This window comes from Oryx dammah, unplaced genomic scaffold, assembly GCF_014754425.2.
Source record: "Oryx dammah isolate SB20612 unplaced genomic scaffold, SCBI_Odam_1.1 HiC_scaffold_19, whole genome shotgun sequence".
Taxonomy (NCBI): Eukaryota; Metazoa; Chordata; class Mammalia; order Artiodactyla; family Bovidae; genus Oryx; species Oryx dammah.
In genome coordinates this window covers 42,603,913-42,667,255 of record NW_024070203.1, presented here as the reverse complement: position 1 = coordinate 42,667,255, position 63,343 = coordinate 42,603,913, and the positions used below count along the sequence as shown (strand labels likewise).

Sequence of the window (63,343 nt, the reverse complement as noted above, 5' to 3'; positions counted from 1 at the left end):
GCGCTGAGTATAGACTGTAGGTCAGGCACTTCCTGCAGACATTTATAACAACCCTGTAAAGTGAAGTTTCTTCAGTGGCTCAGTCATGTCCAACTCTTTTCGATCTCATGGACTGTAGCCCACCAGGCTCCTCTGTCCATGGGTTTCCCACACAAGAATACTAGAGTGGGTCGACACTTCCTCCCCCAGGGGATCTTCCTGACCCAGGGATGGAACCTGCATCTCCCGCGTGTCCTGCACTGGCAGCAGGTTCTTTACCACCGAGCCACCAGGGACGTTTGAAATGGCCATACTCTAATGTAAAAATTCCATTTGGGATTCATTAATCTAAGAAGTTAATTTACAATATGAGACAAGCCACATGTACCTTCTCATTTATTCATTGTAATGGTAGTGGTAGGAGTAAAAATTTGGAAGCACTTTTGGTGCCCTGTAATGTGAATAAATGATTAAATTCCTATTCAATGAACTGTTACGTACCTTCTAAAATAATGGTCCTGAAGATTATATGGCAACACAGAAAATACTTAAAATGTCATGGCTTAAGGGAAAAGAGCTAGAAGCGACATCATCAAATTAAAAAGATGGAAAGAAAATATAGCCAATGATCACCACTGTGTTTGGGTAATGATATGATGGTAGTTTTTCTTTTTTTCTTTCCACTCATGATTATTTTAATCAGTTTCCAATTTTATAAGTTAGAAAACCAATTAAAAGCACTCAAAGAAAAAAGTCAGTTTTAAAGCCAGAAGGAATGAGATGGAGTTACTTTGAAGTTGGCTGTCCCACAAGTAGTTTCATGAGGGATTTCACATGGGACAAAATTACAGTTAGAGCAGTTCGTGGGGGGGATATGCGTTGATTCGGAGAGTTGTTGGGGTGGCTGGAAAGAATAATAGCATGAGAAACTAGACCCTCCCACCCCCAGCTGCCGGTAATTCAACCTAGGGCTTTAAGAACCAATTTCTTCCCATTCAAAGTGTGGTTTGTCCCTGGGGACCACCTCCCGTAGGCCATTGTGATGGTGATGGAGCAGGCTGTGGCCTGGCCTCACCAACTCCCAGAGGACCCAGCGTTCAATGGAGGAGCCTGGGCAGCTGTCTCCGTGAGGGGTTACTGGTCATCAGAGGCCCTGCAGCCTGTGCAATATTGACCTGGAGGTGAACAACCCCCTCTCTCATACCCACTCTCCAGAGGCAACAGTCCCTCATTAGAATACAGTTTCTAATCTAAACAACCATTAATCTTTCTCAGGGTTAAAAGGCCAGAAAAGCAGGTTTTGCTCTCTATTTCGATGCTGTACTTGTCTCTGTTTTACAAGAGCAGACTTACCTCATTGACCACTGGAAAACACCCCCCAGCTGTGTCCACAGACACACTCACAAGGACAATCCCAGCACAGCCCTCCTCTGGGCATGGGAAAGGGACAGAAGTGCAACACACCAGCAACTTATTGTGGCTTGTGGAAAAAAATCAAAGAAACAGGACCTGCGTGAAACAAGTTGGTGATTTTGTATCAAGAAATAAATTAGAGATGACGTATTTTAAGTGAAAATGCCACCATAGGTGATAATTTTATGAAAGTAATATTATATAAACTTTTGAATATGATTCTTTTAATTGTCCTTTCCTTAACAACTAGATTAATCCATGAAATGGACCCCTAGGAAGAGTTTGATCATTTAAGGAAATCAATCGATAAGTAGGATCCAACTTGAAAAAATGTATGTAATTGTTTCAGATACACAAAAATGTTTGGTCTACAGAAATCGACATGATCTCTTGTGTCATGCTCTTAAGTCAAGAAATACATCTCTTCTGTATTCTCAAATTGTGAGGACTGAAATGATGGGTATTAGGATTAAAAACACGAGGCTTCCTAAATCTGTTTCTTCATGCTTGACCTTTAAATCCTTCCTCTAAGAGTCATCTCAGCATGAATACCAAGCACCCCTCCTGGTGAGTCACAGTGAGACATCTGTTTACTGGTGGAAATGGCATGGAACATTTCAGAGAGATAACGAATACATTTTCATATCGCAAATGATTTTAAATTTTCCAAACTCAAAATCTCACATTAAGGACAGGGTAGTACCTGAAATCTAGTCAGGGTATTTTCAAGCTTGCAGAGGACTTGGTTGAGTAAAGTAAGACTCAGACAGAGCGAGGGGCTGGAAATGGAATCCAGGGTTCTAATGATGCCAAATTATCTTACAACATACATTACAAGAGGTCCCAGATTTACCTGGACTTTCTTGGTGGGGGCCATATATATTTTTGCTATGCCAAATATACTTTTTTTCTTTCTTTTAATTTTAAATTTATTTTTTTAAATTGAAGGATAATTGCTTTACAGAATTGTGTTGGTTTCTGCCAAATATCCACATGAATCAGCCATAAGTATACCTATGTCCCCTCCCTCTTGAACCACCCTCCCACCTTCCTCCCTGACAAATGTATTTTGAAATATTTATTAAACATTTATTTGTTTATTAAAGTTTCCTAAAGGATCTCAGATTGACAGAGAGTTTCACTGTTCTCTGCCTTATTCGCAAAGCTTCTGCTCTCACAATCCACGATTCCCCTAAAAGGCTGGTGGGAATTTTAGCTAGATATAGTCTGCAAGGTAGAGCTGAAATTCTACTGAAACTGTCTTGTGCTTGCCTTTTGGGCATTTGGCATAAAGAATTTGAACGTTCATTTTATAGGAACTAAAATTACACCTCAGTGATTCTAAGTAAAAAAATATATAAATACATATGTATACATATAATTATCTATAACTATATATGTGCACAAAATTATGGGGAGAACATATATTTTAAATTTTTGTGGTTTTTTAGTGGTGATTATCTTCTGGATGGTGCATTGTGAACAAATGTTTTCTTCTGTGTTTCTTTGTATTACCAGGTTTTGGTACTGAACATGTTTTATATGTGTAATTAGAGAAGACCGCCTGTCCAATAAACAATATTTAAATATTATTTTAAAAATCCCAAGTAAACAAAGATGTTTAAAGAGATAAACCTGCCCCAGGCAGGTTGAATGGCACAGTAATACCCTTCTCATCTATTTTTAAAAAAATCTTGATGTAATTATGTACTTTACTTGATTAAAACTTTAATCCAATTTAAAATACAGATAAATCTGCAAGTACACCGAAACCTAGAACTTTCCAGGTGGCGCTAGTGGTAAAGAACCTGCATTGGCAGAGATGCAAGAGAATCGGGTTTGATCCCTGGGGTTGGTAAGATTTCCTGGAAGAGGAAATGGCAACTAGCTCCAGTATTCTTGCCCAGGAAATCCCATGGACAGAGGGGTGGGCTACAGTCTATGGGGTGGAAAAGAGTTGGACACGACTGAACAACTGAGCACACATGATTTATTTATCTATACACTATTAATAAATACTTAAGTTCTTTCAAATTTTTTATTATTAGAAAATGTGCTGCCAGAAACACTCTTTCCATATTTCTTTACACACTTGTGCTAGAATTTTATAGTATACATTTCTAGATGTGGGGTTGATTACTGGGCAAAGAATACATGCATTAACATTTTTGGTAGATATTGAGTATTTGCCCTTTTGATCCATGGAGCAGGGGCAGTCTGCAGGGTTTGGGGTAGGAACATGGATCCCTGAAGTCTGTCTGAGGGTCCAGCATGGTGGGCATTTGTCCAGCCTGCCCTATGGAAGTAGCTGGACTTGGAGCATCAGGGAATCTTCTACAGGATAAATGTATATCACATTCAAGCTGGTAACGAGGGAGTTATATGTAGAGGTGAAAAGAAAAAATTCTTGCTAGATCGTCTTCTGTTATCAGAACTATGATGGCCAAGGGTAGGTCTTTCAGTGAAAATGAAAATTAATACAGTTTCATTGATGCTTCAAACAGAGCAGATAGATCCTCTTCTGACTGAGGGCGTGGTGCAAGCTTGGTGACTCTTTCCTGAAACAGTAAACAAAATAGTTACCCAGGGCTTTGCAAAGACATTTGTAAAAGCTACTCGTATGTAAATTAACTCAGTCATGAGAAACTTGATAGTAGTCATAGTTTTAAAAGTCATATTTCTTGTTGGCTTCGTACTCGCTGATTCCCAACTCAGAATTTATCAAGTGATACCTCTTTCCCACAAACCTTTCAAAAGCCATTACTGTTGCCTGAGGGCCTTCTACCCAAATCTTCAGAAGCTCACCAGCTTTGGGAAAAACACCACCTACATGCTTTTGAATTGTGGTGTTGGAGAAGACTCTTGAGAGTCCCTTGGACTGCAAAGAGATCCAACCAGTCCATTCTGAAGGAGATCAGCCCTGGGATTTCTTTGGAAGGAATGACGCTAAAGCTGAAACTCCAGTACTTTGGCCACCTCATGCGAAGAGTTGACTCACTGGAAAAGACTCTGATGCTGGGAGGGATTGGGGGCAGGAGGAGAAGGGGATGACAGAGGATGAGATGGCTGGATGGCATCACTGATTCAATGGACATGAGTCTGAGTGAACTCCGGGAGTTGGTGATGGACAGGGAGGCCTGGCGTGCTGTGATTCATGGGGTCGCAAAGAGTCGGACACGACTGAGCGACTGGACTGAACTGAACTGAACTGAACAGTGACCAAGCTATGTGGATCAGGCACCCCTGCCAGGCTCTCCTTGTGCAGAGGGCACGGCCCCAAGCCCTGCATGTGCTGCCAAGGAAAATAGAACAGGGTCATCCTTGACTTCAAAGACTTTGCAACTTGGACTTAAGGTATATTAGGAAGGACTTCACCAGGACATTAACTTTCAGGCTGCAGGCAACAAGTAACTTAAAAAAATATATATTAACTAAGATTTTATCTCTACCTCCTCAAACAAATTCCGTGACTCCCTTAATTTCTCCAGTGATCACTGAGCCGAGTCAGCAAAGACACCAGCACCTCCTACTGCTATGGTCACTCCTGTCAGTGGCTCCTTAACCCCCAGATTTCCAGGCCTAAATGAAATTAAGAAATATGCCAGTGTTTGCTTGGGTTTTTGTGGGTCTCTGGATCTGTTTTCTGTGATGAGCACTGGTGTGGGGGCACACCTGGTAGAAGGGGGAAGGTCCATGGGCCAGGGCTGCGGCCAGCACCCCACACAGCAAACAGGTGCTCAACAGTTACTGGATGAATAAAGATGGTGGAAGGAGACACTGGCATCTCAAGGTTCATATATATAAGACAGGACCTGACTCCACCTTCCACTTTTCCTTAGGCAAAAACCTAGAGTCATCCCTTAAAAGAAAAAAATTATTTGGCTGCTTCAGGGCTTAGCTGTAGCACAAAGGATATTTAGTTGCAACATGTGGGATCTAGTTCGCTGACCAGGGATCAAACCCAGGTCGCCTGCATTGGGAACATGAAGTCTTAGCCACTGGACCACCAGTGAAGTCCCTAGGAGTCATCTTTGATTGCTCTTTCTGTTCTCTGCAAGTTCAGTCCATCAGCAAGTCAGATTTACCTGCCAAATAAATCCCCAATCAGATCGCTTCTCACCTCTCCATCCATCACAGCCTGTCTTACTCACTGCCTGCTCCTGTCCTACTTGAAAGTCCTCTAAGAGCTACTTCCACTTTTGCTCCACTCTCATCCTCTTCAGGTCATTCTCCCCCACGGCAGCCAGAGTGATGGTCCCGCATTACAAGTTTGATCACATCATTTCCTTGCTTAACACCCTCCAGTGCAATTAGAAGAACAAAACCATATCCCCTAACCCCAGCCAGACCTGGCCCTGCTTCTCACCCCAGCTCTGATTCTTCTCACACTCACTCAACTCATGTGGACCCACCATCCCTTTTCAGTCCCATGAAAATGCTGTCTTCACCCTATCTCAGGGTCTTTCCCCTCTGCCTGAAATGCTGCTCTCAGCTCTTCACCCATCTGCCTCAGCCTCCAGAGGCCTTCTCTGACCACATCCGCTGGAGTTCCCGCCACACTATCCCATGTGAAATCACTATCTTATCACCCAGGATTCCTTCAGACTGCTTATCATTATGTGAAATGATTTCATTCATATCTTATTTATAGATTTGATCAGATGTCCATTGTCTGTCTTCCTCACTAGAATGTAAGATCCATGAGGGATGGAAGGGACTTTATTTTCTTAGCTGTATCCCATACAATTCATGATATATATTAAGACGCCAATAAGTATTTGTGAGGTAAAAGTAAGAATGAAAAGAAGGAAGGATGCATTAAAAAAATTAACTTTAAATGCGTCTAAATATAAAGACCTAAATGTAAGAGCTAAAACCTTAAAACTCTTAGAAGAAAATGGGAAAATGTTAATGACTGGGTTTGGCAGTGATTTCTTGGATATGACATCAGCAAACAAGCAACAAAAGAAAAAAGAGATAAACTGGACTACATCAAAATTTAAAACTTTTATGCCTCAAGGGATACTATATCAAGAGTGAAAAGACAACTTTACAGAATGGGAGAAAATATTCAAATCATGTATATATCTGATAAGGTGTTAGTATCCAAAATAGATACATAATTGCTACAACTAAATAGCTAAAAACTCCAAACAACTCAACTCAGAAATAGACAAAGGACTTGAATAGATGTTTCTTCAAAGAAGATATGTGGCTAACAAGCACATGAAATGATGCTCAATGTCATTAGGAAAATACAAGTGAAAACCGTGAGTTACCATACCTATTGGGATGGCTATCCAAAGAATGGAAAATAATGGTGAAGCTGCAGAGAAACTGGATCCCTTGTGCATTGTTGGTGAGAATGTAAATGGTACAGCCACTATGGCAGCTTGTCAGTTAAACACAGTATTACCCTGTGATCCAACACATCTATTCCTTGGATATATACCCAGGTGAACTGAAAGCGAGGACTAAAACAGATACTTGTACACTGATGTTCATAGTTGCACTATTCACAATAGCCGAACAGTGGGAACAACCCAAGTGCCCAGCTGCAGTTGAACAGATAAACAAAATGCGGCCTATCCACATGACGAAATGTTATTCAGCCATAAGAAGGAATGGCATTCTGACACACTGAAGGCATTATGCTAAGTGAAGACATTATGCAGACACAAAAGGACAAATATTGTATGATTCCACTTACATGAAGTACCTAGGATAGGCAAATTCAGAGTGACAGAAAGAATAGAGGCTGCCCCAGGCTGGGACTCTTCCTCTGAGTGTGGGGAGTTACTGTTTACCATTCAGCAATAGAGAAGAGCTGCTATCTGGGGTGATTTAAAAATTCTGGGGGCTTCCCTGGTGGTTAAGAATCTGCCTTGCAGTGCAGCGGACACCGCTGTGATCCCTGATCTGGGGCATGCTCATGAGCGTGCAGTGACTGAGTCATGTGCTACGGCTACTGAAGCCAGTGCACCCTGGAGCTGGTGCTCCACGGCAAGAGGAGCCCCTGAAACGAGAAGCCCAAGCGCCGCAGTTAGAGAGTAACCCCTGCTTGCTGCAACCAGAACCGCATGCAGCAAGGACAATCCAACGCAGCCAAAAAAGAAGTTCTGAAAATGAAAAAATAAAAGTCCTGGAAATGGATAGTGCTGATGGTTGTATACCACTTATGTGTACTTAATGGCATTGAGCTGTACACTTAAAAATGATTAAAATAGTAAATTTTATATCAGGTATGTTTTACCACAATTGAAAAAAAAAGGAATGGATGGAAAGATAGAAGAAGGCTCAGGGACCCTGCTGAAGAGCATGGGTGAAACCAAGGTAAAGCTCTTATCCCAATACATCTTGTACAGATGCTAAAGAATTTTGAAAATCCACAGCACGGCAGAGACTTGTTCACAGTGACTTATGTACATGCTTGTTTGTGGCGTGTCCAGGACTGCAGTTGGGTATTTGCTGTGGCTGGATATGGCCACATTCTGTTCATAACAGCAGAGTCTTATCTGATGAGCTCAAGGGCCCTTGTGCACGCGTGCTCAGTCGCTCAGCAGTGTCCAGCTCTTTGCAACCGTAGGGACTGTAGCCTGCCAGGCTCCTCCATCCATGGAATTCTCCAGGCAAGAACACTGGAGTGGGTTGCTATGCCCTCCTCCAGGGAATCTTCTTGACCCAGGGACAAACCTGAATCTCCTGCATTGCAGGCTGAGCCACAGGGGAAGATTAAAGGGCTCTTAAAACAATCCTGTTCATCTTGGGTGACGTAGTTCAGGACTCTCAGCTCAGGCCAAGCTGAGCTCAGTTTCTTTTTCACATTTCTGACTCCCAACAATTGGTTCCAGGCTTCCCTGGTGTCTCAGTGGTAAAGAACCTGCCTGCCAATGCAGGAGACCTAAGAGACACAGGTTTGATCCCTGGGTTGGGAAGAACCTCTGGAGAAGGAAATGGCAGCCCACTCCACTGTTCTTGCCTGAGAAATCCCATGGACAGAGAAGCCTGGCAGGCTACAGTCCAAGGGGTCACAAAACAGACATGACTTCACTGCTAAACAACAACAACAACAACAACAACAAACAACGGGTTCCACGGGGGTAAGGTCTGTGATATTTCCTTAAAGTGAAGTCGCTCAGTTGTGCCCAGCTCTTTGCGACCCCATGGATAGTAGCCTGCACCAAGCTCCTCTGTCCATGGTATTTTCAAAGCAAGAGTACTGGAGTGGGCTGCCATTTCGTTCTCCAGGGAATCTTCCCAACCCAGGGACTGAACCCAGGTCTCTCACATTGTAGACAGACGCTTTACCGTCTGAGCTACCAGGGAAGTCAAATTTCCTTAAAGTGTGATATTTCCTTGCACGGATCACCCGTGCCCTGTAAAAGCTAATATCTGAGGAATCAGACATGCTCTGCACCATGCTATTATTTATAGACACACAAGACTGAAGGACAAGTGAGTAACGCAGACACCGAAATAAATTCAGACTACCACTTTTAGCTCATTCATAAAGCAACATTTCAATGGGCCTGTCTGCCAGGGAGTGGAAGTGCTCACTTTGGTCCACAGCTCTTCTCAGTAATGAGATGTTTTGATTTGAGATGTAAATGTTTCTTTCCAGAGGTTTCAGAAATCCAGCCCGGAAGATTCATGTATTTTTGCCTGCCCCCAAGCAGCCAGGCTATGGCGATTGGACACCTCTGTCCTCTGGGCTCCTGTGTGCTGCCACCAGTAGGGGCTGTGGTATTTGGTCAGGAATGACTGGCCTGGTTGTTTCTTTCAGCGAAAACCAATTCCCCTTTGCTGAACATAAAAGAAGCCTTATCGAGTGTCGACTACACAAAGCATCCTTTCTGGTGATGTTCTCTGCGGCAACCAGTGTATCCCTCCCACCACCTTAAGTCCTGTAGATACTAACAAGTGAAGATGAGTCTGTTGCGTGTGTACCATTCTGAAACTGCCATAGCATTCCTGCAAAATGTTCACTGCAAACCTCCCCCCCGCCCACAAAATCCAAAAACTAAACAAAAATCCAATAGTAATTCAACTGAAAAATAGATAAGCTTATTCCTAAGATTCCTTTTAAAGTCCTATGACTATTCCCCCCTTCCCCTTATATACACATATAAATCTCTCATGTTGACTTCAAAATTGAACTAGCGCCAGTGAATTCAAATGAACTGTGTTTCTCCTAATCGTGAAAACATGATCAAAGGGAAAAAAGGCAGCATCCGGTTGCGGGCTGCTTTATGAACACAGCTGAAGGAAATCCTGGCTCCCTACTTTACAGACATGACTTGTATTCAAAAGATTCAATTTACCTCGCATCCTTTGTGAAACTAAGAAATTAGTCTGTTATCTGTCATTTCTTGGTATGGCATGTGCACTGAGTCATTCAGAATGATACCTAATTAACTTGCTATTTTAGTGGATGGTCTCGAGTGTTAGTCTGGACCTGTTGCCATTTGGAACAGCTTTTGTAAGTGGAAGCCTGGGTAGAGTAGAATTAAAACTGTCCACACCTGCTGGTGTATGCTGATGGCTAGAAGATGCACTGTCACTAGCAATTAAATGGCTGAGGCTATCACCCAGTTTTGGGCTTCCCTGGTAGCTCAGCTGGTAAAGAATCCACCTGCAATGCAAGAGATCCTGGTTCTATTCCTGGGTTGGGGAGATCCCCTGGAGAAGGGCTAGGCTACCCACTCCAGCATTCTTGCCTGGAGAATCCCCATGGACAGAGGAGCCTGGCAGGATACAGTCCATGGGGTTGCAAAGAGTCAGACATGATGGAGTGACTAAGCACAATACAGCACATCATCCAGTTTCATCTGAAAATGATGGATACTATTCTTGGAGGCTAATGAACAACACATATTCCTGGACATCTTCCTGGGATAAATAAGCACAGCTTTTCAGAGGACCTTCTAAAGAGTGGATACTGTTGTTGTGACCATGCTATAAGAACTGTAAGAGCCAGTCATCAAAATCATAGTGACCACTTGATCTCTGATGTCACTGAATGGGCTTTCATGGATCTTTGTCATTGGCTGAGTCCTATTAAGTCTAAGGAAATTGCTCAAAAAGTGTCCATCATTCAGTCATTAAGCTCATACAGACAGAAGGTTTAGGAGGAGAGGGCTGCCCCTTTAAGATGTTCCTGTCAGGTGCTGTAGAAGATGAATGAACAAAATAGGGTCCTAACTTCATGGAACTTGAGTAGGTTTGGATAAAATAATTGTGATGGTTTTTTGTTTGTTTGTTTGTTTTTTAATTTAGTCCCTTGGACTTACAGGTTAGGACAATGGTTTAGAACCAGGGTCTCTTAGAGATTCCTCTTTTTCTCATTCATTTACATTTTTGGGTGCAACTGAGCCTACTCTGGGCCTGACCCTCAATCAGGAAAACTGGTGCCCATGGGCTATGTTTTGTTTGTGCACTGGGAAATCAGGGAATTCAATACAAACATCCCAACTGCTGACTTCTCTTAAAAATTGAAATTTCTACCATCACTGGGACCTGAATTTATGTTTGGTGATAATAAATTGTAGCTGAAAAGCTGCTCACCCAATGAAATGGATTGTGTGCTTTCCAGTTCACAAAAGTCCTAGTGAACAAAAATTACTTTGTTCATTGCTATTATTTACCTGGCTCCTATGGACAGGTAAGTGTGTGAAACCAATCCATACAAATATGATATTATGATATTATGTGAGGTCTTCGACATTCTCAGTACTTGCTAAGTGGAGAAGAAGCAAGTCTGAGGCTTTTGCTTAACTGAAATGGGCTGAGGGAAAAGCATTGCCACTGTGGTCAGCAGGATGCTGTGTGAGTGGAGAGTCTAGCTGTTCACTCTGTTCCAATGTCAGTGATGGAGAAGGAAATGGCAACCCACTTCAGTATTCTTGCCTGGAAAATCCTATGGACAGAGGAGCCTGGAAGGCTATACAGTCCATGGAGTCGCAAGAATCAGACATGACTTAGCGACTAAACAACGTCAGGGATAGATACATGAATGTCATGACTTTGGGGAGAACTGCCTTATCCTCACAGTGTTTTTTTTAATAGGAGTATATTGATTTATAATATTGTGTTAGTCTTAGGTGTATAGCAAAGTATATATATATATGTATACATATACATATATATATAACTGACTATATATACGTACACACATGGGGCTTCCCAGGTGGCTCAGAGGTAAAGAATCTGCCTGCCAATGCAGGAGACATGGATTTAATCCCTGGGTTGGAAAGATCCCCTGGAAGAGAGCATGCAACCCACTCCAGTATTCTTGCCTAGAGAATTCCATGGACAGAGGAGTCCGGTGGGCTACAGTCCATGGGGTCACCAAGAGTCAGACACGACTGAAGCAACATAGCATGCATGCACATATATAAACACAGATAATTTTCCATTGTAGACTATTATCAGATAATAAATATAGTTTCCTCTGCTATACAATAAATCCTTATTGCTTATCTATTTTATATATAGTAGTTTGTATCTGTTAATCCCATGCGTCTAATTTATCCCTTCCTCTTTCCCTTTTACCTTCGGTAACTATAACTTTGTTTTCTATGTCTGTGAGTCTATTTCTGTTTTGTATATAGATTCATTTGTATTGTTTTTTTTATATTCCACACATAAATGATATCATATATTTGTCTTTCTCTGTCTGACTTACTTCACTTAGTATGATATTCTCTAGGTCATCCATGTTGCTGTAAATGACAATATTTCATTCTTTTACAACTGAGTAATATTCCATTTTATATAGGTACCATGTCTTCTTAAGCCAATCCATCTGCTGATGGGCACTTGGTTTTTTTCCGTGTCTTGGCTATGGTGAATGGTGCTTCTATGAACATTGGGGTGCATTTATCTCTTTGAATTAGAGTTTTTACCTTTTCTGTGTATCCGTACAGTGTTTAGGTGATCCTTGCCTTCCCCATCTTGGATAGGAGGACTTAGTGAGTACTCTGGACCTGGTGAGCATGGTGGCATCTCATGGCTCTGAGCTCTCTATTTTACGGTAAATTACAATGAACAGGGTCTTGGGCTATTAGGTTCTGGTGCTATACCACCTGGGGTATCTGATCTTAAACGGAAACGTCCAAAGGGGAATAAACGCTCTTCATAAGAGCCTTGAAAGGGGAAACTTTACATCTGTTATGGTTCTACCACGTAAAGGACAGCTGCTCAGGAACATAAAAATAAGACTCAAAGTGACACAGATATGTATACATATGTATATGTATAGAATCTACAAGATCTAAAATAAGTTAAAAAGTGATTTCGTCATCATCTTCATTTAAAGGCCATGTCTGTTCTTCACAAAGTAATAGAATTTGTAACTCTTTATACTGGCAAAGAACATTAGTGATCCTTTTAACTTCACATAGTTTCACAGGGGACTCTTGAAAGAGCAGAAATGGAGAAAAGGGAAATTCTGCTATACTCAAAATAAGCTTGGTTGTTTTTGTCTTAAATTTCTATAAAGAATCCCTTCTTTACATCATCAAAGCTGCACACAAGCCACAGTTTATGGAAGAAGACAAGGGTGAGGGAGCCTTGACCCCTTTCGATGGGGAAACGGGGAGCTGTTGCCTGGTGTGGGTAGATCTGGGTTTCCATCTCCCCCTCTAAGATGCCCCAGATGGACCCCATCTCTCCTGCAGCTCGGTGCTTCTCAGACGGGAGTGAGGGTGGCTGTGTCTCTTACCTGGGGCAGCGTTCCTTTCACCAGCTCGGGGATGTCGGCCTTGGAGTAGCCAATGGCAGCCAGGCCGTCATCCACATCCAGATCGAATAAGAATTTCCGCAGCGTGTCTGCCAAGACAGGCCCAGCATCTGGTCTCCTGGCAGTGCGGGTGTCAGCTCCTGGAAGACACAAAGCGCTGACTGTAGCGAGAGGGGGAAGCCAGGCCTGGGTGTGATTCAGCCCCAGGCTAGCTGAATACATAACCTGCTGCCGGCTCCCTCACCCCAGGACAAGGGCGCCGCTGTGCCTCCCTTTGGAGGACCGGCCCAGCAGCCAGCCCCACCAGCAATGGGCCAGCCTGGGAGCCCCTCCAGAGAGGAGCCGGGGTGCAGGCTGGGGGCTCACTTGGCTCTTACATCTCCAATGGGCAGCTGGCCCGCTGTGTGGTGGGAAGAGGAACAGAGCCAAGAAAAGAGGCACAGGAAGGAGACCAGGAAAGAAGGCTGGCGTTTGACTGAGGAGGACTGAGAAAATCTGTAGGAGAAAAGTTTATGTAACTTTCAGGGCTTGGAATCTGCTGACATCTAGAGGTCTATGCTTTCAGTGTCCCTTCTCACAGTCACAGCTGAAGAAAAGAAGACAGCCCTGTGCAAACACACCTTGTGAGACAAGACAGAAGTTCAAAATACTCTGCCACTGACTGCCAAAAAGGAGGAAAATGAGATGACAAATGGATTCAGTATGGCCAGAGAAGGAATATATCTCCTGCCTATAGCTAGAGAATTTTGGGGGGCTCTTTGCCAAAGGGCAGGTTCCTTTAAGTATCTTTTACAGAACCTTTCGGGCAAATTTAAGAACAAAGAGTCTTTTAGAAAGCAGTATTTAATATGTAGGAAATGGCAACCCACTCCAGTGTTCTTGCCTGGGAAATCCCAGGACAGAGGAGCCAGGTGGGCAACAGTCCATGGGGTCACCAAGAGTCAGGCATGACTGAGCAGTGAACTTCAATCATATCAGTGAATAAGGAAGAAGGCTGCCAAGGGCTGGAGATTTGCAAGGGCAGAAGATGGTTGGTCGGTATCATGGACTCAATGGACATGAGTCTGAGCAAACTCTGGGAGATGGTGAGGGACAGGGAAATCTGGCGTGCTGCAGTTCATGGGGTCGCAAAGAGTTAGATATGACTGAGCGAATGAACAACAATTTGGACATGATTACTAATTAATGCACAAAATCATAGAGATGTCGGTCTGGAAGGGCCAGGGGGTTCTGCCCTCAGGCAGGGTGGCAGTGACAGTTCTCAGAGGAAGAGAACCAATCCCAAACCCTTAGCACCCTTGTCCCCCATCTATTCTAGCTAGACACATTGACTGCCAGGAAGTGAAGCAGTCTGTGAACAGATTGTAGCATTATTTATTATCCAAAATGCCCCATGCTATAGTCCAAGTCCACTTTCTCTGTATTGGTCAAAAAGAGACTAGTATGTATGGTTTGCCTCCATACAGATTAGGTTTAGCCTCTCTGTTCTCTGACAGAGAGAACTGTTTAAGAAATCCAGGAAAAGGTATAAATAGAATGAGATACAGAGCTAGTCGGGAGAGCAGCTGGACAGAAAGTAAAGCTTGCCTGACAAGACCAGTCTGTATTACATAGCGGTAGCTCAAATGTGGATTAAGTGGAGGGTGACACACGAAATGGGGTTTATGGGGATTTTATGTTCTCAAGATTGCTGCCATAAAACACATCATCCAAACCTCCAGGTTTTCATAAGAAGTGTTTTAGAAAAAAAGAGAAGGTAGGAAAGAGAACAGACAGGTATAAAGTTAAAATGATCTAAGATACATCATTGATTTTGATTACAGGGAATCAAAATATATAATGGCCAATTTCCCAGGTGGCTCAGTGATAAAGAATCCGCCTGCCAATGCAAGAGAGGATGGTTTGATCTCTGGGTCAGGAAGATCCCCTGGAGGAGGAAATGGCAACCCACTCCAGTATTCTTACCTGGGAAATTCCAAGGACAGAGGAACCTGGTGGCCTACAGTCCATGGGGTCACAAAGAGTCAGACATGACTGAGCAACTAAGCACACACACAAAGTGATCATACATGTATTTCTTGTAAGATTCAAAAGGCATGGTGGGTATCTTATTATAGACATGATTTATCAACAGAAGAGCAAACAGATTCTTCTTTGGGGAACTTTTTGTAAAGTTTCTAGTTGTTTAGGTTCTCTATAATTGGGAATTTACTCTTACTTCCTGATTTAGACTCACTTTATTTCCCATTAAAACAAGAATCATTAGTAACATGAATAGTATACAGAATTTAACTTTCCTTGGAGATAAAAACAGTGGAAATATTATTACTATAAACTTAAAGTAAGCAATACTTGGTTCCATTTCATTGCTAATAGACTCTTAGAAACGCAAAATTACAGAACTGTAGTGCTAGATAGGAATCTGGGAAGGTCCCTGACACTTTATTATTAGATTATCTCAAATCAGTATTTTTGGTATTAATCTTTATGGCTTATCTTCAGAAGCAATCTTAGGAAATGCTCCATAGACGTGGGTCACAGAGTTATTATGAACGGTTCATACCCAATATCTCTGCCACTTCCAAGTGCCGCTCAGGAAACATCTGTGACGTAAACATGAAGACTGCCGGGGAGGTGAGTACCACAGAAAGGCCGTGAGGCTGGGGAGGAAGGAGACACGGTGACTGCTGGGGCGAGGCTGGTCTTCAGCCTGAATATTCTAGACACGAAATTACTTTATCCTGTATTCCAAACAATCAAGAATTGACAAACAACACTGATGGCAATTGACAGGAATCTAAGATTAAATTAAGGCATTTATTATGATTTTACCACCAGGGGATGATCCACATTGTAATCCTTTGCTTTATAAGTCTTCACTAAGCCCGAAATTGGGTAAGACATTCCATGGCTAGAAAAAAAATAAAGTCCTTATATTGACATACGTCTAACAGAAATTCAAGTTAACAATACAAAGATACTCTTATGGGAGAGCCCCTCACAGTCTCTTGACAGTATTATTAACCCACAAGGTTAGATGTTTTGTTTTCTTTGATTCCTATGAGGATATATTATTATGCAATTGATTTTTGGCATATTCATTGACAAAACTGCTGAAATGTTCAAAATCAAATGCTGGTAGAACTACATGCCATTAAAAAGTACTGACATTGAAGTTGCTCCTTGAGCATATTGGTTAACCTTATGATCGTGAAGAAATCAAGAATTCACTTTGAAGTTTCTTTTTAACAGTCTTCAGGGTATGCATTTTCTATCTTGCTCGGCACAGCCTTGGCAATGTGCTCTTTCACAAACTGAATATATTGGTGGGAGTTTTATGAACCAAGATGTACTGTGCTAGACGTGCAAACTTGTTCCGCCAGTGATCCGTCTTGCCAGTGATTAATACGTTCTTTTAAATGCTACGTACTAATGGGAACTGAGTCATACATGATTATTTCAGTCTGTAAGGCTATTGAGAAAAGGCACCATGTTTTTCATTTGTGGGGATTTTTTCTGTTTGTTTTAATGGGAAAACTCTATACTCTCTCAAACTCTTAGTGAACAAATAGGACAGTATAATAGTTTATAAGATGACCCAGAAGATAAACACTGTGAGAAGTTAATATCTTTATAATTAATATTTTGAAAATGAAATGCTTTATAATAGTAAAAGGGTCTGTAAGTCTGTTAATGTGGGTTTTATTGGATGACTTTGTTTTTAGTCAGTAAAAAATTTATATTTCATAGAAGGATGAAGTGTTTTGGTGAATTGTATGGTTATCCAAAAAAAAAAGGTGCCCCATGCCTGTCATCACTCATAAAGCAGATCAGAAGGTATAAGCTCTCCAAGTTGTTAGAGAGGAACGTGCTTTACCGTTTTCAGGCTCCATAGTATTCAGGAAATTATGGCTTGGTGTTCTTCCACTATATGAAAGGATTCATGTAGCTTTCAAAGTACCTTTCTAACAGTATCCAATATTTTAGTTTGATTTCTCTTAACCATTATATATATTTGTTGTAAAAAATAAAAATGATCCATAATCCTATTTCTTCAAGATTAGAATATCCCCTTCTAGTCTTCTTACATGTATCTTTAACGTATGATTGTATTGTGCATTCAGTTTTAAACACTGCTGTTGACTTAGGGCTTCCCAGGTGGTGCTGGAGGTAAAGAACCTGCCTGCCAATGTAGGAGATGGAAGAGACACAGGTTCGATCCCTGGGTTGGGAAGATCCCCTGGAGGAGGGCATGGCAACCACTCCAGTATTCTGGCCTAGAGAATCCCATGGACAGAGGAGCCTGGCAGGCTACAGTCCATGGGGTCACAAAGAGTCGAACATGACTGAAGCAACTTAGCATGCATGCCCATAGTTACTTATTATTCTTTAAAAATACTTTCCCATATAATTTTTACTCTTTTAAAACATTACTTTTGATGGTTTATTCTTTGAATACTGAAATTTAGTTAACCATTCTCAAACTGTTGGGAATTTAGGTTACGCTTAAAATTTTCAATTATAAATAACTTTTTAGATGAATATCCTCATAAGGAAAGTCTCTGATCATATCATGAGTATTTCTTTCAGCTACATTCCTAAAAGTAGAATTCATGGGGCAAAGGGTAGAGACATTTTCCAAGCTCTGGGTAGATTTTGCTCATTTGCTTCTTAGAAACTTGGTGCCAATCTGTGCTCCTCTCAGCAGCAGAGTTTGAGGGTGACCATTTCATTGCACTTCCCTAGCAAAGGCCAATTCTTTTAAAAAACTTTTAATTTTGTATTGGGATATTGCCAATGAACAATGTTGTGATTGTTTCAGGTGAACAGCAAAGGGATGCAGCAATACATATACATGTATCCATTCTCTTCCAAACTCCCCTCCCATACAGGGCAAGGGCCAACTCTTAATTTTCCATGTTCACTGATTTTCAGTTTTAAAGCAACATACCAATACATTTCTGATCAAACAGATTAATTCTGGGCTATCAACAAATATTCTAATCCCTTTCTTTTTGAGAGCGATCAGGAGAAGAAAATCCTGCATTTGGTGTTTGAGAAATCCATGACAGGTGCCAAGGATGTGGAGAAATCAGAAACCCCATCCACTGCTGGTGGGAATGCAAAATAGTACAGCCTTTTTGGAAGACAGCATGGCAGTACCTCAGAATTTAAACACAGAGTTACCATGTGACCCAGCAATTTCACTCCTAGGTATATACTCCATAGACGTGAAAACACATGTCCACAGGAACACTTATACATGATTATTCATAACAGCACTATTCATAATAGCCAAAAAAGTGGAAACAACCTAAATATCCATCATCTGATGAGTAAATAAAATGTGGTATATCCATGCAATGGAACATTACTTGGCGATAAAAAGGAAAGAAGTACTGATAACGTGTATGGGATGAACCATGGAAACATGATGCTGAATTTAAGAAGCCAGACAGAAAAGACCACATATCATTTGCTTCCATTCTATGAAATATCTGGAAAAGGCAAATCTATAGAGACAAAGTAAATTAGTAGTTGTTTAAGACTGAGGGTATAGGAGAATTGGTGGGTGACAGTTGAGATATATGCAATTTCTTTCAAAGGTGATAAAATGTTCTAAATTGATTATTGTAATGGTAGCACAACTTGTGAATATACTAAAGCCCACTGAATTATACATTTTTAAAGGGCAAATTTTATAGGGTATGAATAATGTGTCAATAAGGCTGTTACCAAAAAGAAAAAAAAAATCTATGACTCAATAAACTGCATTTGAGATAAGAAAATATTATGGGACCCTAAGTTAAATTTCTTTTTTCTATAGCATGTTTAAAATCTTACAACACATCCTAAATGATTGATAGACATTAAAATAAAATTTAAGGGCAATAGCTTAGGTGAAGAAATAAAATCTCAGATTTGCTCACCATAGATGAACACCAGCATTTCCAAAGCCAATGCCAGCAAAAGCACTTGCCAAGTGCATATTAGACCTTGCTTCAAGATCATCAGGATTTCTGACAGCCCTGTGGATGGTATACATAACAATAACATATCAACATTGGCATTTCCTACTGAAATAAAGAGCTGCCTTAGGGAGAGATCTGGGGGAGGAAAAAAAAAAACACTACTCAATAGGAAGAAAAATTAGGCAAGTTATTCAAATGACACCTTGTCTTCTAGATGAAAACCGAAGGGAAATGTATTTTCTCATCAGTGGCTGGAGCAAAGGCATATATTTTGCCGTCAGGCTGCTCATGTGATAAAAGTACCAGGGGAAGAAAGCACTGACCCTTAAACTGCATAAGCTGCTCTAGAAAAGTGCCCCGAGACTCATTCTTCTCCCTCACTTGTCAATGACCTTGACTGTGGTTGCGAGTGGACCTAGGGTAAACACATGCTCAGGATGCATGGGTCTAGGCTGGTTAGATGAAGTGAGTCCCTGTCGCCTGGGGGTACCTACAGGCCAGACCAGGCGCCCAGACATCGTGCTTTCGGTGGCTCCACCCAAATTGGACCCACTGGAGACCTCTTTTGGTATCTGTAAACTGCATGTTATTTTTATACTTTTTACTGTGGAAGTGGCATGTTATTGTAGGGTGAGCCTTCGCTCACTCCATCCCTCCCCAGTGCCATATGGGAAAGGCAAATTCTCAAAGGCCGCTTTCAGATGTAGTTGAGCCCGCCTGCTCCAGGACTTGGAAGCCCTGCCCCAGGGCAGAATGCCTGGGAGAGCCAAAGGAACCACTTTCCACTTGCTTTTCTGTGATTCTGCCTGGAATAAGGGTTCCTGCTCTGAAATAAAAATGCCACAGCCTTTCTTCTTTTATCTGGAATAGTCAGGCAACTGTCTCTTTCCAAAATCCAGGGTCAGTTCCTTATTCCCAAATAGCGAGATGAAGTAGTGGATGGTAGAGTCGTGGCCTCTCCTCTGTCTATTTTGCCCCCTCACCTTCCACTGCTGCTCTGCTGAGCCCGTGTCCCTGCCACACACGCTGGCCGGCCATAATCTGCATCTGCTTCTATGCAGACAGATGCTCCCTGATGCCCCCGCGAGTCCAAGATAGTTTGTGATCCTCCCCCAGCTCTGTTGCAAAATGTGGTCCTAGACCCCACCCCTCCAGCCAGAGGAGGCCCTGTAGTCACATCTAGACCAAACCTGCCCTATTCTTTCCCTCCGTTGTGTATAAATACAAAGATGAGTTTGACTTTGCATAAGTCTGAATGTCTTAGGAATCACTTTTCATCTCTAAGTGTATCTTTGCTCTCTCATGAGCCTATTAGGGCTGTTTCATGCATGCTGCTGCTGCTGCTAAATCGCTTCAGTCGTGTCCGACTCTGTGCGACCCCATAGACAGCAGCCCACCAGGCTTCCCCGTCCCTGGGATTCTCCAGGCAAGAACACTGGAGTGGGTTGCCATTTCCTTCTCCAATGCATGAAAGTGAAAAGTGAAAGTGAAGTTGCTCAGTCGTGTCTGACTCTTATCGACCCCATAGACCGCAGCCCACCAGGTTCCCCTGTCCATGGGATTTTCCAGGCAAGAGTACTGGAGTGGGGTGCCATTGCCTTCTCCAGTTTCATGCATAAGTATTTCAAAATCTTGTGGGAATCTTTTCAGGAAGAGTTTTCCATCTCCCAGGACAAACAACTGTACACATTTCTTTCTTTTTTCTTTTTGGTGTGCCACACGACTTGTGGAATCTTAGTCCCCTGACCAGGGATCAAACCTGCACCCCCTGCAGAGGAAGGGCCGAGTCTTAACCATTGGACCACCAGGGAAGACCTGACATTTATTTCTTAAATTGAGGTTCATGTGCATTTGCTTATGGGTAGACCTTGTGTGCCTCTGGACAAGGCCTGATGGGTCAGGACCAACATGTCTCATGGTTCTCATTTCTGCCCTTGGTGACCAAATCTCAAAGGACCTCCCCCAGTTTTGGTTTTGAGGTTTTGCCGAACAAACCTACTGCATGTGCTGTGCAGAGTTCCTTCAGTAGTGTCCGACTCTGACCCCATGGACTGTAGCCCGCCAGGCTCCTTTGTCCATGGGATTCTCTAGGCAAGAATAATGGAGTGGGTTGACATGCCCTCCTTCAGGGGACCTTCCCAACCCAGGGATCAAACCTGCATGTCTTATGTCTCCTGCATTGGCAGGCGAGTTCTTTACCACTAGCGCCACCTGGGAAGCCCCCTAAAAAACCTTCTGGCTGTGTCCTTTATAAATCAGGCTCCCATGTTGTCCCCATCCTGGGCTTTGCCTTTCTAGATCGAGGGATCTGGTTTTCATCTGTCCCCTTGGGGCTCCCTCCAGAGGTTGCTGGTCTCTGGTGCTTCTGTATGCACAGTGACTGCTTTTTTTGGGTGAACAGGCTTGTTCAGGACATTTCAGGATCTAGTGAGCCACATTTCATGACGGTGGAAACTGGTTTTTTTTTTCCCTGTTTCTGTCCCCTCTGGACAACATACCTCTTCAGATACTTGGCAACAATCCGCAGTGCGTGAACTGCCCAGATGTCGCTGATGGGGTTGCTGCCCTGGTAGGCTGGCCGAGTGATGGGGCTTGAAGGGCAGGGGCTTCGCATGTGATACGGGAGGGCAGTGTAGGACTCCAGGGCATGGCTAGCAAGGAATAGTCAAAATACACAGTTGAAAGCATCCTCTTTTTCCTTCCCTCCATTCAGATCACAAACTGTCTCAGAATGCTTGGTTCTCACTCCCCCGTGGATATGCCTTTGTAGTGCTGATAATCACAAGGCCTCTCACTAATCTGTCTCTTGTCCATGACAGTCATCACTTATTTTAGAAATTAACACAGTGACAGAGGATGAGATGGTTGGATGATATCATCACCTCAATGGACATGGGTCTGAGCAAACTCCAGGAGACGGTGAAAGACAGGAAGTCTGGCATGCTGCAGTCCATGGTGGTAACAAACACTTAGACACAACTGAGTGACTGAACAACAACGCAGTGAAGTTGACATTAACAGCACTACTGTGTTTTTGACCAGAATGTGTTAGGATTACATTTGATTCCTTTCTAGTACCAATACATCTTTATAATGTTGAATTTTTAAACATTGGTGTTAAGAAAAGCATTAAATCTGAAAAATGACCTCCTTCTAAAGTATATTTACCATTTTATACCCTGCCTTGATCAGATACCATATTATCCATCCAAAGAGCGTCATAATAGTTATACTAGCCTCCTATAAGAGTGCAGAGCAGTGGGTCAGCTCCCAGGTGTGAATTCTGGCACCAGCCTTTCCCATTGCGGGCCTGAGGCCAGGAGAGTCACCATCCTCCTTGTGATTCTAAGATGAGGATAGCTCATAGTACATCTTTCTTCATGGTGCTGATGTGGAAATTGACACATGTAAATTACTTAGCATATCGTACCAGCACTTTGTAAAGTTTATCATTCACCATTATTATTAATGCTTGGCCTGAAAAAAAATCTACTTTTTTTTCCTATAGGCCCTAAATTCAGGGTTGGCTATTTTAAGAACAAAGTATCAGTTTTCTTTACCCACTGGCCTGCCATGAATTCTAGCTAATCAAGTGCAGAAGATGGGAATAAACATAATCATCCAGATCAGTGACTCACTGGGAACACAGTATAACAGGAACTCCTATGTGTGTGAGTTACACTTCTCCATCTTAGAATGGAGAGTTTACTCTCCTCTACATGTGAGAGGCAGATAACATCTTTTGAAACAAAGTATTAGAACTTCAAAAAGAATTAGTTGGTAGACAAAAGCTATGGGTTTATGGTTCTAAATAGGAAATGTGGGCAAAGCAGTAAGGAGGTGTCTGTGGGGCGGAGGGGTGGTAACAAGCCTGCCAAGGTGGAGAGTTGAACCTCTGCCCATTGTGTATCTGGATTCTGGGCCCAAGACTGGATCTGTCTTTCTGAGGTAGATTCACTGAACTGAGCTCACCGAAGTATTAGTCTCTCAGTCATGTCCAACTCTTTGCAACCCCATGGATTGTAGCATGCCAGGCTCCTCCATCCATGGGATTTTCCAGACATGAATACTGGAGTGGGTTGCCATTTCCTTCTCCAGGGGATCTTCCCAATCCAGGGATCGAACCCAGGTCTCCTGCATGCAGGCAGACTCTTCACCACCTGAGCTACCAGGGAAACTGTATAAAATTTGGAAGTCTGATTACTGATTTCCAACAAGAAATAGAACCTCTGTCCATGACTGTCCAGTGCTGTGGGTTCCCCCAGCTGAACTGGGTGTCCACTGTGGTCAGCATGGTAAAGAAAGTCATTTCCTTGGTGCAGAGTATTCCTATTAGCCTCTTTACACGGGAGACGGTATTTTTGCTATGACATATCTGCTCATTTTTTAAATAACCTGTCAGGGCTTACTTTATCTCTGGAAAGAAACTGCTTCACTTTAAATTCCATATGCCACTAATAAAATGTATTTTGAAAGAAAAAGAAAAGAGAAAATAGAACCTCTGAGGGGGACAGACATCTGAGTCTTCTAGATGGCATCCATTCTCCCTGTTGTCAAAGCTGTGGATGCTAACTTATGATCACAAGGCCCATGGAGCCCTAACCAGGGTCACTGCTTCTAAGGCTGAATATATGGGTGTGTCCATCTTCAGTACAGGCCACTGAGCCTCGGGGGCAGACTTCTCCTTCGACCACGTGTGCTCTCCGGTGGTCAGTCCTTGGAAGGGCCACTGCCATCACTGTCTTTTGTTCCGAGTTCACTCCCCTCCCCTCTGATTGACAGCAAAGTCTCTGGGTCTGTGGGTCATTCACTTACACGTGACTGCTTTGGTCTGTTATATTAATATATTTATTATGCAGTTCCCAGCTAGGGAGGGTAATCTCATTTCCCTTATTTCCAAGTTATTAGAGGACAACTCTCCAAAGCACTGACAACATTGATCAGGATGGAGTTGGACACAGTTTTCTCCCATTTCTTGGCAGGCAGCGTAATGCAGTGAGAAAAGCATGTGTGAATTTTATTCAGCAGGTGTTAACTGAGTACCTATGACGTGACAGCCCCTTTGCTAAGGGACAGGGATGCAGAAGTCCGTAAGATGGTCCTGTCCTCGCCAGGCTCACAGTGCAGTGAGAGAGAAAGCACGCAGAGAGGGGCATCTCCAAAGCAACGCACAGCCCCCCAGTGGGGAGGAGCAAAGCAGAGAGTGGTTCTTGAGGAGGCGGGGGAGGCAGCAAAGGCTCCATCAAGGGCAGGATGCCCCAGTGGAAATGAAGGAAGACTTCTCCAAGCAGATAAAGAGCTGAGCACTGGGGACAGTCCAGGGCCAAAGAAACTTGGCTTTAGACAGGAGGTGTGGAAATGCAAAGAGAGACTGAGGTAGAGGGGCGTGTGTGTGTATGTGTGCAGTGGTCATATTGCATTCTGGAAGCTTCTTGAGGCCAGTATGGAGGACAGATGGAAGGAATATGGGGTGTGAGCAGGAAAACTGATGATGAGGCTGCTGCACTGGGTCCAGGCTTGAACTGAGGCGGGACCATGAGGCCTGAGAGCAGGGAGCAGAGGGGAGAGATTCAAGCAGATGCGAGTGAGCTCTGTGGCTAGGTATAGGCATGAGACCAGGGATAAGCTCATATTATGTCCTGCTGCTCACTAGGGTAAGGAACCCAGGAGGAGCTGTGAGGGGTAAGGGGGTGGTGGTGAGAGAATGGTCAGATTTCATCAACTCCAAGATGCCATGCATTATAAGATGCACCATTTTAAAAAAGTACCACTGAAGAAAACCATACTGCATGCCACAGATATACAGATATGCCCTGGTTTCAGAGATGTTAAAATGGGGAAAAAATGTACATGTGTAAATGGATGGTAGTCTTTTGGGGCGAGCTGAATGTGAAGTGCCCTTGGGTTCCTATGATGCTACTGGAACAGAGTGGCCAGAACTTGAGCAGAAACATGGATGTGGGAGCCATCAGCACATGGCAGCTAAAGCCAGGAGAACATGGGCTGTGGCTCTGGGCAAGTTGCTAAATGTCTCCAGTTCAGTTTTCTTTTCAGCCTGGCATAGAGCTGTGGGGAAGTGATGACGCGTAAGTGCTGACAGTGAGCCTGTCCAGCTCAGGAAGTGGACACTCCTGTCCCTGCTCTCTTCCTCTGGCTGCAGCCTGGGGGCCCTGGGTTGGTGCAGCAGAGGCGGTGCTGTGGGCCTGAGATGCTGCATACCTGTCTCTCTGATCCTGTGGTTGCAGCTGTGGCTGGTCCGGTCCAGCAGCTTTGTGACTCACCCAGGACCTCACCTTCTCTTTACAGCTTCAGCCTTGTCATCCAGGCAAGGGGATAATGATAGCCAAAGCCAGGGTGGTTGTGGAGCGTAATCAGTGAGAGCTTAGCAAGTGCTTTCAGCAGTCAAGTGCTATGCATTGACCCAAGTCCCCAAAAGAGCCCCTGCAGGGGGCCTGGGTACCTACCAGAGCACATCGAAGCCACTGTTGGCGACCACCCGCCCAGGCATGTGCAGGGTGTGCAGAGGATCAATCAGGCCCAGTGTGGGTTTGATGGCTCGCGAAGCAATGCCTAAGACAGGGATTTGCAACACAGGCCATAGGTATGGACATGATTTTTTAAAAAATCAAATAACTCTAGGGTAACAAATTAGCCTAAAAAAATCAAAATATGAGATAAGATTCATTCTCATTTAGGGAGGCAGCAAGGAGCAGCGGAAAGAGATCTGGAGTCAGAAACCTGGGAATTTCAGGGCAGCTGAAGCTCCCTGCAGTTTACAAAAGCCACTATCCCATCTGGTCCCAGCTCCAGGTTGTAACTATAGTGGAGTATTTATACCACGCAAATACTACAACTCAGGGCTTATTTATTCATAAAACTCCAAAGAACTGGTTTACCACCACACTGCTTGTTTGGGTCCTGGCTCTGTGACTTACTGCGTAACGCTGGTACATGTCTGTGCCTCTCTGAGTTCTCTCTCTGAGAGTTCTCTGAGTTCACTGGAAGCTCAGACTCTGGTGACACAGGGCCTCCATCCCTCCCAGAGATGTTGTAAGGACCACATTAGATAATATGATGGGGAAGTCTTTAAAAAAAATGTAAGGGAGAATTTAAGTGTTGCTTACTATTATTAGTATCTTTAACAATGTCACAGGATACTATAATTTAAAAAGAGAAGTTACCATAAATGTGTGGTTCATTGCTAATTTAAGAAGGATGCTGAACCATCTCAAGGAGAGGGACATTTCTCCCAGATTAGCTGAGAGTTGGAGAAGATGATAGGATACAGATGACAAAGAAGGTAGATGGCAGAAGAGTGGGTACTTGGGAATGGGGCTGGAGACATTAACTGGGAAGAAGCATGAGGGAACTTTCTGGAGCAGTGGGAATATCTATATTTTGATTAGGGTGGTGGGTACATGTGTGCATATATTTGTCAAAACTCATCAAACCAGATTCTTAAAATTATACATTTTATTGTTAAAAAATCACATCTCAAAGAAAATGAGTTAGAATGTAAAAAAGCTGGGAAAGGGAATAACCATTTTTCATTGATATACAGTCACTAACTTGGGCAGAAAAATGGCCCTGGTTCATGGCATTTCAATCTGCTTTTGTAGGTAATTCTCAAAAACAAGATTATTAGGCTGCTTCATACTCTTATATGTATATGGGAAAAGAAAGAACATGTGTCTATGTGCATACTCTTTCTTTAATTCTGTAACTCTTTGAATTTTAAATATTAGGATTAAAGAAAAAGGAGTGGAATTGAAAGCTAAGAGAATTAAAAAACATTTATAGAGGAAGTTCTTACCAGTTTTTACTTTCAAGTGTTCGTAGTCAAAAATGGCAACTCCGGTAGTTTCGCTCCCTGTGCCTGAGGTAGTTGGAACTTGAACAACAAAAAAATTAATTTTAATAGAGGATCTAAATAAAGGTCAGTGGAGATACTTAATTCAGCCTCAGGAGATAAGGAGCAAAGTTAGAGAAGAAAGCTTTGTTGCTCTTGTCTACTCGCTTGATGCATGTATCTGTGTTAACATGTATGTATGCTTTATGTGGATGGCTTCCCAGGTGGCGCTAGTGGTGAAGAATCGACCTGCCAATGCAGGAGACGTGGGTTTGATCCCTGGGTTGGGAAGATCCCCTGGAGGAAGACACGGCAACCCACTCCCAACCCATGGCAACCCAAGTATGCTTGCCTGGAGAATCCCCTTGCCAGAGGAGCCTGGTGGGCTATGGTCCATAGGGTCACAGAGTCAGACACCACTGAAGCAACTTAGCACACACATGCTTGATGTATATGACTGTGTCCGCATTAACATGTGAGGAACAGGTCTGATCCCTGTGCTGGCATTAGCTTTCTGGCATCTGTCTTTAACGCGTGTGTGCTGGCATTAATTACTCATGCATGAATACTCAGTACACATGAGGTACACGGCTACATGAACATGCACGTAAACCTAATGCATGTGCACTTGATATGTATGCGTGATGCTTGTATCTGTGTCAGCAGGTATGCCTGATGTCCATATGGTGCTAACATGTATGTATGCCCCGCATGGATGTACTACATCCACATTTGTATTATGCACATGTGTGTTTAATGTGTTCATGTGGTATCTGTTTCTGTATTAACAGGGAGGCACTCTGGGAGCCCTGGGCTCCCCCAGGGCCAGAGTTTAAGCAGCTGCAGCTTGGAATTCAAAAGCAGGCCTCTTGCCATCTCTGGGAAGAAAGCTCATATTTGCCATCTCTAAAAGACATCTTTATTCCCCCTTGGCAGCAAGCACAGTGACACCCTGCCTTTGCTGGGCTCCGCGGTTTTGCAGTTCAGTCAAGTTTCTAAACTTTACTAATCACCCCTCTGTGTGAAGCTGACACAGTTTCACCACAGGGTTCCAATCTCCAGACATCAATTATGCTGCGCCCCACTGATCCCTCGTTCACGTCAAAGCCGTTCATCTGCCGTCAACTCACTCCCGCCCCAGCACAATGGGGGTGGGGGAGGAGTGGGGAAGATAGAGGACAAGACATTAAGTTGATATTTTCCAGTTAGGGCATTTGAGCTGTAAGGCTTTAAACAGTGATGTGCTGACAGCGATAAAATGGAGGAAAGAAAAGACCAAAAGATCCCCAGGTTTGTGTGGACCAGACGAGGGAGCCTGATTTGGGTTTGCGTGTCTGTGTCCTGTGTTGCCACCAAGCAGATGTCGTCCAGCGTGACAAGGTCATACTGGCCACATGTCCTGGGGCAGACAAAGCCCCTGGTCAGCTAAGGAGCCATCATGTGGAAGAAAGGGTTGAGTCAACACCAGAGAAATGACAGCAAACATTCCCCTTAAACTCCCAGATGCCAAAGTGGGACAAAACAGAGAAGGGCTCAGACCAGAGAGGGGTCTGAGCATCTATAAACACTGACCTTCCTTCTCCAAAAAGTGACTTCATAGCTGAGCTCTGCAGACCCCTACCATTGACCCAAACTGCCTCTGTCTGTACAGTAATGAAAACAAGAATTTTAAACATGAATGAATTTTGAATCTATTTTGATCTCCAAACAAGGTATTGTATTAAAATGAAGAAATCAGAAAACTTTGGAAACATACACCCCAAAATTACTGACTTGTATCTTTCCTAACAGGGCTTCCCAGGTGGCTCAATAGTAAAGAAATCTGCCTGCCCATGCAGGAGATGCGAGTTCGATCCCTGGATTGGGAAGATCCCCTGGAGAAGGAAATGACAACCCACTCCAGTATTCTTGCCTGGGAGAATCCCATGGACAGAGGTGTCTAGAAGAGTATGGTACATGGGGTCACAAAAGAGTCGGACACAATTTAGCACCTAAACACGACCAATGTCTTTCCTAAGGCCTTTTGTCAATTGCAAAATAAAACAGACAGTGTTTACCTGCGATCAGAGGTTTCAGAGGCACAGTCACAGGCTTTCCCTTCCCAATGGGGGCATTGACGTAGTCTAGGAAGTCAGAGTCAGGGCTGGATGAATATAGATTAGCGGCTTTACAGGTGTCTATGGTGGAACCGCCACCCACGGCCAGGAAGGCATCGAAAGCTCCCCTTTTGGCAAATTCAATGGCTTCCATGAAGCTTGGAGAAGGGAAAATGAATGCCATTATGTCAGGACTTCCAGAAATAAATTGCCATGCCATTAAATAGGGCTTCTCTGATGGCGCAGACAGAAGAGAATGCATCTGCAATGCAGGAGGTATGGATCCGATCCCTGGGTCGGGAAGATCCCCTGGAGAAGGAAATGGCAACCCACTCCAGTATTCTTGCCTGGAGAATCCCATGGGCAGAGGAGCCTGGAGGGCTATACAGTCAGGTCTGGGGCAAATTTCAATCAGCACTGATATGTATTGGCTTCCGCTTAAAGTAAATTTAACAACAATAAAAGAATACCTTGTATCAGTTGGTTCCACTCTCACATGATCATAAACCTTAAAGTTTATGCCATTCTTCACTAGGGAATCCATCACTGTCTGTATAGGAGGGAGGTGGGAGAGGTTCTTGTCTGTCATCAAACATACATTTTTAGCACCCATGTTTTGTAGGTCCTACAATAACAAAAATAACTTATAAGTTAAGTTTGATTGCACAAGAAATGTAATAGACACATCTCACAAAATTAACGTTAAGTCCAAAATAAAGGACTCCCATCCAAGGACTAACCAGGCCTGATTCTGCTTAGTTTCTGAGATCAGATGAGATTAAAACAAAGGATCAACAGTTGTTAATATGTGCTTGTTGTAAAATATATGTGACATTTATAGTAGAAGACTGTAGAAATCTTAAATACTTGCCATGCCCACTTCCTTTGTAACTCCTGCTCCATATCTAATAGTTGAAACAGCCATCTGAGGAAAAATAAAAGATTTAGGTGACAGGTGTTTGGAAAGTTGGTTATTTCATTTCTAAAACTCTGAAACACTTCCTCATTGTCTAGATAATAAAGTATATATGCCCCAGCATGGCCTTCTAAGTCGCCCCAGCATGGCCTTCTAAGTCACCCCAACTGGCCTCACATACATCAGACTTCTTTAGGCAAACATTCCTTCCAGATATACTAGAATTACGTATTTTTTCCCAAACATTTCATAATCTTCATTTGTTTCCTCAGCTTGACATGCCTGCCTCTTCTTGCCTCCACACCTAAATGAATTATTCAGTATCTTATTTTCCAATGTTAATGTTGTCTTTGTGTATTTTTCATGCCTTCATCCACTCATCCAACCATTCATCTTTCCAACCCCCATTGCATGCATTTATCTGTCTTTCCATCTATTCATCCTTTCATCTAACCAACACTGCTGAGTGTCTGCTATGTTCCAGGCATGTGTTAGGCTCTAGTAATACAGCTATGAAGAAGACAAACATGGCTTCATAGTTTACAGCCGGGAGAAGAGCTTTTATACTGATGGATGATAGGTTAGTTTTGGCCTGAAGATATGCTTTGTTTGATCCATATTATGTTTAGATTTCTTTTCTTTTTTTGGTTTGGATAGTAACTCTTATTATCCAATTAAAGGAAAAAAACAAAACAGTGGGACCATCTGGATTTCTATCTCTCTTGAATAATCAGGCAGCATGTATACACACTAAGGTGCTTCAGTCATGTTTGACTCTTTGCAACCCCATAGACCCCATGCTCCTCTGACCATGGGATTCTCTAGGCAAGAATACTGGAGTGGGCTGACGTGCCTGCCTCCAGGGGATCTTCCCTACCCAGGGATCGAACCTACGTCTTTTATGTCACCTGCATTGTCAAGGTGGGTTCTTTACCACTAGCACCACCTGGGAAGACCTCAGTCAGGCAGTACTGGCTGCAATCCAGTGTGGCAGCAACCAAGTGGGGCTACGGGCAGATCACATCCTTCAGATGGGCCTGTGCTCTCAGCCAACTCAGCCCCATCCTCCCAGTCTGCGCCTGGAATGATTAACTGTCAGGCCTCTGGTCACATTTTAATTTATGATCCTTGAACTAGGAGGAGATAGAGATTTAACATATAATTATGTAATCACAGTGTGATAAAAAAATTCCTCAGAATTAATTGTTCCTTTATTCCTGCTTCAAAGATTACTTGAACCTCTTTGGGGGTTGTTACAGTTACAAAACTAAAGAAGATTCATCATACAACATATAAGATGGAGTCTGTAGAACTGGGAATCTGTCCTGTTTTAATGGGTGTACAGAAGACAGTATTCTAGGCATTACTTGTGTTACCAGAATATTTATATTCCATTATCCTGACAAAATACTTTGCTAAATAGGTGCTGATCAAACAATAAGGTTAGGGAACATCAATTAATAACAGACTTCAAATGAGATAGTAATGCATTAGGGAAATACTCTGGTTGTATTTTTTCAGGTCATTCCTAAAAGAATGAATGAATAGGGACTTCCCTGGTGGTCCAGCGTCTAAGAGTCTGCTCTCCCAATGCAGTGGGCCTGGGTTCAATCCCTGGTCAGGGAACTAGATCCCACATGTCAAAACTAAGAGTTTGCATGCTCTGACTAAAAAAAGATCCCACTTGCTGCAATAAAGATCCTGCATGTGCAACGAAGATCTGGCAGCCAAATATTATACATACAGAAATAAATATTTTTAAAAAAGAATGAATAATTAGATCTACCTCAAAGGCATAATCTGTTGTTTTCCCAGAAGGTGAAAGTCCAGGAGCTAGAAGTACAAAAGTTAGCATCAGAGTAGGCCTTAGAAACAGAGCAAAGATATTGTTATTTGATAGTAAGTTGGGATTTCAGCAGTGAATATAAATATTTCCTTTGAAGCCTTACTTAAAATACACTTCTCAGTTTCATTGTTGCCTATTCAATTCAAATTAAACTCTGCATTTTAAGAGAATGTAATGCTAACTTGATGCAGACTGTGAAAATAAAGTTATTTAAAATATTTTCTCTATTGAAATTAAAATATACTTTTGAAAACATAATGAGTAACAATCTGCTATAAAAAAATCCTCTAGACGCTATGGAGTTTGATTATTATTAGAGAACAACTATTAGTAAATTCATTCATTAGAGTCCTGCTTACACTTCTTTAATAACTGTGATTATTTAAATAAAACTTCTCTCTATGGAGGGTGCTTATTACACTTATTTTTCAAGCTTATGCCTATGAACTATTAAGTTTTCTCTGGGAAACTTAATAAAAATTTTTATAAATGGATATTTCTTTGCAAGGTGCCAGATTTAATTTTGGCAAAAAAAAAATTTTTTTTTTTGTCTTATTGGAACAAGAAGTCTCTACTTCGTGGATTTTATCTTTGTTTTCATCTACTTATAGTTATCAGTCTTGGCCAGTCATAAGATTGAAAAAAAGTTTACAGAACAATTTTCACTACCATTTTTTTTTTAATGAGACAAAGAAAAGAGACCACAACTGGATAACAATCTACCTTTGGTAGAGGGCAAGGGTATCCTTAATCATATTTCAAATTTCTTTGATACTGATAGGGTTTAAAGAAATTGTCTGTTACTCCGGTAACTAAAATTTAGGAAAAGACATAAACTGGATCTTAGAAAACACTGAGATTATCTTTCTCTAAATTACTAATTTTATTGCCCCAAATAGGAAACATTACTGATTTGTTGTTGAAACTAAGTTAAGAATTGCAGAAAAGCAGCTAAAGACAAAATTCTGCATGTGTCCATGAGGGCTAAAAAGGCATGGCATGCTTCTGCTTGGTGGATGGCTATTAAAGACTGGGGTGGTCCCTTGGCTGGTCCTAAAGAATGAGTCACTCTCATGGCAGGAAATAGTCCTTGGTTAGTTATTCTATCTGTTCTACTCCCAATCAGCTTCTTGGTGAGTTTCTGCTTAGGCTCCTTTTTCATCCCTTACCACTGTTAGGATGTGACCTTTTCTCCTAAGAGGCAAAATCAGTTTTTGTGTCAGTATAATTCATGTGACATTCTGGGGACATGTTGAACTTACAGTGAGCTCCTGCTGTTCACTGTGGACAATGGACTTGGTAAGGATTAAGATGTCTGTAGGAACTGAAAACTTTTGTCATTTTTAATTATTAAGAAATAGTGTTATTTTAAACATCAATACTTTTTTTTTTTTTTACTCCTGGGAACCACACTGTTCTTTAGATTTTTTTTTGCAATGTATTAGAACCTTTCGAAGATTTCATCTTGATTAATTCTGTTTGATGAACTCAGACCATCCTAATATCCTATTTGCATTACCATTTTTAGCTTTGGCAAATAATTCTATTTCAGAAAGAAAGACATTATAAATAGCATTAAAAATATATTCGAGCCAAACACATAATCAGTAGCATACATTCAGCTGACATAATTAGAACTGTTGTTGTTCAGTTGCTCAGTCATGTCCAGCTCTTTTGCAACCCCATGGACTCTTGCCCACCAGGCTCCTCTGTCCATGGGATTCTTCAGGCAAGAATATTGGAGTGGGTTGCCGATCCTTCTCCAGATAGTTAGAACCACATATTACCAGTTTCAAGTGCAAAGCAATCATCTGCATCAATCTTCCTCTCACATGGTTTGACTTTGTCCAAATGCATTGCCAAATGTGGACACTGAAATTGTGGCTAAACACAAAATGTATTATTACCTTGAGAATAAGTATGAGAATGACTCGGGCACTGGCATCTAGGGAATCAGAAAAAAATATAGTGAAACCAGAAAATCTGAAGCTAGGAAGTTTTAAAGTAACACACACTGCATTCTAGTTTTAAGATGCTTTCAAAGTAGCAGCTATTGACACCTGCACAATAGAAAAAGCCAGAAATCACCATGGACAAAAAGCCAACTCAGTCTTTCCAGCACTGTAGGATCATTCTTCTGCGAATTATTCAAGCAGCAGTTAATGCCGCGGGGAACTGAGATGAGTGCTCCTGGGCTACAATAAAGTTTAAGATGAGGTCTCACTTCTTACTAGGTTAGGAGCTTTGGCCAAATTGACCTAGTGTTAACGACTCGCACCTCAGACCCTACCTCTCTCCTCCCGAACTTTCCTTGCATTTTCCCATTGTCTTCAGGGTGTTCAAACAGGCTCTGGGCTGCTTCCTCTGGAAGCCCTCAGTGGCCGGCAGGCCCCCTCTGGTCACCACGTGGCGCCTCCGGGCTTTCTCGGCTCCAGGATTTCGTCCCCTCCCCGGACCCTCCCTCCGTGTCCCCCTAAACCGAGATCACACCTGTCACCTTCTTCTCCTCAATCCCTCACCTCAGTCCGCTCCTCTACAGATATCCTCTGTGCTCCTCTTTCTAGAGGTTCCCTCCCTTGACTTCCACATCCTGGTCGCCTCCTAGCCCTTGGTCAGTCCCTTCTCTGGCTTCCTGTTCTGTTGACCGCCATCCGATTGAGCTTCGCAAAAGGGTTTGTGTTTCTATTGCCCACGGGACCCTGTCCTGGTGGGTCCCGCAGCTAAGCGCGTGCATACCCCGCTCCGCCCCCCGCCGACTGCAGACTTGGACTGAAAACATCTGAGAGGGGAGAGGGCAGAAGGAAAAGGGGAAGGAAGGAAAAGCGTTAAACTCAATGATGGTCAAGATCTCAAAAACTGAATTAAGGGAACACGGGCGTGGTCGGGTGTGAGTCGCCAGAGTGAGTAGAGGTTGCCATCTGGTGGGCGCAGCAGAAAGCGCCACGTGTAAGGGTTTCTCCTGGAGCATCCCGGAGGGCCTGAGCCATCTGCAGGCTCCCTCGGAGAAAACCGAATAATGCAGGGTCCCAGGGTTGTCCTTCACTTGGCATTACCTTCTAGGTCCTTCGCTGCTTTATGCCCCTCCAGGACAAGAAGAGGGGCTCAAAGGGAAGGAAAATTCGACACTGTGGGAGGATACTCTGCTTCTCTTTTTGTTATATAATTTCCAAGCTCTCAGGCTACCTCAATTCATCATTTCTACTCCTCAATTGTGGTCTGAATCCCGCCCCCTATTGCCTTCTTTGGACCTCCATCTGTCCCGTATGTCCCAGCCTTCCCCTTATTTGAACCTTGTCATCACAGTTAAGAGTTTCATGCTTAAAATTCTCACCCTCCTCTCCTCTCTGGCTTGCTCACCCTCTGGTTTCTCTCTTCCTCACCCACATCCTGCTGACTTCATTTCCTTGGCCTCCTGAACTCTGCAAAGTTACAGCCAGGCTCTCATCTACACACCTTCTGGGTCTGGCACAATTATTTTGACTTCCTTCCTGGTATCACTGATAAACTGGCCGTATCTTAGCAAAGGCCAACCTCTCCCCTGCACACTAAATCTCAGCTCTGCTCAGCTTCTCAAAACATCACTACCAACAGTTCTTCCTTTGCTCTCCTGCATCATCAACTCCCTCACCCCCGATCCCGCCACCCCCTCCCCCCACCGCAACCCAGTTTGGGATTGACATGTACACACTGCTGTATTTAAAAAGGATAACCAACAAGGATCTAACGTATAACAAGCACATAGAACTCTGCTCAATGTTATGTGGCAACTTGGATGGAAGGGGAGTTTGGGGGAGAAGGTATACATGTATATGTGTGGCTGGGTCCCTTTGCGGTTCACCTCTGTCTTCACATCCCTCCCTCTCTCCTGCATCCTCTGTCCTCTGCGTCCTGCACAGACCCCTTTCACCCCTGTGCACGTGCTCAGTGGCTAAGTCATGTCCGACTCTTCGTGACTCCATGGACTGGGTCCCTGGGATTTTCCCAAGCAAAATACTGCAGCAGGTTGCCATTTCCTTCTTCAGGGGATCTTCCCCACCCAGGGATCAAACCCACCTCTCTTGTGTCAGCATTGGCAGAGATTTCTTTACCACTGTGCCACCTGGGAAGCCCCAACATAAGGACATTGCATTGGCCAGGAATCAGAACCCAGGCCTCCCATGTGGAAGGCAAGAATGCTACCACTGAACCAATGCCTAACTTCACTGCTATCCCCTCATGCAATTCTCTGCTAACTTTAAACTGATCTAAAGCCTCTTGTCCTTGTATCCCCAGCACCTAGAATAGTTTCTGGTGCATTACCATACACCCAGTATGTGCTGATTGGATACATGCATTTGTCTTGGACAGCTTGTGCCAAGCTGTCTGCTGTCTGCCTCGACTGGGACCTGGAGCTCTCCTCTCTCGACCTTAGTTTCAACGGTAGATCAGGAGAAGTACAAGTGGCTGCGTTTGGCTGCTTGGCTACTTGGCACACTGACAGCGGAGTCCAGGCCCCCGCGCTCTGCGGCACCGCGTCCCGGAAAATGATCCGAGGAAGAACGCGCGGGCCCGGGCGGGTCGCTCCCCGGGGGCTCCGTGGGCTCGGCCGCACCCTAGGGTCCCCTGCCTGCCCGCCCGTCCGGCCGGCCCCGCACTCACGCTGCGCGTTGCAGAAGCCTCAGCAAGTGCACTACCCGGGCGCGAGCGGCGGCCATGGCTGAGCCGTCTTCCTCCCGCGGCGACGCCCCCTCCGCCGCCGGCCAATCCCGGCCTCCGCTTCTCCTCCGCCCACCCCAGCCACAGCGCTCGGCTGCGGAACATTTTCCCACTAGTTGAAGCTACGGCTGCCCCAGCCGCAAAGTCTCATCGTCCAAGTTCGAAATTGCTATACAGGTAACTGCTCCGTAGGGTTTTGGTCTGCTCTCCTGTCTAGATAAAACGCTCTATTTCACAAGGCAAGGACGTGGGGGAGGGAGAAACAAGGGCAGCGCCCCCCGCCACCCCGCTCCTTTAAAATGCTCTTTTGCCTTGTGTATTTTCAGAATAAACACAACTGCATTTAAATTTGTTTTAACAGTAAATAAGAACTTTGCAACCCCCCCCCCTTTTTTTAAACAAGACTAGTTTTGTGTGCAACTGCTCGATCAAGTCACAAAACAAAAGCCAGAAAAATTCCCAAACAAAACAACAAAAAATCCCAGACAGTTGAGAATTTAAAAGGTGTTAAATGCTCTGTAAACGGTTTGGTTTGGAAGAAGCTGTTCAGGATACCATTATGTTTTCTTTTTTTAATCAACGGTTAAAACTTGCCATGGTTACATGAGAAGGGAGGGCTTACAGCACCAAGTGCTCCAGGCTCCAGTGGAAACGATGATCAGTGATGGCACAGTTCAACTTTGTCAGAAGGTATGAGACAGTAAGTTGAACATCTGTATTTTTAGTAACCTATTATGAAATCGGAATTTCGTCTTCATAGCAATTTCTAGAAGTAACATATAAAAATTGGACAACAATGGAAAAATGAGACAAACTCTCAATTTCCTATCAGGTGTCCGACCAAAAAGCAAGAGTAGGGTGGCTCCCCAGAGCTATAACAACAGCAGAAAAGCCCCCCATTCTAGATCTGTATACTGTGAATCCTTTTCAGGAGGTATTTAGTTTTACAAAGATGAGTTACTGAAATCTGTTAGGGAAAGACATCCAGGATAACTGTAAATGTTTCACCTGCTAATTAGATCAGCTCAAGCAATGGCACCCTACTCCAGTACTCTTGCCTGGAAAATCCCATGGAGGGAGGAGCCTGGTGGGCTGCAGTCCATCGGGTTGCCAAGAGTCCGACCGGACTGAGCGACTTCACTTTCACTTTCATGCCTTGGAGAAGGAAATGGCAACCCACTCCAGTGTTCTTGCCTGGAGAATCCCAGAGACCGGGAAGCCTAGTGGGCTGCCGTCTATGGGGTCGCACAGAGTCGTACATGACTGAAGTGATTTAGCAGCAGCAGCAGGTCAATTTGACAAATGAATCAAAAGATAGTAGTAATATTGCAAGTAAGGATTTTGTAGGTTTCTTTCTCTCTTCCCCAAACAGATCCCACTTGAAGCTTAAAAAAAAAATCTGGGATATAAATACTGATAAAGATTTAAGTATAAAATTAGGATTAGGACTTCCCTGGTGGTCCAGTGGCCAGGATTCCACACTCCCAATACAGGGGGCCTGGGTTCAATCCCTAGTCTGGGAACTAGATCCCACATACTGCAACTAAGACCCAGCACAACCAAATAAATAAACATTAAAAAAAAAAACTGAGATTGAGGATTATTACCATTATTTAGTGAGGCCCAAATTTATCATTTACAGCAAATTAATGTTTTCAGTGTTGAAAAGCATCAAATTTTGTTTTTGAAAGAGACACACTTTCAGTATTATATCTGACACCGAAAGCAGGATGAGTTTTTCTAATAAAAGTGGTCTTGCTGAAATCATAATTTAACTGCTATGTTTTCTAGAAAGTAAATGAAAATAATCTGTACCAGGTATCCAGGTCATTGGTTTTACTTAAAATGTAAACTTTCTGTTCCCACATGCTTTGATAAATACACAAACTTGTCATCAAAATAAAGCAGAAACCAGCTATTAAGTCTCTCCCTTAAACCCCATCCAAAGTTTAAAGAGGGAGAAAAAAAAAGGCTGTTTAAAAGCAAAACTCATTCCTAGTTTTCACAGATTCTTTCCCTAATTCAGATGTTCTTACATATAACTTTTAATCTCCAGCCAGAGTTTTGGTTGTGGGAAATACATTAATTTGTCCAGTCCAGCATTTACATATCATCTTCAGAGGAGGGTAAACCTGGCCCTTTAACCTCAAGCTCAATGAAGGCAGTGGCCAAATCTTGTGCATCTGGGTACTGTATCTAGAACTTAGCATTAAGTACAGTTCTTGGTTTAGGAGAAGGTCCAAGGATGAAATTTACTTCCTCCTCTTTCCTCCTTGGTGTTGCCCCCCTTTTCTCTTGCCACTCAGGCCGGGAGGTCCGGAATTCATCTTGCCTCCCAAACCCCCTTTCCTCTTCCCTCCTTGGCTGGGCGTGCCCCCTTTCCTCTTACCCCCGGGACCCTGTCGGCCCCCCTTTCTTTTGCCCTTCTGACTCATTTTTCTCCGCTTAGCCGCCTCCTCCTGGTCCTCCTCTCGCATCTGCTTATTGGTGGCCCTCGTAATGTCCAACTGAGGCTTTTTGCTGTTCATCACTCGCAGCATCTCCAACTGGCTCTTTCTCTCCGCCGCAAAGTCCCCGAAGAGAGGCTGAAACTTCCTCTTCTTGCCAGAGCCCCTGGGGGCCTTCTCCTTGGGCAGGCGCTCCTGGAAGCGCCCCACAGAGGCAGTGGAGACCTTGGCCACCTGCATGGCGCGGCCCAGCTCCTCCTTACTCTGGTGTCCAGTAGGGTGCATGCCGGCCGGGCTGGGCAGCTGCATCTTGTGCGCGCGGGCCAGGTTACGCAGCCGGTTCAGTTCGTTCTTGGCCACCCGTTCCTTCTTAGCCTGAATCCGCTTGGCGAACTGGTCCTCCATGGGGTCGGCATTGCCCGGCACCTCGATCAGCCACTCCTTGGTGTCGTCACGGGCGCGCTGGTAGCCCCAGCGGCGGCGCCATTCGCCGCTCACCTCGTCCCACACCAGATTGGTTTTCTTCTTGGGACGGATACCCTTGAGGCGCGCAAACTGCTGCCAGCGAGTAAGCGGCCGCGGCCTGGGCACCGGCTTCTCCCGCGGCAGACGAGTGCTGGGTTCCGGCAGCCGTGCCACCAGCGCCTCCTCCACGCGCTCGGTAGGCAGCTGCCACAGCTGGTTGATGAGCAGCTGCGTGTTGTCCCGCGCCAGGGCCCTCAGCTCGGCCTCCTGTGTGGGTCCCGCGTGCCGCAGCCCGGTCGGGGGGTTCCGGTCAGAGGCAAGCAAATTACCCAGGTCGAACTCCAGCTCCAATTCCTTCTGCACCGTGATGCGCTGTAGCTTCTCTGCCTCGTCCCGCTTCGCCTTTGCCAGCAGCTCCTCCACGCTCTGGCCCTCCATGGCTCCGGTTCGGCTCGCTACCTCTGGGAGACAGTTCCAGTCACGTTTCCTCCTACAAGGGTTAAAGCCGCGGCACCACAGACACGTGCGACTTCCCGGACGCTCGACCCGAAAGAGAAAGTTCGGCTTCCGGGGCATCCGGAAGGGGCTCAAGGAGCGGGCTACCCGAGGAACGGCCGGCAGAGGGCGGTGTTAGAGAGCAGATGAGATTAGAGGCGGCCTTTGGGGTGGAGCCTGGAGGTAGGCGGAGCCGAATCTACGAATTCCGAGGCCTGATTGGGACCTTGGCTCCCAGGACGCAGCTGCGGGAGGGAGTGGTCCTGTGAGAGCTGGGCAAGTTTGGGGGCCGCGGACTAAGGGGGTCCCGGAGAGACTGTTAGTTTTAGTGTGTGTAAAAGTCAGTTCTCAAGATATTTAGGCAGTCATTTTCACCAGAGCCCTGACACCTGTTCATGGTGTGTCCCCGGGTGTGGGCACTTCACCCGGGGATGTACAGAAAGCTAAGTGGAGGCGGAGACTTGGTTTTCTTTGGGAGCGAGCGGGTCTGACTGTTAGACCGCCCTAAAGGGGCGCGGGTGTGCCCCCATCCTGGCGACTTCAAGTCTGGTCTCCGGAGCCCGGGGCCACCTTCTCTCCTGGCTGATGGCAGAAGAGCGCGGGGCTCAGCTGTTAGACCGCCTGGGTTCCGACCTTGACCGCTCTGGTGTTTGACCTTCGGCTGTGTAACTTGTTTGTGCCTATTCTTAAATCTGTAAGATGGGATTGCAAATATTACCTCCCAGGTCTGCCGTGAAGATAAATGAGTTAATATGCTCCCGAGGGAGCTTACACTGGAGTCTTGAGCATATGAGTGCTCAATAAATGTGAGCTAAATACCAGTTATTGTTTAATTCTCATCATGGCTCTGGGAACTCTGCTGAAAAGGCAGTCTTAAACAGTGATTAAACACCAGGTTCTTGAATCAAGCTACCTAGAATAAGATCTGGGTTTCTTGTACCCACATTGGTCAGGTTGTTTAACTTAAGTGCTATTCATAAGTTGATGAATATGAATCATTAGTTCCTGGTACATTGTAAGCATTCAATAAGTGTTGGCTATTGTTATTCACTATATTCCACTGATGACAGAAGCAGACTCAGAGAAATAAAATGACTTGTCTAAGGTTATACAGCCAGGAAGTATGGGAGCAGGAGAGATCTAAACTCTGGCTCTAAGACTACATACATATTCTTTGCAATGTCTTCCAGACTCTTGATACTTGAAAAAGTGTGGTCTGTTGACCAGGAGTCCAGCAGCATCTGGGAGCTTGTTAGAAATGCAGAATCTCTGGCCTTAGCCCAGATGTTATGACTCAGAACTTTCATTTTAACAAAATATCTTAGTGATGAATGGAAATGAAAGGGGTTAGTTGTTCAGTGATCTCCAGCTCTTTGCAACTCCATGGACCTCTGTCCATGGAATTCTCCAGGCAAGAATAATGGAGTGGGTTGCCATTCCCCTCTCCAGGGGATCTTCCCAACCCAGGGATCGAACTAGGGTCTGGGTTCACACAACAGGCAGCTTCTTTACCATCTGAGCCTCCAGGGAAGCCACGAAAGTCAAAGTGTTAGTCGCTCAGTTGAATCCAATTCTTTGAGACCCCATGGACTGTAGCCTACTGGGCTTCTCTCCAAGGAAGAATACTGGAGTGGGTTGCCATTCCCTTCTCCAGGGGAACTTCTCCATCCAGGGACTGAACCCAGGCCTCCTGCGTTACAGGCACCTTCTTCACCATCTGAGCCACCAGGGAAGCCATAGCTGTAGTCAGTTGGAGGCACTGCTGCTTGTGTGGTTGACAGGTTTTGTTTTCCTTTAATGGGAAGTTGGGAGTAGGTTAGGTTGGGAAGATTCCCTGGAGAAGAGAAAGGCTACCCACTCCAGTATTCTGGCCTAAAGAATTCCACAGACTGTATAGTCCATGGAGTTGCAAAGAGTTGGACACGACTGAGTGACTTTCACTTCACTGGGAGTAGTGAAGAAGGGGTTAGCTGAAGAATTAACCCATAAAAATGGACATTATAGCAATTAGGAAATAGATTCACTTGAGTGTTTGCTAAAGAGGGCTTTAGACACACACCTGTCATACTTGCTCCTTAAGTTTGGGCTCTTCTTGAGCTGATTGACTTTTCTCAGCTCTGCTCTGTTCATTCACTCAGCAAACATTTCTTGACCGCAATTTGTGCCTCAGGAATTTGGCTCTAATGTTCTTTCTTCCTCTTTTTTAAAAGCATTTTAGGATTTGCTGGGGATTTTCTGAGTGTTTGCCTTAACACTCAACACCTTAATACCAGTCATCCCATGGGGCTGAGGCCAGGTCATAGGTCTTATTAGGTAACCTCCTTGGACCTTAAAGCTCTTGGGGTTTGCCATAGGAGAGTGTTGAGGACACTGATATAACTATTCTGGGCTTGGCTTAGATTCATTCATTCATTTAACAAACATTTGAATGACTACCATGTTTGAGGCACTAGATACAAAGATTACTGAGACCTTATGGAACAGTGGAGAAGAAAGAAAGGTTAAGAGAAATTTACAATATGGCATGATTAAGTCTTTAACAGGAAGTACAGCTATGTAGAATAGAGCTCTTTTGTCAGTCTTTTGAGTTAGGGAAAAAAACAGCAGGTGTAGATAGACGTTGAATGGTATGAATTCTCACTGGATGAAATGCTATTTGGTTTGAATCATATAGGTCAACTCTTCATTGAACTTGAATTGTTTTATGTTTCTTTATAATCCAAGTAAATTTTAATTTCCTTGATGAATGGAAACTGATTTTTACTTTCACTTTGCTGAGCCTAGCACTGGATACATAACAGGTTTTCAGTGCATGTTGGTTTGAAAGAATAAGCCTAGTTTCTAAATTAAAAAAGGATTAATGTTGGCTGTTCTAGTCAAGGTAAGCAAAACTAGTAAAGGATTTGGAGCTTTAAGAAATATTAATCTTATTGAGGCAGCTCACGTTTGGATCATGTTTACGTTGGGCAAGATTGTGCAGTATTAAGAAAGAGCACCTGCCAGGGATGTGCAGATATACGTGAATATGCTATAATAGTATGGCGAAGGGTTGTACATGCTGTCTTTTCCTCTTACTGGTTTTCCCCTTTGTCTTTGCTTCTTTGTCCCATAATGCAGCTAGATCCCAAGTTTGGTCATCAGACCCCTCTTCTTTTCTCTGTATACCTACTCGCAGTGCCATTTCATCCACTCTCACTGTGTCAGCCGCTACTGCTGTGCAAATGATTCTTAGAGGCACATCTTTTCCTCTTTCCTTCTCAGAGCTCTAGACTCTAATCTCTGATCACCTGCTAGGCCCTTCCACCATACTCTAAATTCGGTATGTCTAAGACTACATAACCCATCATCTTCCTGAAAATGTGCTTCCATCATCCATCCAACTACCTTTTCTTCCCCCTCCAACAAATGTTTATAGAAGTTTTTTATGGCCAAAACACTGTTCTGGGCTTTGGAAATGCAACAATGAGTAAAACCAGGCTCAGTAATGTAATCATCTATTCTAGTCTAGTAAGGCTTGAAACTATGATATCATCCTTGGCCTTTCTCTTCTCATCTCTAAATTCAGCCAGTCTGTTGGGCTTCCCTGGTGGTCCAGTGGTCAAGAATCTGTCTTGCAATGCAAGGGACACAGATTCGATCCTCGGTCAGGGAAGATCCCACATGCGGCAGAGGAACTAAGCCCGTGTGCCACAGCTACTGAGCCCAAGCTCTAGAGCCTGTGAGCTGCAACTGGAGCCCATGCTCTGCAACAAGAGAAGCCACTCTAATGAGAGACTCGAGGACTGCCAAGAAAAGCAGCCCTCACTCTCTGCAGTGGGAGAAGCCCAAGCACAGCAATGAAGACCCACCACAGCCAAAAAATAAAAATAAAAAAATAAATGAATCCAGTCAGTCTATTAAAATTTGTCTCTGTATTATTCCTTTCTCATCCTCACGACCTTACCCTAAACTGGAACTCTTCTGTTTCTCCAGATACTTTCTCCCCTTTGCTCTCTGCTCTGGCTTTCGCATATAACCAGCAGGAGGCAGTGACAGATCACAAGTGAAGAGAGAAGGATGAAGGCGTGTTTCTCCCTTGCATGCTCAGTCCTGTCCGAATCTTTGAGACCCCATGGACTATGTAGCCTGACAGGCTCCTCTGTCCGTGGAATTTCCCAGACAAGCTGGCAGCAATGGAATTTGAACCCACTCCCCCAAAGAGACTGGAGCCTTAACCCAGTACCTTAGACCACTCAGCCACGCTACCCTGCTTGTCCCTAGCCCTCTGCAGACTGGTGTGGGTTGGCTGATTACTAACTGAAAGGCCATAGCTCCAATCAGGCATCTGTCCACATGCAGGCACCTCTCCCAGCTCCTCTAATTGCTTTGCAGGCCTAGGAGTGGTTAAGGCTTTTACCATTGTGGTCCTATTCTTTGTGAATTTCCTTAAGCCATGTCCACATTGTAATATTCCCTTTGTTAATCTGAAATTCCCCAGCCTAACTGCGACCTGTTTCCTGCCAGGACCTTGACTAGTACCCAGAGACCCATCCTGGAGCATCCTAGCAGTTTTCTGCCTCCGTGCTCTCTTAGAGCTCATCTGGAGGATTTATCTTTCACAGATTTAGCCAAATCACTCTTCTCCTCAAAAACTCCTCTATCTTGTTCTTGGTCTTGGATGTCAATGATCTGACCCCAAACTACTCTTTTTACTCACATGGCATGATACTGCTCCTTTTACTTGCTTTCTAGATACTTCTGTCCTATCCTAGTTTCCATCTTAGCTATTTTCTAGAAGGCAACGGCACCCCACTCCAGTATTCTTGCCTGGAAAATCCCATGGACGGAGGAGCCTGGTGGGCTGCAGTCCATGGGGTCACTAAGAGTCAGACACGACTGAATTGACTTAGCAGCAGCAGCAACAGCAGCACAGCCTTACTTACTTCTCTCAAGAAAGGCAAAGATGAGGGACAGGACATAAAAAGCAATGGTTTTATTTTTGTAGCAACGTTGAGAAACAATAACAAAAGTGAACCTATTAGAGAGATTCCCCTCCTGGCAGCCATGGGCAGGAGGGTTAAAGATGGGAAGGTAGTACCTTTCTTGTTCACTCAAAACATAACTAGATGGTCAGTAAAGCATTTTTGTAAGCAATTTCTTCATTCTTTTGATTAACTCAGATTTCCTTTCTAAACATTTCTTGGTTGCCCCTTTTGGTAGCAGAAATCATGGGGAATGATCCAACCATTCTCTAGTCCTGCTGTGAGCAGAGTTATTTTGGGTATTTTTGTCGAGGAAATTCAGTGTTCCAGTAATTTGATACAATAGCAGGAAAAGACTCTTAAAACACATTATTTCCACAAGGTTCATTTTCTTTTCTTTTAATGGATTTATAATTTAATTTAGAAGTACTTGAGGGGAAAATTTAATTTTGAAATTTTCTTAATCATAGATAAAAATCTGTGTATTCATGTACTTCGGTTTAATCAGAAACCCACACAAAAAATCTATCATTTTGTTTAAAAGGGAATAAGATATATAATTAAGGTTTTGTGTGGTTAGTGTAGAAGCAGACTGAACATTATGCTATTGCCTAGAAGGAACTGTGGATTTCAGGATAGTAAAAATGATGGTAGCGTTTTAGAACTGACTTAAGTTGGTTGTTTTGTTCTCTGTAAAATTGCATTTGTCAAAATCTTATTATCACCTGTAAGATAAGTAAGCACCGCTGGCCGATAGTTTTCATTCATGACTGCATCATTAAATCCAAGGGAATAAAAGTGGTTTGAGATTTAGAGTTCAATATAGAATGAAAGAGTGAGATAAAAAGGAAAACTGAAGTTCCAGAATTTTACAGATATTTGCACTTTAAGAATTCAATAATGGAAAATTTAGGTCCATTTATTAAACTATCATTCTCTGTTATACTTTAACTTACAAAAGTAAAATTGCAGTAAGAAATATTTTTTTTTCAGTTAATGAAATCTGAATAATTTTTGTAAATAACTTGAGAGTGGATTTACTCCACATCAGGTAACTAAGTCCTGAATTTCTTTCCCCTAATAAAAGCAACTGCATTGCCACCCAGTCTTCAACTTGTCTTTGCAGTCATAGACCGTGTGTGAACATATATTGATCTGCCCATCAAAATTTTCTTCTAAATTTCCCATATGAGCAATATCAAGAATGCACAGGGAAGTTAGTCCTATACCAAACAAACATTAATTCTTGGCCCTCTTAGCCAAAAATTGTTTCTAAACAATTTGTACAGAAACAAATTGTTTCTCTATTTGTACAACATGTCTGTGAAAAATGAAAGCAACAAACAGAAAACTAAAACTATGACCCCACATATCGTAAGCTCTGTAGCCCGCACTTTTCTTTCTCTAAGTGTTTTTACTTCCTAGAGGAAGACAGCAAAGCAAAGGATCTCTTAGTGGCAAATAGGTGTGTGATTGTGTCCTTGTCAGCATCCCAAGAGTACATGGCAGTCTCGGCCAACTCCTGGGGTGCCTGGTGACACCGAAGATCCAGTTGCTTGAGGTGTGTGGACTTTTCCGAAGGCCCAATTAGGAGTCATTATTGCGAATGTATACATAATGTTCCTGACATTTTCCAGGCATTTCACCTGCCTCATTATCCAAGACAGTGTGGATTTCAGCTGTGGAATCTCCGTTCCTATGGTGGGTCCTGGGTTTACTTCTCTAGAAAGCATGTGGATTAGGCTTTAAGTCTCAGACTTCAGTTTATTCATCTGGAAAATGAAGGGTTTTGACTAGGTGGCCTTTACAATTCATCTCTATGATCCTTTTCTTTTGTTAAAAAGCTATGTTTTGGGGGACCTCCTTGGTGGTCCAGTGGTTAAAACTCCACGCTGCCAATGCAGGGAGCCTGAATTCAATCCCTGCTCAGGAAACTAAGATCCCACATGCTATGTAGCTAAGCCAAAAAATAATAAGAACAAAAGAAAGAAAGCCATTCTTAAAAAAAATTAAAATGAGAAGTTAAAAAAAAAAACTATAAAAGAAAAGCTATACTCTTCCGATGCTCCAGTATTACTTTCTTATAAAGCACTTTCTCTTTTGGTTATTGATTGATTTTTTGACAGATGTATCTGTTTACCAACCTCCCCCTCTTCCTGAGTCATTTATTTCATTTCCTAGGCTGGTTGTATGACTCCACATAGTGAAACAGCTTCCTGTGCACACAAGGAGACTGTGACTATACAAGTGCTAATCAGTTTTTAATAATGTGGAGGTTGATTATTGTGTTTTGTAGGCTTTTCATGATGCTTTTCCTTTTTTTTTTTCTTCCGCTTACCATTAAACTTCTTTGAGAACTCTAAGGCAGGATAGAGAATGAGCAGAGTATACACTGTTTTACTATTTGTTATCTGTTCTGGAAAAATGTCTTATAGGGAAGAAGACAGAAGATATATTTTAAAATATTTTAAAGATATTTATATTATAAGGTCGGGTCTGGGAATGAAAGATTATGGTAGATTGGCTTTATTTATATCTTTTCTGGCCCAAGATCTAGAAGTGATGCTATTCTTTGATTATTACAATTATAGAAAAGTTTTAGAGAAAGCTTCAAAGTTAACTCCCTCAAATAATAAAATCAGGGCAGTTTTGTGTTTTGTGTTGCTTCAGAGAAAGCTAGTCAGAGAATTTCAACACGAGGAAGGGAAAGCAGGGGCATACCCCATGCGGAGAGACTATCGTTTTCGTTCTAACCCACTGCAAAGAAAGTGAATATTGTAATAACGCAAGTCGTCTGGTTTTTTTGTTTCCCAGTGCGTATAAAATATGTTTACATAATACTTTAATGTTAAGTGTGCAATAGCATTATGCTTAAAAAAAATCAGTATGTGTGTGTGAGTTCAGTCTCAAAGTTTTGTCCAACTCTTTGCAACCTCATGGACTGTAGCCCTCCAGGCTCCTCTATCTGTGGGATTTTCCAGGCAAGAATACTGGAGTGGGTCACCATTTCCTCCTCCAGGGGATCTTCCCGAATCTGGGATAGAACCCATGTCTCTTGCATCTCCTGCACTGGCAGGCAGATTCTTAACCCCTGAGCAAACAAACAAACAAAAAACAAAAAACTCAATGTGCATACCTAAATTAAAAATAATTTGTTGCTAAAAAATGCTAACCATCATCCGGTAATTCAGTATTGCCACAAACCTTTCAAGTGGTAAAAACAAAACAAAACAAACACTGTTATCTGCAAAACACAATAAAATAAAGTATTCCTGTAGAATAAAATATAATAATATTTCTGGTATGTTTAGTAATTATTCAAAGAATGTGTCTTGGTGATTTCTGGCCTCATTACCTGGGGACAAATTCCCCAAGGGTTCATCATCCCATCTGAAAAATGAGCTAACATTATTTTGCAGTTTTAGAGTTCTGTGAGCGGAAGACAAATTATTCAAACACACTTTTGCAAAGAACCCTTGTGAGGTGTCAGGAGACAGGTTCTGACTCCATTTCCCTACTTCATAGTTGTGGGTGGCTTGGTAAGTCACTTCACTTCTCTTTGTCAGTTTCTCTATCTATGATTCGAGCTTCACTAGCTTCTCTCCATGCCCCTTCTAGCTTCGTGTAGCATTGTGCTTTTGTTAATACAGCCTCAAGAGAGAAGTGTGGGTGATGGAAAAACAGACTTGAAGACAGAGATTCTTAATTGGATGAGCTTCAGGAGGACATGAATCCCTTGGTGTTTGGTGCAAACATGTATGAATATATGTCTGCTCCTTAATGAATAGAAACTTTTTTTTATCCCCGTCAAATTCTCTAAAACCTTTGTGACTCTCTACTCCTCACCTACATGGTTGAGAACTATGTATTGTAGAGGAGGAAGATAACGAAGGGAGTAATTGGTGAAAATTTTTATGTGAGAATAACTTGAGTTGGCCTTTGAGCCAGGTAGAGTTTAAGTAGATAGATGGGAGGAGGAAGATGGTAGTGATGGGAGGAGAAAGATAGTACCATCCAGTAGATGGTAGTGATATGAATAAACACATGTAGCCAATATTTTACAGAGCAAGTACAATGTTTCAAGCAATGATTATAAATCTTCACAGTGGGCCTAGGAGGTAGATATTACTAGTATACTCATTTTATGCTGCCCCCTGCCCCACCACCTCACTACTACTTTGCTCTCTGAGTCTATGAGTTTTGGATTTTTTGGTAATTTTTTTTTTAGATTTAAAATATGTGGGTCATGTGGTATTTGTCTTCCTATGTCTGACTTATTTTACTTAGCATGATGCCTTAAAGCTCCATCTGTGTAGTTGCAAAGGGTGAAATTTCATTCTTTTTTTTTTTGCTGAATAATATTCTATTATATCTATATATAGCACATTAAAAAAATCCATTTATATATTGATGGACACTTAGATTGTTTCCTTATTGTGGCTTAATAGAAATAATGATGCAATGAACATGGAAGTACAGAGAATCTTTTTAAGTTAGGGTTTTGTTTCCTTTGGATACTCAGAAGTGGAATGGCTGGGTCATATGATACTTCTATTTTCAGTTTCATTGGCATTATTTGCTACACTGGGGAGAATTCCTCTTTTACTCATCACTAGTAGAGTTTGTATAAGGTTGGTATATCTGATTACTTGAAAGCTTGGTAGGATTCACATATAAAATTAGGTAGGCTTAGTGTTTTCTCTGTGAGGAGATTTTAAAGTTCTGATTCTTTTTTATGAGTGGAGTCATTTTTCTTCTCCTCAAAATAGTTTTGGTAAGATACATATTTCTAGAAATTTGTCTATTTCTTTTAATTTTTCCAATTTATTGGCATAAAATTTTCATAAGAGCCTCTCAAATATTTTCCTCTTTATCTAAAGTTATTGCCTCACTCCTAATATTTTTTGTCATATTCTCTCTTTATTCTTGATCAGTCTTGCCCGAGGATTTTCTATTTAGTTTTTGCACACATCTAGTTTTTGACTTGATTGATACTTTCCAGTTTATTTTCATTCTATTAATTTTTGCTTTTTTATTCATCTTTCTTCAACTTAGATGGTGTTGTTCTGTTTTTAAGAAAACGTCTCTAGTTCAACTTCAGTTCAGTTCAGTTCAATTCATTCATTCAGTCATGTCCGACTCTTTGTGACCCCATGGATTGCAGCACACCAGGACAGGCCTCCCTGTCCATCACCAACTCCTGGAGGCTACTCAAACTCATGTCCATTGAGTCAGTGATGCCATCCAATCATCTCATCCTCTGTTGTCCCCTTCTCCTCCTGCCTTCAATTTTTCCCAGCATCAGGGTCTTTTCCGATGAGTCAGTTCTTCACATCAGGTGGCCAAAGTATTGGAGTTTCAGCTTCAGCATCAGTCCTTCCAATGAATATTAAGGACTGATTTCCTTTAGGATGGACTGGTTGAATCTCCTTGCAGTCCAAGGGACTCTCAAGAGTCTTCTCCAATACCACAGATCAAAAACATCAATTTTTCAGCACTCAGCTTTCTGCGTAGTCCAACTCTCACATCCATACATGACTACTGGAAAGACCATAGCTTTGACTAGATGGACCTTTGCTGGCAAAATAATGTCTCTGCTTTTTAATAAGCTGTCTAGGTTGGACATAGCTTTTCTTCCAAGGGGCAAGTGTCTTTTAATTTCATGGCTGCAGTCACCATCCACAGTGATTTTGGAGCCCCCAAAAATAAAGTCTGTCATTCTTTCCACTGTTTCCCCATCAATTTGCCATGAAGTGATGGGACTGGATGCCATGATCTTAGTTTTCTGGATGTTGAGTTTTAAGTCAACTTTTTCACTTTCCTGTTTCACTTTCCTCAAGAGGCTCTATATAGTTCTTTGCTTTCTGCCATAAGGGTGGTGTCATCTGCATATCTGAGGTTATTGGTATTTGTCCCAGCAATCTTGATTCCAGCTTGTGCTTCATCCAGCCCAGCGTTTCTCATGATGTACTCTGCATAGAAGTTAAATAAGCAGGGTGACAGTATACAGCCTTGACGTACTCCTTTTCCTATTTGGAACCAGTCTGTTGTTCCATGTCCAGTTCTAACTGTTGCTTCCTGACCTGCATACAGATTTCTCAGGAGGCAGGTCAGGTGGTCTGGTATTCTCCTCTCTAAGAATTTTCCACAGTTTGTTGTTATCCACACAGTCAAAGGCTTTTGCATAATCAATAAAGCAGAAGTAGATTTTTTTTGTAACTCTCTTGCTTTTTCCATGATCCAGTGGATGGTGGCAATTTGATCTCTGGCTCCTCTGCCTTTTCTAAATCCAGCTTGAACATCTGAAAGTTTACGGTTCATGTACTGTTGAAGCCTGGCTTGGAGAATTTTGAGCATTACTTTACTAGCATGTGAGATGAGTGCAAATGTGCAGTAGTTTGAGCATTCTTTGGCATTGCCTTTCTTTGGGATTGAAATGAAAACGGACCTTTTCCAGTCCTTTGGCCACTGCTGAGTTTTCCAAATTTGCCAGCGTATTGGGTGCAGCACTTTCACAGCATCATCTTTCAGGATTTGAAACAGCTCAACTGGAATTCCATCACCTCCATTAGCTTTGTTCGTACTGATGCTTCCTGATGCCCACTTGACTTTGCATTCCACGGTGTCTGGCTCTCAGTGAGTGGTCACACCATCGTGATTATCTGGGTCATGAAGATCTTTTTTGTACAGTTCTGTGTATTCTTGCCACCTCTTCTTAATATCTTCTGCTTCTGTTAGGTCCATACCATTTCTGTCCTTTATTGTGCCCATTTTTGCATGAAATATTCCCTTCGTATTTCTAATTTTCTTGAAGAGATCTCTAGTCTTTCCCATTCTATTGTTTTCCTCTATTTCTTTGCCTTGATCACTAAGGAAGGCTTTCTTATCTCATCTTGCTATTCTTTGGGACTCTGCATTCAAATGGGTATATATCTTTCCTTTTGTCCTTTGCCTTTCGCTTCTCTTCTTTTCACAGCTGTTTGTAAGTCCTCCTCAGACAACCATTTTGCCTTTTTGCATTTCTTTTTCTTGGGGATGGTCTTGATCACTGCCTCTTGTACAATGTCATGAACCTCCCTCCATAGTTCTTCAGGCACTCTGTCTATCAGATCTAATCCCTTGAATCTATTTGTCACTTCCACTGTATAGTTGTAAGGGATTTGATTTAGGTCATACCTGAATGGTCTAGTGGTTTTCCCTACTTTCTTCAATTTAAGTCTTAATTTGGCAACAAGGAGTTCATAATTTGAGCCACAGTCAGCTTCCAGTCTTGTTTTTGGTGAGTGTATAAAGTTTCTCCATCTTTGGCTGCAAAGAATATAATCAATCTGACTTCAGTATTGACCATCCAGAGATGTCCATGTGTAGAGAATATTGGAGTGGGTAGCCTTTCCCTTCTCCAAGGGATCCTCCTGACCCAGGGATTGAACCCAGGTTTCCCTCATTGCAGGCGGATTCTCTACCAGCTGAGCCACGAGGGAAGTTCCTAATTTTCAGATTTTTTTAAAAGATAGGTAAGTATTTAAAGCTGTACCTTTCCCTTCAAGTAATACTTTTATCATGTCTCACAAAATTTATGGTACTTTGATTTTCATTCAGTTCTCTGTATTTTCCTGAAATAAATATATATTTTTTCCTTTTAAATTTAACTTTCCTGTGTCTTCATTATTTAGGTATGCTTCTTGTGAGTAGTAGATAGGTGGAAAAAATCCACCTGACAATCTCTTTTAACTGGGAAGCTTTATTCATTAACATTCAGTGCGGGATTTCCTTGGTGATTCAGTGGCTAAGACTCCCTGCTCCACATGCAGGGGGCTGGTGTTCGATTACTGATCAGGAGAATTAGTAAATCCCACATACCACAACTAGGAATTTGCTCACTGCATCTGAAGATCCCAGATGCCACAACTAAGACCTGGAGCAGTCAAATAAATAAATATTGAAAAACATTCAATGGAATTTAGAGCATATTTGGATTTGTTTTAATGGTCTCCTTGCTTTTTATTTGTCATTTTCTCTTTCTTATTTTGAATAGTTATTTTTTTCTTTCATTCCTTTTTTCTAATTGTTTAGAAGTTAGACATTTTTTTTTTAATTTAAAGGTTGCATCTGGATTTTTTTCCATTTATATTTCACTTCAAGAAGTCTAAGGTTAATCAGTATCTTAACACTCCGTGCTGAATAATAGAAGGTTGTGAACTTTGATCATCTCCCATCAAATTATTTACTCTTCTTGGTTAATATTTTAGTTGTATCTTTTTTAAACTCTTAGTTAAACATTATTATAGTTACAGATAATATATCTAGATTTAACAATTTGTTTAGATATTTACAAATATCTTTGCTCGTTTTTCCTTCTTGTCTCTTAAAATTCTTTTAGGATCATTTTCTCTCTTCCTGAAGTATATTCTTATAAGATTCCTTCATTAAGTTTTCCTGATGGCAAACTCTTGCAGTTTTTGTTTATCTGAAAATGTCCTAGTTAAAGAAAAACAGTTTAGTTGGATATGCAAGTATAAATCAATAGTTACCTTCTCTCAGGACTGTGAAGATATTATTCACTCTTTTGGTTTCCATTCTGCCTCTTGAGAAGTGGGCTGTCTCTTATGATGTAAACATAACACGACCATGTATTTTGATATAACTATGGATTTTACTAGATTCATGGATCACCATTGTTTCTTATGCTTTAGCACGATTTCCTTAGAAAATGTGGATAGGTGGTATAAATTCTGAATCTTTTTGTGTTTGAAAATGCTCTTCTTTGACCTGCTTTGTGGTTTGACACTTCTTACTGCTGGGCTTGCTCTTTCCTCCTTTAAAGATATTCATGCCAGAGCCATGATAGCAGGTAATTTACAGGTTTATTACTCAACTCAGGTGCAAGCAAAGTGAGGAGAGTCTTGGGGGAGGGGACTCACCAATGAGAGGACTAACCAGCTTCCATTAAATGATATTCTGGCCAGGCATAGAGTTCTTGGAGCATAGTTCTTTTCCTTCAATAGTCACTAAATAGTAACTGATGTTGAAGTGTTTTTCTTCCCTTTAAATGGATCTACCCAACATTGTCATTTCTCCCCCATTAAATCTGCGTTAGTAGGAGCCACCTATTCAGATATGATCTTTGTTTGTTCGTGTCAGCTGCTGGGATTGGATTAAGATGAAGCAGGATTTGGGGACTCTTTGAGCAGCGTGATTCTCAGTTCTTGGGAGGTTTAGGTCTCTAGCTCTGGTTCTTCTTCAGGCAATCTCTGCATTGCACCAGCCTTGCCTGAAGAAGCCAGTTTTCTCTGCAGTGACTGAGTCCTGCTGGAGTTGTAAACACGATTCCAGAGGTACACACCCTCCACTGGCTGCTCAGCTCAGTTTCCTTGGGAGCTAAATGTCTCAGATGGGATTGTCTGTGTCTTTCACACACACATGCAAGCACATGCATGCACGTGTGTGTGTGCGCACGCACACACACACACACATCTCTTTCCCTGTTAGCTATTTTTTCTTGTTAAATGATATGGAATGAAGTATGACTAACGGACATATTCATAATCCAGCCCAAACGTCCCTTTTATGGTTGCCTTTCCTGCTGCTGCTCCATACACACAGTGTTTCCTAAGTGTTGAATTATTCTTCTGTTTCTTGAACATATGATATACTTTCTCATTTCCAGATCTTCCATCATAAAGTGGGAGAAATAAGAATGAAAGTGTTAGAAACATTAGATGCAAGCTGACATCGCTCTAGAATCTGTCTCCTGACCACATTTTTAAACGAATAAGAAAACTGAGTCTGGTTCAGGGTCGCAGAGCTTGTTTTAGTTAATGTGAGGATGTGGTGGGATATGACTTTTGACAGGAGGGAGTGAGACACAGAGAACAGCGTTGACAGGGAAGCCCTGCCAGTGAGATGCAGGAGGAGAGGCCAGGTGCTTCTGAGAGTCGTGAGTTCATTCGTTCATTTAGTGTGTATCGGTCTGAACGTCACCAGGTGAGTTAGGCAGTGACAGGACAGAAATGGGTGAGGAATAGTAAATAGAGAGCAGCTTCATCGAAGGTTGGACATGTGAACGTGCATGATGCGTTTGGGAAGACAGAGCAGTTCAGAATGGCTGAGGCATTTGCAGGGCTAGCGGGAAATGAGACTGTGATGATCAGGGGGGCCAGCTTGTGGAGGGGTTTGCTTATCACACTTTGTTCTCTATTTGACCAACAGTTACTGAAGACCTACTGTTTGCCAGCAGCTATGCCAGCACTGGAGACAGAAGAGTGAGAAAGACAGTGTTTCTGCTCTCCAGGAGCTACAGGTATGGAGGAGTGGTGTGAGTTAAGGCTGTAGACTGATGGAAAGTTCAGTCTCATGGCAGCCAAGCAGAAGGGGACTGGAGGCAGGGAGTCCAGACAGCTAGGAAATAGCTGCCTGAATTCAAGGGAGAAATGATGCAAGCCTGGACTTTGGAGAGTGAGGGTTGATGGTAACGGAAGGGCATCATGGGCCAGGGAGAAGGTCAAGGAAGCAGCACCCAGAGAGGGAAGCCTGCCAACAGCCTCTGACTGCATCCATCCTTGTCTGGCCTGAAGATGGTAATGATGTTGCTGTATGTTAGCTTTTGTTTCTGCTTCTTATGGGTTCTCAGAGAGAGAGTCTAACTGCCCATCTTTCTCCCCATGGCTTGAAGCATTGCATCTGTATTTCCAGTAAACACAGAATATTGTTAGCCAGGTTCACAGTCAACTAGTTCATCCTAACTGATTTATTAAAAATATTCCTATGGAGGAAGTCAATTATTTTCTTAGTTTTTGCTAGAGCAGTTAGACATCCCTTTGAGGAATTTCTGTGAATTGCCATACATAGCTGTTGTAAAGAGTACTGCTGAATAAGGCAATATTGCATAATTCTACATATAAATATATAGTTTGAAATATTTAGGGACTATTAGTTTTTGTTGTCGCCATCATCTTTAAACAGCTATAAAGTAAAGGGGACATGGCAGTTGCCGTTTTAACAAGGATGTTTTGCCAAATATTCTTTCCCCTTTCTTTCCTTCCTCTTGGCATCTTGTTTAAAATTGTTTTCTCAGAATATGCAACAAAAGGATTTATTTCCTTGGCAACATATTTAATAACAGACAATTTAGCAGACACTATGGATAACTTGTACATCGCAATTTCTTCTAAGTAAATAAGTGTTGAGAACATTTTGTTGCATTATATTTTTCTCCCTGTTTACAGCTCCCAGGTTAGCTTTATAGGTAAACCACACACTGCAGCTCTTCTACCAAACTTCCAGGACAGCTTCTCCTGCTGTTTGTAGGCTTGGAAATGGACACATGATAGGATAGCTTTATTTTTCCTTTCTGGTTTGCATTGATTATGATCAACAGATCCTTAGTGACTGCCTAATTTAACAGAACAAAAGGCAACAGGTAGCCTGCAGTGTAGGGACTGTAGGCATTGGCATTGTGTGCATGCTCAGTTGTGTCTGACTCTTTGTGGCCCTTTGGACGGTAGCCCTCCAGGCTCCTCTGTCCATGGGATTCTTCCAGGCAAGAATACTAGAGCAGGTTGCTATTTCCTACTCCAGGGAATCTTCCTGATCCAGGGATTGAATCTCCATCTCCTTCATCTCCTGCACTGGCAGGCAGATTCATTACCACTGAGCCATTGGGAAGGCCCCATAGGAACTGTTACTTTAACTGAAAAGACAAAATGGCACCCTACCAATGGGGTATAAAAAGGGTTTCCCAGGCCTCCAACATTGCAGGCAGATTCTTTTATGCACCCAGGGAAGCCCCTATTTAAATATAGTGGAGGATAAAAGTTTAAGGGGTAGCCTAATATATATGCAGTCCTTGTTGACCTGTTTAATAGTAAGCAGTGGAAAATTTTTTTTTAATGACATAACTTACAAACTTGCTGCCTGTCAAGAGTCATAAGCTCATGAGTTTAATTAGGGAAAGTGAATGTTTCCTTATTTGATGCTGCTGCTCCTTCTGGTTTACATTCAGAGAAGAGGAGTAGCTTCCCCAAGGAACCCCGTCCTCCAACTAAGGTCTGACTGGGGCCTCCATGTGCTTTCCTCCACCAGGACCAGGGTCTAGGTACTTAGGACAGTGGACAGTGCCAGTGGGTCATCAGAGTTGGCATTTTCTGACTCTGCACCTCTTGGGTCCTGTCCTCTTTGGGTGACAAATGTCTGGTCTGAGCCCATTTGGGAGATGTTACAGATGGTAAAGCATCTGCCTACAATGCAGGAGGCCTGGGTTTGATCCCTGTGTTGGGAAGATCTCCTGGAAAAGGAAATGGCAACCCACTCCAGTATTCTTGCCTGGAGAATCCCAGGGACAGAGGAGCATGGTAGGCTACAGTCCATGGGGTCGCAAAAAGTCAGACACGACTGAGCGATTTCACTTTCACTTTCTTTCACAGGCCAGTGACCTTAGACTTGGGCTCTCCCATAAGCACATAATTGTAATTCTTTATGGTTTCCAATTTCAGTTCTGGATTTTCAGTCTCTCTACACTAGATTTAAGTGCTGAATTTAAGTGTACCTATCAATCAAACTTAATAGTGTTTTGTACAAAAAAATCATAAAAACATAGTATGATATTAGTCTAGAATCAAGACAAATGAAAGTGACAACTATAATTTAAAACACAAACCTTTTGTCAAGCAGAACTGAAGTCAGAAATACATAGAGTTTTATAAACTAAACCCTCCAGATACCACTGGAGGTATCTGGCTCTTTGCAACCCTATGGAGTAGCCCGCCAGTCTCCTCTGTCCATGGGATTCTCCAGGCAAGAATATGGAAGTGGGTTGCCATTTCCTTCTTCAGAGGATTCCCAACCCAGGGATTGATCCCTGGTCTTCTGCATTGCAGGCAGATTCTTTACCATCTGAGCCACCAGGGAAGCCCATCCAGACGCCACATGTTTGGGTTTTATCATTTAAAAAGTGGTCTAAGTACTTTCTGGGCTTCCCAGGTGGCGCTAGCAGGTTAAGAATCTGCCTGCCAATGCAGGAAACATAAGAGACACAGGTTTGATCCCTGGGTCAGGAAGATCCCCTGGAGGAGAGCATGGCAACCCACTCCAGTATTCTTGCCTGGGAAATCTCATGGACAGGGGAACCTGGTGGGCTACAGTCCATAGTGTCACAAAGAGTTGGACACGCCTGAAGTGACTTAGCACACACACACACACAAAGCTTTCTAAAGATTCTCTAATACCAGATTCTCATAGCATGAGTCAGGTGGCCTTTTTCTTTTTCTTTTTGACATAGGAGATTGAAAGAGTAGCTCCAGGATCTCGAACCTATGAGAACAATTGATCTAGGGTAGGAAAGGTAACTTCAGTCTCCAAAATGGTCAGGCAGAAAATGTGCATGAACGAAGCCCACAGCTGCCAGACGTTGTGACAAACTGCTTGAAGAGATCTTTAGGTTTATGGAATCCCTGGTCCAGACATTTCAGCTATATTCCTCAGTTTAGGAATTTAGGCCTTAATCTAGGCCTAAAAATGATTAATCAAGAAACCAGTTAAATTGATTTGCACAATCTCCTGGAACTTGCATTTCCCCAAAGGTACATGGCTAATCCTTTCAAGTATCTGCTATGTTTGTTTCTGTGAGTAACCAATTACTTCATAAGGACTTTTCAGTTTGTTAGATTATACTATATAGCCTATATTAGACTGTAGTATATAGTCTATATTACATATAGTATATAGTCATGTAATGTTCTTAAACTTCATCAGCAAGTGAAAAATAATAAAGGAAAAAAATTGAGATTACAAAGAACTTAAAAACTATCATAGGAATACAGGATTCTAACTGTTGACACCAGAGGATCAGATATGGCTGAGAAACAGCAGCTTCTGTCATGAAGCCTCATGCTTATTGGAACCAAAGTTGTTATAACTGGTAGCAAGAGAGACCCATCCCAAAGGCCTAGGCTGAAGGTTGCTATGGAAATGATGCAGAAAATGATTCAGAATATTGCCCAGACATTTATTTGATTGAGGATTGATAAATCCCATACAACATGTGTCAGCCTATTATACCATGCATTGTCCATCAGGGGTTCCTAGTGACTCTCCCTAGGCTGTGCCCATCATGTGCAACCCTCTTATGAAAGTGGAAATTTCCAAATGACACTCCATGCCACAGAGTTGCCCACACAGAGTGGGTGGTTTTTGGATTTGAGCATGCGTGTGAATTATTAAGTGTGCTGATTACAAAAGTCAGTTTTATTTTGATTCAGGGGATATTGTTGTTGTTCGGTAGCTAAGTCATGTCCAACTCTTAGGGACCCAATGAACTGCAGCACGCCAGGCTTTCCTGTCCTTCACTGTCTGCAGACCACATTTTGAGATACAATGCTTTAAAATGAAGGAATGGAAAGAATTACAGAGGTTTTGACTTGTTTTCTTGATAAGTGGTCTTATTCACATTCTTTGGAAGCCATTTCTGTAGTTACAAAATGTAAGAATTCCTTACAGAAAGAAAAACATGTTTCATCATTGTCCAGAGCTCTTTTTTCATATATTCATGATGACTCCACAGTTTATACTCCTAACCCAGAACTTTTTCACACTTCAAATGTGTACACACAGCTGTCTGGTGGACACCTCCACTTGAATGTCTAGTGTTCATCTCTTATAGCCCCTAAAATCCTCCTTCCCAGCCTGGTCCACACATAGCTTTCCCTATTTCAGTTAATGGCAACACCATTCTTCCAGCGGCCAACTAAAAACTTGGAGTCATCCCAGAAGTCATTTTCTATTTTCCATATCCCATATCCAATTGGCTCACCCCTACCTCCCCCACCAAATGTGTACAGAATCCGGTCATTTTCCCCATCCCTTGCTATATCCTGGTCCAAGGTTTTAACTATTTCTTCCCTAATTATTGCAGTTCTCCTTTCTGGTCTTCTTGTTTTCATTCTTGTTCCCTTAAATCTGTTCTCAACAGTCAGAGTGTTCTCATAAAATGAAAACCATATCTTGTCCTTTTTCTGTCCTGCCCCATGTCACTCAAAATGGCAGTTAGAAGACTGAGATTGACCTGCAGGATTCAAGATCTCTTTGACTTCTTCTTGCTCCCCTCTCGTACCTGCTCACACTCTTCTGGGCTCATTTGCCATACTCATGCTATTTTTTGAAGCCACTTGACCCTCACACTAGTTGTTCCCTTATTATACTAGTTGCCTGAACTGCTCTTCCCTGGTATATCTGAATGGCTTTCTTCCTTACAACCTTTAAGTCTTTGCTCAAATGGTACCTTCTCAAAGGGCCAACTCTTACCCCTTTCTTTGAAAACTTTTGCCCCATTTCCCTACAGCCAGTCTTGTCACCATGGGACCCCAACCTCCTTTGCTCTGCACTGGTTTTCCACAGCACCTCTTCCCTAATAACATACTGGATTAATTTTCTTTTTCTTTTTTTTAAAATATTGGTTGTTTGATTGACTTAATGTTAGTTGTTTACTTTTCTTTCTCCCACACTAGAAGGTAAATGCCCCAGGGAAGTGATTTTTATCCGTTTTATTTAGTGAGATGTCCTGGGTGTTTAGAAAGGCGCTTGGCATATGTGAGGTGCTCAGTATTTGCTGAGTGAACTCAGTGGAATAGTTATGGAGTAGTTACTTAAAGCCAAGCACTGTTCTAAGTTCTAGGATCATAGATGTGAATCCATAGGACAGCTCTGACCTCTTGGAGCTGACATTCTCAGAGGAAACCAGCTGTAAGACAGCAGAACATTTTGTGTGGAGGACAGCGGGAAGGGGCTGATAAAACAGCTACAGCAGTCAGAGGCAGAGGAGAACACTTAAGAGTGATTCTGAGCAACAGATTGAAGGGCTCTGAAAGGTGTAGTGGGCAGGACAGCTAAAGCTTCCAGAAAGCAGCATGAGGAAGAACGAAGATGCAGGGGGTGGGGGGAGGAATAGACAGAAAACGCTTATGTAAACAGCATGTAACAGAGTCTCCAGACAAGGATGGCTGACCACACAGTGGTTTCTTCCTCCACATAAAAGAGCAGGAGGGAGCCAGATTGTATGGGAGCTTCAGGATCCTGTCAATGACCCCACATCTTGTCTCCATCCTTAGCACATGCCTTCCATCCTCAAAGTCGCTTCCAGGAAGGAGGCAAAGGGAAGGGCAAAAGTGTATGTCTTCTACCTGAGGTATCTTCTAGAGAATAACACAGTACTTCTCAAGGGCTAGAATTTAGTTACCTGGCCATATCTAGCTGGCTATAAAGGAGTCTAATGAAACTGATACTTTAACTTGGGGCATCGCCATCATAAATAACTATGCCATAGGAATACATCAATAAAGTACAATTTATTAGAAAGAGATCCAAAATTAAAACATAGAACATAAAAGAGCAGGACCAAGACCTTGACTTAATAGTGTCTGGAAGTTAAAGTGGTAGTTAAAGTTATACTGTCTGCATAATTTGATGTTATTAGTTCTTTCTTTATATTTGTATGTTGAAGGGTGATTAGCAGGGAGGGAGATTCCCTATTATAAATATTATATTCTTATAAGAGAGAGTTAGAGTTTCATATTGGGAAGGTGCTTTGGTAGCTATCTGATGAATGCTTCTGACTTGGAACATTGGCTATTTTAAAGTCAGTTGGTAAAAAATCTGCCTGTAATGCAGGAGACCCCAGTTTGATTCCTGGATTGGGAAGATCCACTGGAGAAGGGATAGGCTACCTACTCCAGTATTCTTGGGCTTCTCTTATGGTTCAGCTGGTAGAGAATCCACCCGCAATGCGGGAGACCTGGGTTCAATCCCTGGGTTGAGAAGATCCCCTGGAGAAGGGAAAGGATACCCACTCCAGTATTCTGGCCTAGAGAATTCCATGGACTGGGGTCACAGTCAGAGATGACTGAGCAGCTTTCATTTTTACTTTGAATAAAAGGAGGATAGGAAATGGGTGTATTTTTCAGACCACATTTAGGGAATTTTTGTAAAGATGATCAGAAGTTATTTGTTCTGAAATTTGTTTTAATATTGGTTTTTTTAAAGGAATAAATGTACACGATAAAAAAAGGAATAAATGTGTAGTGAAAAGTAAGTAATTTCCTACCCCAGGCCATTAGGTCCCTAACCCTTCAGACTTCCAACTCATCTCCCCGGGAACAGCTGCTCTCACCAGTTTTTTGTATAAGAAGGCGTCACAGAAAAGTGGTGAACCATATGAAAAGAAATGTTTGCTTCTTACTGTTATCAGTGAAAACTTTTATTTGTAGGCATTAAAAGGAAGAGCGAGCTCACACGATACTGCTTCTAGGAACCCTCTTCTTAATTAAGGCAGGCAGATGCTATCACTGCCTTACAAACTCCTTTATGTCTTTTTATAACTATCACTATTTTTTTTTATTGTGGCAAAATGTAGCATTTGTCATTTTAAATATTTTCAAGTGGACAGTTTAGTGGCATTAGGTACATTCACGTTGTATAATTACCATCACTACTGCCCACTTCCAGAAATTTCTCTTCCTCCCCAACAGAAACTCTGTACCCATTGAACTCTACCTCCATTCCTTCTTTCTCCAGTCCCTGGTAACTATCACTCTACTTTCTGCCTCTATGAATTTGCCTATTCTAGGTACCTCATGTCAGTGGGATCATACAATATATGTCCTTTTGTATCTGACTTCACTGTAATGTCTTCAAGGTTCATCCATATTGCATCATATATCAGAATTAACTTCCTTATTAAGGCTGAATAATATTCCACTGTATGAATATACCACATTTTATTTCATCCGTTGATGAACATTCGGGTTGTTTCTGCCTTTAACCATTGTGAATAATGTTGCTGTGAACCTTGGTGTACAACTATCTGTGAGTTTATGCTCTTACTTCTTTTGTATCTTTCATATTTGTTTTTTCTTCTATAACATTCTGTGATTTATTGTAGTTGATCCATAGATGCACAGATGCTTGAAAGTCTACATTGTATTCTAATCCCTTGAGAGTAGGACTCATGTTTTTTTTCCCCTCACAAACTCCCTCTCTTTGTCATTCAACAATTAGATATTGGACATCTGCTGAGCACCAAGCACTCTGCTAGACTTTGAGGACATAGAGCACAATGGCATGATCTCTATCCTCTGGCAGCATAGGTCTAGCGAGAGACATTTTTTTCTCTCATTGCATCTGGAACAATGTCTTGCGTGTTGTCAATATTCAACAAATATTTGTTGACTTTGTTGACTTAGTGATACTGTGTGTCTTTAGTGGTTCCTGAAAGTGTCCTATAGGTGACTGGATGGCAGTAAACATATTTGGAGCAAACATAAGCTCTGTGAGATTAGGAACAAGCCTTTCTTGTTCACTATTGTATTTTTAGCAAATGGTATCTACTACACAGTATGAACTTGATAGTTTCACGAATGCTGATGACATAATTTGTTGTTATGAACTCCGCCAATTTCTAATGAACTCTGCCCAACTAGGG

At 42.6% G+C, this 63,343-nt stretch overlaps 2 protein-coding genes across 2 annotated transcripts; both read right to left on the bottom strand.

The window, feature by feature from the left end:
* Positions 1 to 3,415: 3,415 nt before the first annotated feature.
* ADHFE1 (alcohol dehydrogenase iron containing 1) lies at positions 3,416 to 36,554 on the bottom strand. The gene is made up of 14 exons (XM_040261314.1): positions 36,450 to 36,554; positions 33,719 to 33,756; positions 31,752 to 31,798; positions 29,921 to 29,974; positions 29,520 to 29,674; positions 29,011 to 29,207; positions 26,918 to 26,995; positions 25,569 to 25,674; positions 21,603 to 21,755; positions 19,063 to 19,161; positions 15,965 to 16,043; positions 15,696 to 15,792; positions 13,115 to 13,272; positions 3,416 to 3,950 (listed from the first exon to the last, which is right to left on the bottom strand). The coding sequence occupies exons 1-14, from the start codon at positions 36,503 to 36,505 to the stop codon at positions 3,867 to 3,869; spliced, it is 1,401 nt and encodes a 466-aa protein (XP_040117248.1). The 5' UTR covers positions 36,506 to 36,554; the 3' UTR covers positions 3,416 to 3,866.
* A 1,545-nt stretch (positions 36,555 to 38,099) lies between these two features.
* On the bottom strand, positions 38,100 to 40,728 carry RRS1 (ribosome biogenesis regulator 1 homolog). Its single transcript, XM_040261315.1, has one exon. It carries the CDS (start codon positions 39,992 to 39,994, stop codon positions 38,759 to 38,761), a length of 1,236 nt encoding a protein of 411 aa, XP_040117249.1. The 5' UTR covers positions 39,995 to 40,728; the 3' UTR covers positions 38,100 to 38,758.
* Positions 40,729 to 63,343: the final 22,615 nt, after the last annotated feature.

What these genes read in the sequence shown, in the direction of transcription:
- RRS1 (XM_040261315.1), bottom strand. Translation starts at nt 39,994, where the DNA reads ATGCCCCGGAAGCCGAACTTTCTCTTTCGGGTCGAGCGTCCGGGAAGT.
- ADHFE1 (XM_040261314.1), bottom strand. Translation starts at nt 36,505, where the DNA reads ATGGCCGCCGCTCGCGCCCGGGTAGTGCACTTGCTGAGGCTTCTGCAA. An exon ending in TTCTCATACTTATTCTCAAG is followed by an intron (nt 31,799 to 33,718) that starts GTAATAATACAT and finishes TTGTACTTCTAG; the next exon opens with CTCCTGGACTTTCACCTTCT. An exon ending in ATGTGGATCATCCCCTGGTG is followed by an intron (nt 15,793 to 15,964) that starts GTAAAATCATAA and finishes CTTCCTCCCCAG; the next exon opens with CCTCACGGCCTTTCTGTGGT.